This window comes from Erinaceus europaeus, chromosome 14, assembly GCF_950295315.1.
Source record: "Erinaceus europaeus chromosome 14, mEriEur2.1, whole genome shotgun sequence".
NCBI lineage: Eukaryota > Metazoa > Chordata > Mammalia > Eulipotyphla > Erinaceidae > Erinaceus > Erinaceus europaeus.
This window is the reverse complement of record NC_080175.1, coordinates 326,982-384,089: the sequence shown is the minus strand read 5'-3', so window position 1 is coordinate 384,089 and position 57,108 is coordinate 326,982. Positions and strand designations below refer to the sequence as shown.

The 57,108-nt window shown below is 66.8% G+C and overlaps 4 protein-coding genes across 8 annotated transcripts; 2 read left to right on the top strand and 2 right to left on the bottom strand.

Annotated features, from left to right (window-relative positions):
• Nucleotides 1-4,737: 4,737 nt before the first annotated feature.
• UTF1 (undifferentiated embryonic cell transcription factor 1) lies at nucleotides 4,738-6,374 on the top strand. The gene is made up of 2 exons (XM_060170945.1): nucleotides 4,738-5,263; nucleotides 5,981-6,374. Exons 1-2 carry the CDS (start codon nucleotides 4,747-4,749, stop codon nucleotides 6,346-6,348), a joined length of 885 nt encoding a protein of 294 aa, XP_060026928.1. The 5' UTR covers nucleotides 4,738-4,746; the 3' UTR covers nucleotides 6,349-6,374.
• A 17,326-nt stretch (nucleotides 6,375-23,700) lies between these two features.
• ADAM8 (ADAM metallopeptidase domain 8) lies at nucleotides 23,701-32,476 on the bottom strand. Of its 2 annotated transcripts, none has more exons than XM_060171035.1 (23): nucleotides 31,970-32,476; nucleotides 31,534-31,616; nucleotides 30,807-30,883; nucleotides 30,639-30,717; nucleotides 30,483-30,559; nucleotides 30,125-30,308; nucleotides 29,842-29,904; nucleotides 29,707-29,775; nucleotides 29,412-29,581; nucleotides 29,263-29,344; nucleotides 28,897-29,048; nucleotides 28,651-28,828; nucleotides 28,350-28,439; nucleotides 27,990-28,179; nucleotides 27,833-27,914; nucleotides 27,492-27,654; nucleotides 27,077-27,154; nucleotides 26,623-26,707; nucleotides 26,202-26,310; nucleotides 25,834-25,966; nucleotides 25,450-25,515; nucleotides 25,047-25,094; nucleotides 23,701-23,906 (listed from the first exon to the last, which is right to left on the bottom strand). In XM_060171035.1, the coding sequence occupies exons 1-23, from the start codon at nucleotides 32,013-32,015 to the stop codon at nucleotides 23,856-23,858; spliced, it is 2,355 nt and encodes a 784-aa protein (XP_060027018.1). In that variant the 5' UTR covers nucleotides 32,016-32,476; the 3' UTR covers nucleotides 23,701-23,855. The 2 variants fall into 2 exon arrangements, with proteins under 2 accessions (XP_060027018.1, XP_060027017.1); XM_060171034.1 differs by having other exon boundaries at nucleotides 25,047-25,097; nucleotides 31,970-32,475.
• Nucleotides 32,477-33,485: 1,009 nt separating this feature from the next.
• On the bottom strand, nucleotides 33,486-47,955 carry TUBGCP2 (tubulin gamma complex component 2). Of its 3 annotated transcripts, none has more exons than XM_060171033.1 (18): nucleotides 47,902-47,955; nucleotides 46,215-46,393; nucleotides 45,932-46,060; nucleotides 45,250-45,426; nucleotides 44,368-44,527; nucleotides 43,905-44,112; nucleotides 43,456-43,655; nucleotides 43,051-43,240; nucleotides 42,526-42,671; nucleotides 41,357-41,537; nucleotides 40,897-41,077; nucleotides 38,175-38,347; nucleotides 37,831-37,959; nucleotides 36,650-36,770; nucleotides 35,873-36,016; nucleotides 35,467-35,595; nucleotides 34,620-34,783; nucleotides 33,486-33,870 (listed from the first exon to the last, which is right to left on the bottom strand). In XM_060171033.1, exons 2-18 carry the CDS (start codon nucleotides 46,362-46,364, stop codon nucleotides 33,735-33,737), a joined length of 2,718 nt encoding a protein of 905 aa, XP_060027016.1. In that variant the 5' UTR covers nucleotides 46,365-46,393; nucleotides 47,902-47,955; the 3' UTR covers nucleotides 33,486-33,734. The 3 variants fall into 3 exon arrangements, with proteins under 3 accessions (XP_060027016.1, XP_007533760.1, XP_060027015.1); XM_007533698.3 differs by lacking the exon at nucleotides 47,902-47,955 and adding an exon at nucleotides 47,890-47,900 and having other exon boundaries at nucleotides 46,215-46,391; XM_060171032.1 differs by lacking the exon at nucleotides 47,902-47,955 and adding an exon at nucleotides 46,896-46,916 and having other exon boundaries at nucleotides 46,215-46,391.
• An 80-nt stretch (nucleotides 47,956-48,035) lies between these two features.
• On the top strand, nucleotides 48,036-52,269 carry ZNF511 (zinc finger protein 511). 2 transcript variants are annotated; one of them, XM_060171036.1, is made up of 6 exons: nucleotides 48,036-48,240; nucleotides 48,354-48,427; nucleotides 49,722-49,923; nucleotides 50,005-50,070; nucleotides 50,276-50,392; nucleotides 51,003-52,269. In XM_060171036.1, the coding sequence occupies exons 1-6, from the start codon at nucleotides 48,088-48,090 to the stop codon at nucleotides 51,048-51,050; spliced, it is 660 nt and encodes a 219-aa protein (XP_060027019.1). In that variant the 5' UTR covers nucleotides 48,036-48,087; the 3' UTR covers nucleotides 51,051-52,269. The 2 variants fall into 2 exon arrangements, with proteins under 2 accessions (XP_060027019.1, XP_007533757.1); XM_007533695.3 differs by having other exon boundaries at nucleotides 48,039-48,240; nucleotides 50,005-50,129.
• The last annotated feature ends 4,839 nt before the right edge of the window (nucleotides 52,270-57,108 follow it).

Below are 57,108 nucleotides of genomic sequence, written 5' to 3'. Positions count from 1 at the left end.
CCGTAGCCCCCGCCAGCCCTTGCCCCCCAGCACAGCGCCCAGGTCCATTCCCCGCCACGGGACCTGCCCTCCCCGCGTGCCAGCCTGGCTCTCCTGGGCTCCGGGGCCCTGCCGCCATCCCGCTGTCCGCTTGGGCGGGGGTCTCACTCGGGTACCTGCTGTGCATGCCCACCGTCTGGCAGCTCTAAATAAATCGCGTCCACCCAGCCGTCTCCCAAGGGCCTCAGAGCTGAGGGGGGGAGGGGGGTCGAGGGTCAGGGTGACAGAGCTGGCGGCCCGGAGGTCGTGGTCACTCTGGGGAAGGGCTCTGGTGTCCGGCTTCCGATGGACGATGGAGGGAGGGCTGGGAGGCCAGAGTTTGGGGAGTCTGAAGCTGGGGAGGGGTCTGTGAGATGGGCTGACGGAGAAGTCCATGGTGACACAGGGACCACGGTCAAGGAGGGAGGCCTGGGTCTGGCCACCTTTCAGCCCTAGCGGCCAGTCTCTCTTCCCTCGGGTGGGAGGGGCTCCTTCACGACGGGTGGACACCCCAGCTCTACCGAGGCCCCCATGCTGGCGAATGCAGGCCCAAGGCAGCCCAAGCAGAAGGGGTGATGGCCCCGGTCACCCAGTAAGGGGCACCTGGCACAGGGCGCCAGCAGGCCGCGCCGGAGACGGTGAGCGGCTCCCTAAGGGCAGCCGCCCCTCTCCCAGGGCGGGACCCCGAGGCCGCGCAGGATGAGGCCCCGAAGGAGGCTGAGGGCGGCCGCCGGAGCCGAGAGCCGGGGCGCGGGGGGAGCAGGGGTGCCGGGGGAGGGAGCTCACACGGGGCGAAGCGCAGGGGCGCGGGCACAGGAGGAGCGGGGCGTCCGGGGCGTGGAGGCGGCAGGGCCCAGCGCAACCCGGCCGGGCGGCTGGAGGCGGAGGCCGTCGGCGGGGAGGGGCAGGACGGGGCGGGGCAAGGCGGGGCAAGGAGGTGGGGAGGGGTGTCCGAGGGGAGGAGTGGAGCTTGGGGTCCGGAGCAGGGAGGGGTGGGGCTGGAGGGGTCCTCGTCGGGGAGGGGTGGAGCTCAGGGGGGGGGTCCTCGTCGGGGAGGGGCTGGGGTGATCCTCGTCGGGGAGGAGTGGGGCTGGGGTGGTCCTCGTCGGGGAGGGGTGGGGCTCGGGGGTCCTCGTCGGGCAGGGGTGGGGCTCGGGGGTCCTCGTCGGGGAGGGGTGGGGCTCGGGGCTCCTAGTCGGGCAGGGGTGGGGCTCGGGGGTCCTCGTCGGGGAGGGGTGGGGCTGGGGTGGTCCTCGTCGGGGAGGAGTGGCGCTCGGGGTCCTCGTCGGGGAGTGGTGGGGCTGGGGTCCTAGTCTGGGAGGGGAGGGGTGGGCCTCGGGGTCCTCGTCCGGCAGGGGTGGGGCTCGGGGGTCCTCGTCGGGGAGGGGTGGGGCTCGGGGATCCTCGTCGGGCAGGGGTGGGGCTCGGGGGTCCTCGTCGAGGAGTGGTGGGGCTGGGGTCCTAGTCTGGGAGGGGAGGGGTGGGGCTCGTGGTCCTCGTCGGGCAGGGGTGGGCCTCGGGGTCCTCGTCGGGGAGGGGTGGGGCTGGGGTGGTCCTCGTCGGGGAGGGGTGGGGCTGGGGTGGTCCTCGTCGGGGAGGGGTGGCGCTCGGGGTCCTCGTCGGGGAGTGGTGGGGCTGGGGTCCTAGTCTGGGAGGGGAGGGGTGGGGCTGGGGTGATCCTCGTCGGGGAGGGGTGGGGCTCGGGGTCCTCGTCGGGCAGGGGTGGGGCTCGGGGGTCCTCGTCGGGGAGGGGTGGGGTGGTCCTCGTCGGGGAGGGGTGGGGCTCGGGGGTCCTAGTCGGGCAGGGGTGGGGCTCGGGGGTCCTCGTCGGGGAGGGGTGGGGCTGGGGTGGTCCTCGTCGGGGAGGAGTGGCGCTCGGGGTCCTCGTCGGGGAGTGGTGGGGCTGGGGTCCTAGTCTGGGAGGGGAGGGGTGGGGCTCGGGGTCCTCGTCGGGGAGGGGTGGGGCTGGGGTCCTAGTCTGGGAGGGGAGGGGTGGGGCTTGGGGTCCTCAGCGGGGAGGGGTGGGCCTCGGGGTCCTAGTCCGGGAGGGGTGGGGCTCGGGGTCCTCGTCGGGCAGGGGTGGGGCTCGGGGGTCCTCGTCGGGGAGGGGTGGGGCTGGGGTCCTAGTCTGGGAGGGGAGGGGTGGGGCTTGGGGTCCTCGTCGGGCAGGGGTGGGGCTCGGGGTCCTCGTCGGGCAGGGGTGGGGCTGGGGTGGTCCTCGTCGGGGAGGGGTGGCGCTCGGGGTCCTCGTCGGGGAGTGGTGGGGCTGGGGTCCTAGTCTGGGAGGGGAGGGGTGGGGCTTGGGGTCCTCGGCGGGGAGGGGTGGGCCTCGGGGTCCTAGTCCGGGAGGGGTGGGGCTCGGGGTCCTCGTCGGGCAGGGGTGGGGCTGGGGTCCTAGTCTGGGACGGGAGGGGTGGGGCTCGGGGTCCTCGTCGGGCAGGGGTGGGGCTCGGGGGTCCTCGTCGGGGAGTGGTGGGGCTGGGGTCCTAGTCTGGGAGGGGAGGGGTGGGGCTTGGGGTCCTCGTCGGGCAGGGGTGGGGCTCGGGGGTCCTCGTCGGGGAGGGGTGGGGCTGGGGTCCTAGTCTGGGAGGGGAGGGGTGGGGCTTGGGGTCCTCGGCGGGGAGGGGTGGGCCTCGGGGTCCTAGTCCGGGAGGGGTGGGGCTCGGGGTCCTCGTCGGGCAGGGGTGGGGCTCGGGGGTCCTCGTCGGGGAGGGGTGGGGCTGGGGTCCTAGTCTGGGAGGGGAGGGGTGGGGCTTGGGGTCCTCGTCGGGCAGGGGTGGGGCTCGGGGTCCTCGTCGGGCAGGGGTGGGCCTCGGGGTCCTCGTCGGGGAGGGGTGGGGCTGGGGTGGTCCTCGTCGGGGAGGGGTGGCGCTCGGGGTCCTCGTCGGGGAGTGGTGGGGCTGGGGTCCTAGTCTGGGAGGGGAGGGGTGGGGCTCGGGGTCCTAGTCTGGGAGGGGAGGGGTGGGGCTTGGGGTCCTCGGCGGGGAGGGGTGGGCCTCGGGGTCCTAGTCCGGGAGGGGTGGGGCTCGGGGTCCTCGTCGGGCAGGGGTGGGGCTCGGGGGTCCTCGTCGGGGAGTGGTGGGGCTGGGGTCCTAGTCTGGGAGGGGCGGGGTGGGGCTCGGGGTCCTCGTCCGGCAGGGGTGGGGCTCGGGGGTCCTCGTCGGGGAGGGGTGGGGCTGGGGTGGTCCTCGTCGGGGAGGAGTGGCGCTCGGGGTCCTCGTCGGGGAGTGGTGGGGCTGGGGTCCTAGTCTGGGAGGGGAGGGGTGGGCCTCGGGGTCCTCGTCCGGCAGGGGTGGGGCTCGGGGATCCTCGTCGGGCAGGGGTGGGGCTCGGGGGTCCTTGTCGAGGAGTGGTGGGGCTGGGGTCCTAGTCTGGGAGGGGAGGGGTGGGGCTCGTGGTCCTCGTCGGGGAGGGGTGGCGCTCGGGGTCCTCGTCGGGGAGTGGTGGGGCTGGGGTCCTAGTCTGGGAGGGGAGGGGTGGGGCTTGGGGTCCTCGGCGGGGAGGGGTGGGCCTCGGGGTCCTAGTCCGGGAGGGGTGGGGCTCGGGGTCCTCGTCGGGCAGGGGTGGGGCTCGGGGGTCCTCGTCGGGGAGTGGTGGGGCTGGGGTCCTAGTCTGGGAGGGGAGGGGTGGGGCTTGGGGTCCTCGGCGGGGAGGGGTGGGCCTCGGGGTCCTAGTCCGGGAGGGGTGGGGCTCGGGGGTCCTCGTCGGGGAGGCGTGGGGCTGGGGTCCTAGTCTGGGACGGGAGGGGTGGGGCTCGGGGTCCTCGTCGGGCAGGGGTGGGGCTCGGGGGTCCTCGTCGGGGAGTGGTGGGGCTGGGGTCCTAGTCTGGGAGGGGAGGGGTGGGGCTTGGGGTCCTCGTCGGGCAGGGGTGGGGCTCGGGGGTCCTCGTCGGGGAGGGGTGGGGCTGGGGTCCTAGTCTGGGAGGGGAGGGGTGGGGCTTGGGGTCCTCGGCGGGGAGGGGTGGGCCTCGGGGTCCTAGTCCGGGAGGGGTGGGGCTCGGGGTCCTCGTCGGGCAGGGGTGGGGCTCGGGGGTCCTCGTCGGGGAGGGGTGGGGCTGGGGTCCTAGTCTGGGAGGGGAGGGGTGGGGCTTGGGGTCCTCGTCGGGCAGGGGTGGGGCTTGGGGTCCTCGTCGGGCAGTGGTGGGCCTCGGGGTCCTCGTCGGGGAGGGGTGGGGCTGGGGTCCTAGTCTGGGAGGGGAGGGGTGGGGCTCGGGGTCCTAGTCTGGGAGGGGAGGGGTGGGGCTTGGGGTCCTCGGCGGGGAGGGGTGGGCCTCGGGGTCCTAGTCCGGGAGGGGTGGGGCTCGGGGTCCTCGTCGGGCAGGGGTGGGGCTCGGGGGTCCTCGTCGGGGAGTGGTGGGGCTGGGGTCCTAGTCTGGGAGGGGCGGGGTGGGGCTCGGGGTCCTCGTCCGGCAGGGGTGGGGCTCGGGGGTCCTCGTCGGGGAGGGGTGGGGCTGGGGTGGTCCTCGTCGGGGAGGAGTGGCGCTCGGGGTCCTCGTCGGGGAGGGGTGGGGCTGGGGTCCTAGTCTGGGAGGGGAGGGGTGGGGCTTGGGGTCCTCGGCGGGGAGGGGTGGGGCTCGGGGTCCTAGTCTGGGAGGGGAGGGGTGGGGCTCGGGGTCCTCGTCGGGCAGGGGTGGGGCTGGGGTCCTCGGCGGGACGGGGCGGGGCCGGAGCCCGCAGACCCGTCGACAGCGCGGGGCCTCAGACCGCAGCTCGCCGCCCCCCGCCCGGCATGCTGCTCCGGCCGCGGCGACCGCTCCCGCCCGGCCCGCCGTCCCCCGCCAGCGCGGACCTCGAGGCGCCCGGCTCCCCGCCCGCCTCCCCCGCGGCGCTGGCGACCCCCGCAGCCCCCCCCGCGTCCCCGGCGCGGCCCGTGTCTCCCGGCTCCGCGCAGCGCGCGCCCTGGAGCGAGCGGGAGACGCGGCTGCTGCTGGCCGAGCTGCTGCAGCCCCCGGTGTGGCGCGCGCTGCTGCTGGACCGGCGCCGGGCGCTGCCCACCTACCGCCGCGTGTCGGCCGCGCTCGCCCGCCAGCAGGTGCGCCGCACCCCCGCGCAGTGCCGCCGCCGCTACAAGTTCCTCAAGGACAAGCTGCGCGACGCGCACGACCAGCCGCCCGGGCCCTTCGACGCGCAGATCCGCGAGCTCATGGCGCTGCTGGGCGACCAGGGGACCCCCCGCGCCCGCCGCCGCTCCCCGGGCCGCCCCCAGCGCGGCCGCCGCTCCGCCCCCGGCGCGCTGCCCGACTCGGGTAGGTGGGGGCTGGGCACCGACGGGAGTGCGGGGGCTGGGCACGGACGGGGAGTGCGGGGGCTGGGCACCGACGGGAAGGTGCAGGGGCTGGGCACCGACGGGAAGGTGCGGGGGGCTGGGCACCGACGGGGAGTGCGGGGACTGGGCACCGACGGGGAGTGCGGGGGCTGGGCACCGACGGGAAGGTGCGGGGGCTGGGCACCGACGGGGAGTGCGGGGACTGGGCACCGACGGGGAGTGCGGGGGCTGGGCACCGACGGGGAGTGCGGGGGCTGGGCACCGACGGGGAGTGCGGGGGCTGGGCACCGACGGGGAGTGCGGGGGCTGGGCACCGACGGGAAGGTGCGGGGGCTGGGCACCGACGGGGAGTGCGGGGACTGGGCACCGACGGGGAGTGCGGGGGCTGGGCACCGACGGGGAGTGCGGGGGCTGGGCACCGACGGGGAGTGCGGGGGCTGGGCACCGACGGGGAGTGCGGGGGCTGGGCACCGACGGGGAGTGCGGGGGCTGGGCACCGACGGAGGTGCGGGGGGCGGCTGGGCACCGACGGGGAGTGCGGGGGGCTGGGCACCGAGGGCGAGGTCCGGGGGACCCTGGGCGCAGCCGCTGGGGGTGGCAGAAAGGACGGAGCGCCGGGAGGGGGTCCTAGGCGGAGCTCCGGCCGGGGAGGGGAGAGAAGGCGCCCCGGCCCACCGCCACCCCTGCTCCGCCCCAGGCGCCTTCCTGCCGCCCGACGTGGACGTGGACGCGGACGCCGACGCCGACGCCTCCTGGACGCGGAGCTTCAGCCCGTCGCCCCCGCGCCTCGCCGCCCCGGCCCCCGGCTCGCCGCCGCCGCCCCCGCCCCGCTCGCCGCCCCCCGCGCCCCGGCCGCCGTCGCTGAGCGCCGCGCTGCTGCAGACGCTGAGCCACCTGGGCGACATCGTGGCGGTGCTCGGGCCGCTGCGCGACCAGCTGCAGGCGCTCAACCAGCACGTGGAGCAGCTGCGCGGCTCCTTCGACCAGACCGTGTCGCTGGCCGTGGGCTTCATCCTGGGCAGCGCGGCGGCCGAGCGCGGGGTGCTGGCCGAGCCCCGCCCCTGAGCCCACAATAAAGGCTTTGCACCCGACCCGACCCGACCGGCCGCAGCCGCCCTTGACCCGCCCCGGGTGCGCCGCCGAGACCCCCCCGCCCGGCAGAGGAAGTGGCCGGGCCGCCGGCATAACAAAGCCCCCGGCCCGCCCCTCCCCCAGGCCCGCCGGCCGGGCCGGCCTTGAACCCTGTCGTCTCCGGAGGGACGACCCCGTGGAGAGGTCTCCGCCCTCTGGCCCCTGCCGGCTGCCCCCTCTCGGTCCTCGGTCTGGGGGGTGGAAGGGGGCCGCCCGGAGGGTCTTCCCGCCTGCTGCGAGGGCCCCACTCTCCTCCCTGCGGGAGAGGTCGCCTCCGCCCGGGAATCTGCATGACACTGCGGCCGCTTCCGGCCCGCCCCGCCCTGGCCTTGGACACCTGGGACCTGGCGGCACCCCTGGGCCGACGCTGTGTCTGCGTGGCCCCGGGGGATGTGGGCGGGGGGCGCCCTGCTCCTCCAGCCTCACCTGCTGGGCTGTCGCGCTGTCCCCAGGCTCGGGGTGGCCTGCTGCCAGCCCGCTGCTGGCCGTCCTGGTGCCCCCTGGAAGCCTGTTGCGCTGTGTGTGATGGAAGGACGGGGCCTCGTGCTGGGGAGTCCTGCCCGCGGCGGCCCCTCCGGCCTTCGGGATCCTCTTGTCCTGCTCCCGTCCCCCTGCAGACTCGCCAGTGAGCTGGGGCTTCTCAGACCCTCCCGCCAGCCCAGCTGGTGCCCTGGCTATGCCTGAGCGGTGGGCACCCGTGAGGCGCCAGGTGGTTTTTCGTGAGTGGGGTGGGGGCGGATCTGAGCCCTCAGGTCGTCTAAACCTGTCAGGCTGGGGGTCACTGTGCCCTTCCCCGTGCCGTCGGGTGCAGCTTCCCTGGGGCTCCTGCCCACCTGCTGCCTCTCCCTAAGACCCACCTCCAGGCCCCAGCTAGCATTCCCCTCCTGCAGCCATCCGGCTCCATCCGGCCTGGACTGCAGGAACTGGCCCTGCCAGAGGACCCACTTGGGGCCACTTCACATCCCTGGCCACCATGGGGGGGGGGGGGCTGTCTGCCCAAGCATGGATTTTTATCCAGAGACCTAGACGGAAAGTAAGATTTAGAACATAACAGAAGGGGCCAGGCAGTGGCACATCAGGTTAAGTGTACATGGTGCCAGGCACAAGGATCCCAGTTCGAGCCCCAGCTCCCCACCTGCAGGGGGCTCACTTCAGAAGTGTTGAAGCAGGTCTGCAGGTATCTGTCTTCCCCTCCTGATTTCTCTCTGCCCTGTTCAACAACAGCAATGGCAACAATAACAAGAGCAACAAAGTGGTAAAAATGGCCTCCAGGAGCATTGGGTTTATTGTGCAGACACGGAGCCCCAGCAATAACCCTGGAAGCAAAAGTATATATATACATGACCTTTTAAAGACTTAACTAGAGCACTGCTCAGCTCTGGCTTATGGTGGTTTGGAGGTGGGCTGAGTCTGCATAACCATTATGCTACCTACCCCACCTGTTTTGTTCTTTATAACAACAGATCCAGTGGGTAGTCCTCTGGTTACCCTTTTAAAACTAGAATATGCAGGGGGCTAGGTGGTAGCACAGTGGGTTAAGCACACATGGTGCGAAGTACAGGGACCAGTGTAAGGACCCACCTGCAGGACGGTCCCTTCGCAGGCGGTGAAGCAGGTCTGTAGGTGTCTATCTTTCTCTTCCCCTCTCCATTTCTCTGTCCTATCCAGCAACGACAAGGGCAAAAAAAATGGCCTCCAGGAGCAGTGGACTCGTTAGTACAGAAACCAAGCCCCAATAGTTACCCTGAAGGCAAAAAAATAAAAACATAAGTCCATGGCCATAACACTGTTTCCAGCCTTGGCCGCCTCGTACCAGGTATTACGTCAGCAAAGCAACTGAGTATCAGGACTAAGCCACTGGTTCCAAGTATCTGCAGCGCAGGCCACTGCCGGCTGAGGCCCGGCCTCCAGAGCTTGGCCCTTCTTTGCAGCAAAGCCCACACAAGCGGCTCTGGCAGCTGGGCTCCCACACTCCAAGCCTAAGGCAGAACCAGGTCCTGGGAGGAAGTCTTGGTCCAACGTTGGGGGGGGGAGGGCAACAACGTGGCCAACTGCCAAGTAAGAGTACCTGCCTCTGCCCCTTGCTGTCCCACGCAGGCTGGGGAGCAAAGCTCCAGTGAGCTGCTGGCTCCTAGCAGCAGGGAAGGGCCACGGGGAAGGCAGGAAGCGTGACGCACTGGGCGAGGGTCTGGCAGATGGCTGAGTCCGGGGAGGGAGGGCAGGCTGGCCCGGGCGTCGGGAAGATGGGGGGTGTCGGTCCAGGGGCACTGCCCTGGGTGGAGGTCACGGCCGCGTGCTGTCCGTCTCCACCTGTAGCTTGAAGGAAGCCTCTGAGGCTGCTGCTCTGGGTTTGCCCTACAGTGACGCCCAGCCTGAACAACACGGCAGCCAGGACGTGGGCAGCGCTGCCACAGGGTCCCAACTCCCCATCTGCACCTGTTTCCAGAAGCCTCAGTTCAGGAACTGTCCAGGTTCGAAGCCCCTGCGGTCTCCTGGGGTCACACAGCAACTGCCCCTCACTATGAAAGCCGGCGGGGAGCAGAGGAGTCTGAGGAGGGCTGGCTGCCCCTCCCCCATAAAATCCTGGATCCAGGAGGGTAGCTCAGTCAGTGGAACAAGCACGGAACTGGGAAGTGTGAGGACAGGCTCATGCCCAGCCCCCACAGCACTGGAGGAAGCTCAGTGCAGTGGTCCCACCCTCTGTGTCTAAAAGATGATCAAACGTGGGGAGTCGGGCGGTAGCACAGCGGGTTAGGCACAGGGACCGGCGTGAGGGTCCCGGTTTGAGCCCCCGGCTCCCCACCTGCAGGGGAGTCGCTTCACAGGCGGTGAAGCAGGGCTGCAGGTGTCTGTCTTTCTCTCCTCCTCTCTGTCTTCCCCTCCTCTCTCCATTTCTCTCTGCCCTATCCAACAACAATAATAACTAAAATAACAAGGGCAACAAAAGAGAATAAAAAACAAAAAAATGACCAATCGTGAGTCTGGAGTTCAACCCTCTGACATCACATGTGCCAGAGTGACACCGGTTCTCATAAACCTGGTCCCAGAGCCACAGGAGGGAACCACGCCACTTGTGCCTGTCCCCCCAAGAGCCCCCGGAGGTCACCTGCCCCGTCCCCCTCCTGGGGTCCCACCAGCGGAGCCAGGCCCTGGGCTGCCCACAGAGGCCTGAGGGCGACCCTTGGGGCGTGGTGGCCACAGGCTCCCCACGTGCTGGCGGGCAGAGCAGGGAAGTCGTGGGCTTGCCGTCCATGGAGGCCTTGAACCCAAGGACCTCACAGTGCTGGCAAATCTGGGAGCGCTCGCCTGCCTTGTGCCGGGTGCCCACGCAGAGCTGCTCCAGGTGCTGCCGGACTGCTGCGGGCTGAGCTGGGCCTGGGAGGTTCGGTTCGTTTTTTGGCCAGAACATACTCAGCTACTTCCCAGAGGCCGCACAGGAGCAAGTGCTGCGTGCTGCGTGCTGCCTCCCCGCCTGAGCGCAGGACCCAGGTTCAGGCCCCCGTCACCACCCCGGGGCTGAGCAGGACTCTGAGGAGCCTCTTCCGGGCAAGCTGCACGCACGCGTTTGGGGAAGGAGCCCGCGGAAGGGCAGGCTTGGGGACAGAGGGTGCGGGCTTGGGGGTGCGCCCTGAGTTCTGGGGCAGGACGGCGTTTGCGTTTCTTACAGGTGAGCTTGGATTTCAGCCAGAGACCCAGAGCTGGAGCGCCAGGAATGGGGGGTCTTTCCTGCTGGACCCCGTTGCAACAAGCAGGGACAGCCAGGAGGTGCTGGGTGCAGACCCCGAGGGGCAGTGCCTGGGGGCACAGGCGGGATCCTGGGCTGGGTGCAGGCCGAGCCGGCAGGAGGACATGGGCAGGCCAGGGGCCGCCGGGCTCCCGGGACCCTTCCGTCCTCAGACCAGCAGTGGCCGCGGGGCTCGGGTCCCACGGGGGTCCCGGCCCTGGAGGGCGCGCACCCTCAAGGTAGAGGCTGGCCCATGGCCGGTGGAGCCCCAGGCCACCACGTGGAAGCACGTAGGGGTGGGGCGTCGGGCGAGCCCCGAGCCTGTCACAGCCCTGGTCGGAGGAAAGGTGCTGGGGAGCCCACGGGTCACAGCCCAGAGCCTCCGGGTGACACCGCACTGGCCACCACGCCCCAGCCCGCAAGTGCGGACCTCGGCCACGCCCACAGTCGACAGGCCCCGCCCCACTTTGGCCTGGCCCCGCCCCACCGGCCGCACGCCGGAGCCTCCAGTAGGGGGAGCCCGCGGGCCGCCCCAGCTGTCACCCTGGCCCTGTGCGCCCTCCCAGGCTCGGGGTCACCCTGGCCCTGTGCGCCCTCCCAGGCTCGGGGTCCCCCAGCTGTCACCCTGGCCCTGTGCGCCCTCCCAGGCTCGGGGTCCCCCAGCTGTCACCCTGGCCCTGTGCGCCCTCCCAGGCTCGGGTCCCCCAGCTGTCACCCTGGCCCTGTGTGCCCTCCCAGGTTCGGGGTCCCCCCAGCTGTCTTCCCGGCCCTCTGCCCCAAGCTCTAGGTCAAGGCCTGAAGTCTGTGAAGCCCATATTTCCACAGACAGGGCACCATGAGAGCCCAGACCCTCATGCCCGGGCCATGGCGACTTGAGGTACCCTGAGCCACCCTTGCCTGCAGCCTACCTGTCCCCAACAGGTCTCAGGACCCCACACCTACTCCCTAGTATCCCAGGAACCATCCCATAGGAGGTGGTCTAAGGAAGCCATCAGCTCCCCCGTCAACCATCCTCTGGCCAGGATGACAAGGGGCAGCCAGGACTGGGGTGCAGTTCCCTACACACTGTGCCCTGTGGCACCCACACATGTGGGTACAAGGCCAGAGTCCAGCCTGCAACACAGTTACCAGAGCAGCAGCTAATGAATGGAAGCAGAGGAGCCATAATCCCTCCTGCCTCCCCCAGCTCGCGAACTGTGAGCACTTGTCTACACTCCAGTCCTGGACCCCCCTCCAACCCTGAGCCCCTCACTCCAGTCCTGGGACACCCCCCCCACAACCCTGAGCCCCTCACTCCAGTCCTGGGTCCCCCTCCTCCAACCCTGAGCCCCTCACTCCAGTCCTGGGACACCCCCCACACACAACCCTGAGCCCCTCACTCCAGTCCTGGGACACCCCCCTCCAACCCTGAGCCCCTCACTCCAGTCCTGGGACACCCCCCTCCAACCCTGAGCCCCTTTCTCCAGTCCTGGGACACCCCCCCTCCAACCCTGAGCACCTCACTCCAGTCCTGGGACACCCCCCCTCCAACCCTGAGCCCATCACTCCAGTCCTGGGACACCCCCCTCCAACCCTGAGTCATTCACTCCAGTCCTGGGACACCCCCCCTCCAACCCTGAGCCCCTCACTCCAGTCCTGGGACACCCCTCCAACCCTGAGCCCCTCACTCCAGTCCTGGGACACCCCCCCCACAACCCTGAGCCCCTCACTCCAGTCTGGGTCCCCCTCCTCCAACCCTGAGCCCCTCATTCCATCCTGGGACACCCCCCCTCCAACCCTGAGCCCCTCACTCCAGTCCTGGGACACCCCCCTCCAACCCTGAGCCCCTCACTCCAGTCCTGGGACACCCCTCCAACCCTGAGCCCCTCACTCCAGTCCTGGGACAACCCCCCCTCCAACCCTGAGCCCCTTTCTCCAGTCCTGGGACACCCCCCCAACAACCCTGAGCCCCTCACTCCAGTCCTGGGTCCCCCTCCAACCCTGAGCCCCTCACTCCAGTCCTGGGTCCCCCTCCTCCAACCCTGAGCCCCTCACTCCAGTCCTGGGACACCCCCCCTCCAACCCTGAGCCCCTCACTCCAGTCCTGGGACACCCCCCCTCCAACCCTGAGCCCCTCACTCCAGTCCTGGGACACCCCCCCTCCAACCCTGAGCACCTCACTCCAGTCCTGGGACACCCCCCCTCCAACCCTGAGCCCCTCACTCCAGTCCTGGGACACCCCCCCTCCAACCTTGAGCCCCTCACTCTAGTCCTGGGACACCCCCCCACAACCCTGAGCCCCTCACTCCATCCTGGGACACCCCCCCACAACCCTGAGCCCCTCACTCCAGTCCTGGGACACCCCCCCTCCAACCCTGAGCCCCTCACTCCAGTCCTGGGACACCCCCCTCCAACCCTGAGCCCCTCACTCCAGTCCTGGGACACGCCCCCTCCAACCCTGAGCCCCTCACTCCAGTCCTGGGTCCCCCCCCTCCAACCCTGAGCCCCTCACTCCAGTCCTGGGACACCCCCCCTCCAACCCTGAGCCCCTCACTCCAGTCCTGGGACACCCCCCCAACAACCCTGAGCCCCTCACTCCAGTCCTGGGACACCCCCCCAACAACCCTGAGCCCCTCACTCCAGTCCTGGGACACCCCCCCTCCAACCCTGAGACCCTCACTCCAGTCCTGGGACACCCCCCCTCCAACCCTGAGCCCCTCACTCCAGTCCTGGGACACCCCCCCTCCAACCCTGAGACCCTCACTCTAGTCCTGGGACACCCCCTCCAACCCTGAGCCCCTCACTCCAGTCCTGGGACACCCCCCTCCAACCCTGAGCCCCTCACTCCAGTCTGGGTCCCCCTCCAACCCTGAGCCCCTCACTCCAGTCCTGGGTCCCCCTCCTCCAACCCTGAGCCCCTCACTCCAGTCCTGGGACACCCCTCCAACCCTGAGCACCTCACTCCAGTCCTGGGACAACCCTCCTGCTAGTCCCTCATGACCACCCCGTCTACCCACCAGTGTAACCCCTCTCCCAGGGCCAAGGACTACACGCTGGACTTCAGGGTCTGGCTTTATTACACAGCAAGAGGAGGGCAGTGGGGCCCATCAGAGGAGGGGTCTCTGCAGAACCCTCCACCACGGGCACATAGTCTGTGGAGCTGGCCCCCCCCCCCAGCCCAGACAGGGTCATCCTCCAGGATGGCTGTGCTGGGACCCCACCGCGCCCTGCTCCTATGCCCACACCTCTTCAGGTCGGACCCTCAAAGAAGTATATGCATAGGAAAAGGGAACGGTGGGCGGGCAGGCCTGCGTCTGGGGCTGGCGGGCAGCGGGCAGGCCGGCGTCTGGGGCTGGCGGGCAGAGCAGGGACCTGGAAAGAAAGCAGGGCAGGGGCCTTTACAGGTCTGGTGGGTGCTGCAGGTCCTGTGGGTCCGGGTCCGGGGCTTCCTGGGGGTCCTGAGGTCCAGGTCTAGGGCTTCCTGGGGGTCCTGCGGCCTGAGTCCGGGTCCGGGGCTTCCTGGGGGTCCTGCGGCCTGGGTCCGGGTCCGGGGCTTCCTGGGGGTCCTGCGGCCTGGGTCCGGGTCCGGGGCTTCCTGGGGGTCCTGCAGTCCGGGCCCCATGGACGCGAGCAGAGCAGCGTGAGCAGAGCTGGAGCCGCCTGCTGACTGGGCTCTGGCTGTGGCACCTTTTATGGGAGGCAGAGACCTTGGTGTGGACGGTCCCGTGGTCACAGCCTCACCAAGGCCCCCGCCCCGCCCCCGCTTCTGCAGATGGGCACAAAGAGCCGCTCAGAGCGGTGGCCTCGAGGGGCTCCCCCACCCCTTATCTCCTGTCTGCGTCAGAGCCTCTGGGGAGGGGGCCTTTCTGCCAGCACGGCCCCTGCGCCCCCACTGCCTGCTCCCAGGGCTGCCTGCGGCCACTCTGCTCCTGCCACCCCCGCTGCTGCCTCACAGCGTGCTGCCCCTGCCCCGTTACCCTACTGCCCTGCTGCCCCTGCCCCGTAACCCCACTGCCCTGCTGCCCCCTGCCCCGTTACCCCACTGCCCTGCTGCCCCCTGCCCCGTTACCCCACTGCCCTGCTGCCCCTCTGCCCCGTTACCCCACTGCCCTGCTGCCCCTCTGCCCCGTTACCCCACTGCCCTGCTGCCCCTGCTCCATTACCCCGCTGCCCTGCTGCCCCTGCCCCGTTACCCCACTGCCCTGCTGCCTCTCTGTGCCGTTACCCCACTGCCCTGCTGCCCCTCTGCCCCCCATAGCCCCCTGCCCCTGCTGCCCCTGCCCTGTTACCCCACTGCCCTGCTGCCCTCTGCCCCCCATACCCCCACTGCCCCTGCTGCCCCTGACCCGTTACCCCACTGCCCCTGCTGCCCTCTGCCCCGTTACCCCACTGCCCTGCTGCCCCTCTGCCCCGTTACCCCACTGCCCTGCTGCCCCTCTGCCCCCCATACCCCCACTGCCCTGCTGCCCCTCTGCCCTGTTACTCCACTGCCCTGCTGCCCCTCTGCCCCCCATATCCCCTGCCCCATTACCCCCACTGCCTTGTGCTCCCCCTACTACTCTCCACAGCCCCCTAGCGCCCCCCACTGGCCCCTAAGCCCCCTGGCCTCAAGGCTGCCCAGTCCAGAACTGGTGGCACGTCCCACCCTCCCACACCAAACTGCACCACCACCCAGTGCCCTCGGGCACCTGGGGGCCATCAGGCTCAGGAGGTGCCCCCACAGGTGCCCCGGGCTGAGGTCCTGGGTGAACATAGGAGCTGCACTGAATGGGGCCAGTCCCCTGCAGGGACTCCTGGGTGAGGGGACAGCAGGGGTGCCATCAGCTCGGTGCCAGCCTCACTGTCCCCACCTCAGGACTCCAGGGGACCCCACATCTCATGCTGAGGCTTTTGTCTGAGGGGTCATCTCGGTGTCTGCGGCCTGTCCGCTGGCAGGGACCTGGATGCTGCCCCGTCCGGGGGGAAAGGCCTAGTGGGGACACAGGCGCCCCTGGAGAGTCCACTGGGGGTACTGCCCAGTCACTGCAGGGGCTCGGAGCCCCATGGGGGCAGCAGTCAATGAGGCCTGTCAGGGTGACCCACCCCCCTCCATACCCTCACTCTCAATCCTGCACACACAGCAGCAGAAGGTGAGGGCGGCTCAGCGGTCAGGGCCTGACTCCCCCGGACTGGACACCCCTATGAGGTCCCTGGGTGAAAGGAGTCAGGCTGACTTGGGGCCCACAACACCCCCTGCCTCCCACAACCATCTCAGGGGCCCCCACTGTGGGTCTGCTGGAGGGAAAGAGAGAGGCAGAAAGGCAGAAGGACGTGGGCAGGCGGATAGAGCAGAGACCTGAGGAGAGAGACAGAGCGAGGCATGGCACAGCGGACAGAGAGACGGGGACGGAGATGGATGGAAGGAGAGACGGAGAGACAGAGAGACGGAGAGACAGAGAGATGGGGACAGAGAGATGGGGACAGAGAGATGGAGACAGATGGGGACAGAGAGATGGAGACAGAGAGATGGGGACAGAGAGATGGGGACAGAGAGATGGGGACAGAGAGGTGGGGACAGAGAGATGGGGACAGAGAGGTGGGGACAGAGAGATGGGGACAGAGAGATGGGGACAGTGAGATGGGGACAGAGATATGGGGACAGAGAGATAGAGAGACAGAGATGGAAGGAGAGATGGAGAGACAGAGAGCTGGGGACAGATAGGGACAGAGGTACAAAGGACAATTGCACAGGGGCCCTACTTTGCTTCTGGACTCTCCGGTCATGGCCCCAGGCCTGCTTGCTAGGTGCATGGAAGCTTCCGGAAAGGGACAGACAACTGAAGCAGGGAGTCCCTGTGGTGGGTCCCACTCAGACACAGCCTGGGACCCTCTGGAGCCGGGGGGTCAAGGGGTAGGAGCTGCAGAGTGGGGGCCAGACTGAGGGGCTGGGGCCCTGGACAGGCCGGTCCTCAGGGAATGGACCCCTCACACTTGCCTTGTGGTCTACATAAAGGAGCCGGCTTCTGGAGGTGGCCACTGGGCCCCAGCACAGGGGGTTGACAGCCTGCCGGCATGGCCGTGGGGCTCACAGGCCTTTCCTGAGGGGCATCTCCCAAGACGGGGGACCCCCAAGACTGAGCAGAGAGGGCAGGGCTCGACCATCGAGCGTCCGTGGGTGTCCCTCCAGGCAGCCCCTGGAAGCCTACTGCCCTTCTGGGGTCCTGGGACTGGTGACATCCTCCCCAGGCAGGCAGCCCCTTGCTGACAGGACACAAAGTATCTTCTGGCCAGGGACAAGCTGGCCCCGTGTCCATGATAAGGGTGACCTTCAGGGCTCTCCCTCCTCTCTCTCCCCAGCTCTGAGAGGCGCCGCCGTCTCTGCACCCCTGCAGGGCCAGCTCTGCAAGGCCTTGAGGCCTGGGCCTGAGTTCCCCAAAGTGGGGTAGAGACAGAGAGACAGAGACCATAAGACAGGTGGGTTGGAGGCAGAGACAGAGACGAGCAGAGACAGAGATGACGAGACAGAGACAGAGGAACAGACGGGGGAGTAGGACAGAGATAGGGAGACAGAGAAGGAGGCAGAGAGAATGGAACGGAGACAGAAACAGAGGACTAGGAGAGAGAGGCAGAGGGTGGATGGAGGCAGAGGGACAGAGACAGGGATGGAGAGGGAGGAATGGAAGACAGAGGCCAGAGGCCAGGCACTGATGAAGCAGGACAGAGGCAGTGGGTGTGGGTCTCTGCCCCGCACCCCCATTCCACCCTCACTCCCGGCTGTAGACCCCAGCTAGCAGATGCTGGATGTCTATAGCTATTCCTGGGACAACCACCAGGCTGTGTCCAGCAGGGTCCCTGGACAACTGGGACAAGGGTGTCCTACACTGGAGTCCCAGCAGCGCCCAGGTGGGCACAGGGGTACCAGGAGGTGTACTCAGAGCCTGGGGCCAGGAGGGAGAGGGGCTGCACCCTGGACACCCCCAGGCCCTCTGAGGTGAGACCAGGACACAAGACACGGGGCACAGGGCATGGGACACAGGGCACCAGGCATGGGCCTCAGGCCCCCTGCCAATGGACCGGGAGTTCGTATGAGGACCACGACTATGGGCTTGTCCTGTCAACAGCCCTGCGTGTCCCCACACAGGAGCTGACGCTGGATCCCCTCTGTCCTGGGCAGTCTGGGGACGTGGGAGGTTGGGCCATCCAAGCTGGGGGAGCCAGGGTTAAGCTCGGCCGAGTGTGTGTCAGCCCCTCAAGGCCACAGCAGATAAGGCCTGGCTCTCCTCCGTGTCAGGAGCTCCAGGACCTGGGAACCCAGCTGCCTCCAAGGACACCATATGCACGGCCCTGCCCAGCCCCCAGCCTGGGGCATCTCACTGCTCAGCGGGCAGCCCCAGTGCCTGTGGGGGCCACGACCTCATGCCCATGGGCCCACAGGCCTCCTGCCACTGGCCCAGCTGTCCTGGGACTCGGACCCCAGCTCTGCAGAGACCTGGTTTCTTTAGCGACACCCCCCCTACACCAGTCACCCCTCAGTGCCGCTCAGGCCACCTCGGTCCCCAGCCCAAGTCCCCAGGAGGAGGGACCCAGGGCCCACAAGGGGCCAGGACTTGAAAGGCAGCTCCACGGGCTGGGTGTGCACACATGGGGGAGGGCGGCTAGGACCACAGGGGACGGGTCCCTCAGGGCCCTAGGATGCCTCCAGGGCCCTGCAGGCTCAGCCCCAGGCCCACATCTGGGCCCCAGAAGCCACATGCTGGTGGGGCCCCCACCTCGGGGTGTCTGCACCCCTGGGCACTGCTGGCCCCTCATGCCTGGCCACCAGTGGGAGGGGCAGGCTGCCCCCATGCCTGCAGGCGCCCCCCCCCCCAGCCACAGACACTGGCCTGGAAGCAGGAGCCCCTAAGGCTGGAGAGGGGCCACTGACTCCCGCCTAGACCACCTGCCTGCCTGGTGCTGGCCGCCAAGGGGCGTCCCACAGGCCCCCACAGGTCAGCAGGCTCCGCTGGCCATCCTGAGGCTCACTCAGCCATCTGTGGGAGGGGGTGACCACAGCTGGGCCTCAGGGCAGGGGGTCAGGGCTCCCTGCAGCCCGGCCTCTGTGTGTGTGTGTGGGGGGGGGGGCTCTAAATAGCCAGATTTTCCCAGAGCCGGACCTCAGTGTGGAGGGTCTGCGGCTCCCTACAGCTGGGCCTCAGGGCAGGGGGGCCTCCCCACCATCCACTCAGGCCCAGGGCTCCTGCAGTGGGTGCTCCCCAAGGATCAGGAAGGCTGGCTGTCTGCACTGGCCACAGGGACAGCCTGGGTCAGGCCTGCAGGGCACTGGCACCGCCGCCCCCAACAAGGAAGGCCACCTCTCACCCACCTCTCACCCCACACGGGTTCTGACCGGGGGCTTTCTCTGGGGCGAGACTCCAGCCACACCCTAGATGGGTGCAGCAGGCCCACTCTCCTTAAGCCCTTATCACATTCCCTTCTGTTTTTGATAGAAGGTTGGAGTCCAGGGAAAGGGACAGAGACAGACAAGAGACCCCCGCAGCACGGCCCCCACCACTGAGCCGCCAGGCCTCATCACAGCTTTAGCGTGGACTGTGACCCTGCAGGTGGCAGTGGGCAGAAATCAGGACTGAGCGAGCGCTGGCACTAATGAGTCTCCAGGAGACGCCGCGAGAGGGGTGAAGCGCCTGGCTCCCAAGTCCGAACCCTCAGAACACGGCTCTCTGCTTCTTCCCCACCCTCTTTTTAAAATTTTTATTTACTACAAGACAGGGAAATTGAGAGGGAGAGACACACACACCAGCAGCCCTGCTCCAATACCTGTGAAGCTTCCCCCCTGCAGCTGGGGACCAGGGGCTCGAACCCAGGTCCTGATGCTCCGTAGTGTGTGTGCTTAACCAGGTGCACCACCACCTGGCCCTCCACCATTTCACATGAATAAAAATCAGTGATGTTTTACTTTGGAAATCTTTTAATATGACAGAGAGTAGAGAGCCCTGCTGAGCTCAGTAATGGTGATGCTGGGGACTGAACCCAGGACCTCAGAGCCTCAGGCGGGAGAGTCTGTTTGCAGAACCACAGTGCCGTCTCCCTGCCCAGGTCGCTCTGTAGAGTGCTTCTCGGGCCCAGAGAGAGCTCACCGAGGAGGGAGTCTGTGCCGCCCAGGATCCCCCGGCGCTGGGGAACCCGGTCTGTCTGACACCGGGCTGCGGCCGACACGTGTCCATAGTGAGGCTGCCAGGCCCCGTGTGGAGCAGTCCTCACACCTGAAGGCCCGGCCCAGCCTTCGGCCCAAGAGCAGGCGGCCGGCCGTGAGAGTTCACGGTGTGGCCTCAGCTTCTGGGGCCATGGTTCCTTGTGCACCGCTCTGCAGGAGCGCCTGGGGGCCATCGGGCAGAGGCTGCACCTGCTGGACCTGGGGGGCGTGGACAGAACTGGGTTCCATGGGGTCTGCTCCCGTGGGGGGGGGGGGCGACAGGACTCCTGTCTGTGGAGTGAGGCCGCCTCAAAGGGCTTCCTGGGCCTGTGGAGGCAGTGGCCTCGGTACTGGGGGAGCCGGGGAGCCCCGAGTGCCACCTACTGCACTGCTGGTCCGGGGACAGTCTGGGTGGGGAGAGTCGGAACAGGATGAACCACTGCGGGGGGCCCAGGGTGCTGTGCTGGCTCCAGGGGCCTGGGAGCTGCATGAGGCCTTGCCCACGGTGCCCCTCACCATCTCTGTGCTGGCCAGTGCCAGCCTGGCCGAGAGCTTGCCACAGACACCGGGGCCAGGCTGGGGCTGCCCTTGTGGGGACGGTGAGGCCTGCTTCCTGGCTGGGAGCAGAGAGGAGCAAGGACCCCATACGGGGGCCGGGGCTGAGTCAGCTCTGCCAATGGCCGCGTCCAGACAGGGGAGCTCTTCTCCCTCGGCCCCGGGGGCTGAGCCCCACAGCTGACAGGAGATGGGGTCTCGTCGGACCATGTCAGTGCTGGGTATGGCCACACCTCAGGCCGCAAGGCCCTGGCCTGGCTCCAGGTGGCAGCCCCCGAGTCCCTGCAGGACCAGGAAGAGGTACAGTGCTCCCAGCCTCACACCCTCGGCACCCCAGACACGCTTCACGGGGGGCCTGTGGCGTCTGGCCGGGCTGCTGAACTGTGGCGGCCACTTCCTCTCCCAGTCCCGTCTGGGGTGGCCGCGGTCCTCTCCGGAGCTCTGGGGCCACGTCCAGCTGACCTGGCAGACCAGCCGGTGTCCACACCTGCAGCCAGCCAGCTAAGCTCAGGACCTCCCAGGCCTGGTGCTCCTGTGGCCATGACTCGTCCTGGACTCAGGGGTCACTGAGCCCCCGCGCCGTCCCCAACTGACCCGATCCAGCAAGAGCCCGGTACACCCTGGCGACCCCCAGTCCTGACCTGCACTGTGGGGGTGGGGGCAGGAGCGGGAGGTCAGGGCTGGTCTGACTTGAGGCTGGGCTACTGTCCGGGGCTGTGGGCCTGCCCACTGGAAACCAGTCCTCTCAACTGGGGGCCCTGCCCAGGCCTCAGCGACCCCTCTGGACAGTGAGGTGACCAGTCCGCCTCAGAGGCCACGAGAAGCCTGGGACTCCTGCTCCTCACACAGTGGACTAAGCCTCCCAGGGAGCTTTGTGGTGGCCCAGGACAGAGCCCGCCAGGACGCCCATCATAGTGCCCGAGAACGCACACAGGCAGGACAGACTCGGGGCTCAGCCGGGCTGTGTCTTCACATCCCCAACAGGGCCCAGCCCCTGGCAAAGCGGCCGGCTGCCTGGCACATGTGTCTGCGAGGGGAGGGTTGCTGGCGGAGGCTCCTGTCAGATCTCAGGTGTCTGAGGTGGGGTGGGCCCGGCCCCCGGCCCTGGTGTCAGTGTTGGGTGGGTCTGGCCCTCGTGTCAGTGTTGGGGTGGGTCTGGTCCTCGTGTCAGTGTTGGGTGGGTCCGGCCCCTAGTGTCAGTGTTGGGGTGGGTCTGGTCCTCGTGTCAGTGTTGGGGTGGGTCTGGCCCTGGTGTCAGTGTTGGGGTGGGTCTGGCCCTGGTGTCAGTGTTGGGGTGGGTCTGGCCCTGGTGTCAGTGTTGGGTGGGTCCGGCCCCTAGTGTCAGTGTTGGGGTGGGTCTGGTCCTCGTGTCAGTGTTGGGTGGGTCCGGCCCCTAGTGTCAGTGTTGGGGTGGGTCTGGTCCTCGTGTCAGTGTTGGGGTGGGTCTGGCCCTGGTGTCAGTGTTGGGGTGGGTCTGGCCCTGGTGTCAGTGTTGGGGTGGGTCTGGCCCTGGTGTCAGTGTTGGGGTGGGTCTGGTCCTGGTGTCAGTGTTGAGGTGGGTCTGGCCCTGGTGTCAGTGTTGGGGTGGGTCTGGCCCTGGTGTCAGTGTTGGGGTGGGTCTGGTCCTGGTGTCTGTGTTGGGGTGGGTCTGGTCCTCGTGTCAGTGTTGGGGTGGGTCTGGTCCTGGTGTCAGTGTTGAGGTGGGTCTGGCCCTGGTGTCAGTGTTGGGGTGGGTCCGGCCCTGGTGTCAGTGTTGGGGTGGGTCCGGCCCTGGTGTCTGTGTTGGGGTGGGTCTGGTCCTGGTGTCAGTGTTGGGTGGGTCCGGCCCTGGTGTCTGTGTTGGGGTGGGTCTGGTCCTGGTGTCAGTGTTGGGTGGGTCCGGCCCTGGTGTCTGTGTTGGGGTGGACCCATCTCTGGTGTCTGAGGCAGGGTGGTGGGCCTGTGCCTGGTGTCTGTGTTGGTGTGGGCCCGGCCCGGCCCTGCACCTGGTGTCAGTGTTGGGGTAGGCCTGGCCCTTGTGTCTGTGTCGGGAGGGTGGGGCCCGGACCTAGTATCTGAGGTGGGGTGGGTCTGGCCCTGGTGTCAGTGTTGGGAGGGTGGGTCCGGCCCTGGTCCTCCAGCTCCACCAGGTTCCAGCCCAGCCACCTTCAGCTGCAGCACCTGCAGGAAGCTTTGGTCATCCGCTCAGCTGGCCGCATGTACCTCGCCACCTGGCCAAGGGCAGCCCCACCAGCAGCCTGGGACTTGATGGGGGCAGGGGCGTGTGGGCACAGAAGCTGCTGGGCAGGGGGCACCCCAGGCCGTGCCCCGGTGTCTGTGGGCCTGGCAGGGGTTGGCTCCTCCCCAGACCCTTGCTCTGGGGGTCACGCGGCCTTGATGGCGGGGTTCCCGCCCTGCCCCCGCCAGAGGCAGGTCTTGGGATCTGTCACTGTGGCTCAGAGCTTCAGGCAGTTTCACTTCCCCTGTCAGAACCCACTTCCTCTGCAGTGACACAACCAGCCACCCGGTGACGTCTCTTCCCACTTCCCCAGAAGTGACTCATCAGACTGGAGCCTCAGCACCTGTGACCTTGCCCCAAGGCCCTGCCTGCCCTGCCCCCACCCAGGGGAGCAGCACTTTCTGCCGTGGGGCAGGGGGTTCTCATGAGACAGCAAAGGGCAGGCTGCACCCAGCACCCAGCACGCACCCCAGGACCAGGCTGCACCCCAGCACCCGGCTGCACCCAGCACCCAGCACGCACCCAGCTGCACCCAGCACGCACCCCAGGACCAGGCTGCACCCCAGCACCCAGCCCACACCCAGCCCGCACCCAGCACACGGCTGCACCCAGCACGCGCCCAGCACCCAGCACGCACCCAGCACCCAGCACACGGCTGCACCCAGCACGCAGCCCAGCACCCAGCACCCGGCTGCACCCAGCACGCACCCAGCACGCACCCCAGGACCAGGCTGCACCCCAGCACCCAGCCTGCACCCAGCACCCGGCCTGCACCCAGCACCCAGCCTGCACCCAGCACCCAGCCTGCACCCAGCACACGGCTGCACCCAGCACGCACCCAGCACCCGGCTGCACCCAGCACGCACCCAGCTGCACCGGGACCTGGCAGTTCGGGGCAGCCCAGCTGACTCGGGCCGGGGTGGCAGTGTGCCCCGCTGGTCTGAGCACACACCGGTGGGCTCTGGCGCGGGCAGCCCCCTGACGACGAGCTTCACCCTCCAGGAGTCGCCGGGGCCCGGGGCCCTTCCCGGGTCGGTGGGCGCGGGGAGCGCGGGGGGGCCCGGGGCGTGAGCGTGCGCGTCGCCCCCCGGCCTCCGCGACCCCGTGCGGGACCCCGGTGCGGCGGGGCGGGTCCGGCAGACGGAGGCCGGGCGGCCGGTGGGTCCAGGCGGCGCGTCCTGCGCCTCTTCCCGCAGGCAGGAGACCCGGCGGCGCCGCTCGCGGAACCTGCAGCCCCGCGGGCGCCCCCGGCTTTGGGACGGACGGGACGGGGTCTCCCCGAAGCCCCGCGCTCACCCCGGGGCGCGCCCCGCCTCCGCCCGCCCTCCGGCGCGAGGGGCAGCGGGCCCGGGACGGCGGCCGGCACCCAGCACGGCGGCAACCCGCGTGGCGGCGCGCGTTTCCGGGAGCCGCGCCGGAGGGGCGGGGCGTTTCCGGGAGCCGCGCCGGAGGGGCGGGGCGTTGCCAGGTGCCGCGCCGGAGGGGCGGGGCGTTGCCAGGTGCCGCGCCGGAGGGGCGGGGCGTTTCCGGGAGCCGCGCCGGAAGGGCCTTGAGACCCGCCCCACCCCCTCCCCGCCGCCCGTGCTCGCGGCCTTTGCCTCCACCCCCCGCGTCGCCGCCACCAGCACCGTCACGCAGAACTCGGTGCATAATTTAATCGTGGAACACAAAGCGCCCGCCCTGGACGCCCCCCGGGGCCGGGGCCGGGGCCCTGCGGGCAGCGAGCAGCGAGCGCGGCGGCGGCCCCTGTGCAGCCGGGGCGTCGTGTCCGGCCGGGCGCACCCCGGGGTGGGGCCTCAGCGCCTGGGCGCCGGGGGCTTCGGGGCGGCCTTCAGGCCCGCGGCTCCCTGGAAGGACAGCACGGAGGCACGGCCATGCGGAGCCCGCGGGGGGACCGGCCGGCCCGGGGCAGCGGGGCCGAGTGCTCACCTGCGAGGCTCCGGGCGGGGGCGGGGGCGCGCACGCCGGCTTGCTGCCCCGCGGGGACGCGCGCAGCTGTCTGTCCCGCCCGCCCTCCCGCCCGCAGATGCCCGCCCGCCCGCCCATGCCCGCCCGCCCGCCCGCCCATGCCCGCCCGCCCGCAGATGCCCGCCCGCCCATGCCCGCCCGCCCGCAGATGCCCGCCCGCCCATGCCCGCAGATGCCCGCAGATGCCCGCAGATGCGCTGCGAGGGCCCCTGGGCCGGCCGCGGGTCATCGCGGAAGCCCAGCAGCGCGGTCTCCTGGCAGCCCGCCCTCCCCCTGCTCCCGGCGCTTCCTCAAAACATTTCCGCGGCATCCAGTTAGGCCGGGTCCCAGCAGGCAGCTTTCTCACAAAGCAAGAGGTGCGGGTGCAGCCCTGTAGGGCTCCGGAACTGCCCGCGGGAAGGAGGCACCCGACAGGCCAGACAGACAGACAGATACAGACACAGGCACAGACAGACAGATACAGACAGGCACAGACAGACAGACAGACAGATACAGACACAGACATACAGACAGGCACAGACAGACACAGGCACAGACAGACACAGGCACAGACAGACACAGACAGATAAAGACACAGACAGACACAGGCACAGACAGACAGACACAGGCACAGACAGACACAGACAGACACAGGCACAGACAGACACAGACACAGGCACAGACAGACACAGACAGATAAAGACACAGACAGACACAGGCACAGACAGACACAGACACAGGCACAGACAGATACAGACACAGGCACAGACAGACACGGGCCTTGCCGCAACCTATGGGGGCCGCTGCCACAGCGCTCAGCTCTGAGCTCTCCAGAGGGCACCTGGGCACACTCCCAGCTCGGGTGGGCATATGGGTGGGGAGCTGAGCTGAGACAAGGGAGCCAGTGAGATGCTGCTTGAACCCAGAGCCTACAGAGGAGAGCCCGGTTTCTCTGGGGCCAGGCTGAGGGGTGACCGGGCTGGTTCCAGCCCAGGAGGGGCCCTGTGGCCAGGGGGTCTCTGGAATGTGGTTCCTCTTACCTTCCTGGGCTTCAGCTGGGGGAAGGGCTTGCTGGGTGGCACAGGTGCCTGCTGGAGGGGGAGGGAGCAAGTCAGTTTGCAGGGGGGAGCTGGCCTCTGGCCTGGGGGAGCTGGCCTGTGGCCCACAGTGCCGTCCTGACCAATCAGCACTCCGGCCCAGGCCAGGGGACTTGCACACCCTGGACAGTCCAGCTAGGAGCCAGGAGAGTGCCAGCCTTGTGTTAAGGCTCTGGACCCGCCCCTGACGCCATACACCAGGTGGCCGCCCTTGGCCTCCCATGTCCCTCCTGGCCTCCCCTAGTCACCCTGGTCCCCCCAGCCCCCTCACCCCCACCTCCCCATGTCCCTCCTGGCCTCCCGTGTTGGGTCTGGCTCCTGGCACCCCAGCCTGAGCCTCACTCACCTGCTGTGGAGTCTGCGGGGTGTACACGGGGAGCGGGAAGGGTGGGCTGGACAGGGCGGCTGGAGGCTGCAGGAGCAGGGCCGTGAGCCTGCGGGGGCAGCTCCTCCAGGAAGCCCGGCTTCAGATCCCCTTCCCCACATGCACAGGGTGGGAGTGCTGTCACGTGTGTGGTGTCCACATGTCTGAGCGTGGACCCGCCTGTCCCAGCACCCACCATGGCCGGGATCTATAGTGTGGGGCCCCGTCCCTTCTCTCAGCTGCGGATGTGTCACCCGTGGGCGTCTGAGCCCACAGCCTGTAGTAGAGCCCCCACCCCAGCCCCCGCCAGGCCTCTGCTGCCTCCTGTAAGCGGGCGGTGGGAGGGAGCACACGGGTGAGGCTTACCACAGGGGGTGGCCGCTTGGGGGTGACTGCGGGCAGCGGGGGCCTGGACGGCGGCAGGGGCTGGGAGCCCAGGGTGGGCGCAGCAGGTGGGCTGTGTTGGTGGAACAGGGGGTTGGACAGCCCTAGCAGGCCCCTGGAGGAGTCAGAAGGTCAGCACATCTGGACTCCAGGGCCCATGGCCCCCGGGTCACCTCCTCCCAACATGCTGGCTGCTGCATCCCTCAGCCCCGGTGTCTGAGCCCTGAGAAGAGCGACTCAAGTGGGCGTGTGCCCGAGGCAGGGTGCAGAGCGAGCACTCGTGGCCTTGCATGAACTGAGCCCCCACCACCCACCCTGTGCTCACAGCAGGTTGTGCAAGCAGGCCTCACCTCTTCTGGCCGGGGCCTCGGGCCCTGCGGTAGAGGACCGCACCCACCGCCAGCAGCAGCAACAGCATGGCCGCCACCAGCAGGGCACCCACTAGGAAGCTCCTGGGTGCTGTGAGCACAGTGCTGGGTCAGGGCAGCTGTAGGCCTGGGCCTCGATGGAGGTGCGTTCAGAGGGGTTCCCCCACAGGCCGGGGCCCCCCAAGGACCCTCCCTCTGGGCCCGCGGGAAAGGTGGCCCCTGTGCCCCCCAGGTGAAGGTGCAGCTGAGGAATCGGATGCCAAGCGGTCCGGGAGGAACAGTTCCCTTCCCTGCCCCCAAAGGGGCCACCTGGGGCCATGGGCACAAGGGCATGGAGACCACAGTAACAGTGGCCTGGAGGTGGGGCCACAGGTCCAGGCTGCCCGGTGGGGTGGGGCCTTACCTGCATGTATGTGTGCCAGCCGCTGTGTGCAGTAGGGGGGCACCCACCCAGGCAGGCAGTGGCATTCCTGCTTGTGGTCACACACCTGGAGACTGGCAGGTGTCAGGCCCCCGCAGGGTTACCCATGACCCCCCACTCCCCAGGGTCACACGTCACCCCCGGCTCACATCCACTGTCTTGTCACATGGCACAGAAGCCACCGGCGCCCCCTCGGGCCCTGGACATGGTCGCTTTGACCACACCACAGGCTTCTCAGTCAGCGAGCACCCTGCTGGCCAGCTCCCTATCCGCAGCAGGCCTGCTCTGGTACCCACAGGGTGCAGGAGGTGCCCGCAGTCCTCCCTTTCCCTGCCCTCACAGCTGGCGCTGGAGTCTGAGTGGGGCACGGGCAGTGCCTGAGTCGTCCTGGGGGGCCTGGGTACTCTGCCAGCCCTCCCTGCCCTGGGTCACCTACCCCACGGCCGTTGCACTTGGCAGAACAGTTTCTTGACCTGTAGACGTGGAAGTCCTGGCACCGTCCTTTCCAGCAGACCTAGCAAGCAAGGCCCTCAGACCTCAGCCCCCACCCCTCCCCAACCTGCTCTGCCTCCAGCAGAGACCGGCTGAGCCTGAGGGCAGTCCTCAGGACAGGGTGGCCCACATGCAGGTGCCAGCACTGCCATCAGGGGAGATGTGGGGCCTGCCCCCAGGGGAGATGTGGGGCCTGCCGGCCCTACGGGGTTCCTCCACGCCCTCTGCTGAGACAGCTCAGCCCCCCATCCCTGTCATGGCCGAGGGGCAGCAGCTGGGTGAGGGGCAGCCCGCACAGGGCACATGTGGGCTCAAGTCACGGTTCAGGCTGGTCCAGCGCCCGCAGTGGCAGCACCCACCTGTTCGTGGCCACACTTGGTGCCCTCAGGCACCGGCTCAAATGCAGTCCCATCGTCGAGGCCGAGAGCCTGGCAGAGGCCCATGTGGATAGTGAGGGTGCAAGATGTGCGTTCCAGGGGCTTCTGGCCACCTTCACAGAACAGGACACCACACTTCTCAGCACTGTGGGTGGGGACAAGCCATGGGGCCAGCTTGGCCAAGTGTGCACCAGACCAGAGAAGCTGTGGACAGGCTGGGGGTCTGCTGACGGGGCCTTCCACCCAGCAGGCTCTGCCTGGGGTCCAGCAATGCAGACTAGGCTCCACTGTGCTGAAACCCTTGGAGAAGCCCGGACACGCACCGGCCTGGCCACTGGGGCAGCCCTCCTCTGCAGCTTGTTGAGAGGCTGTAAAGAAAGCACGCGTCCACGGCGACCCGAGCACCTGTGGGCAGAGCATCAGCTGCGCCTTGACCTGGACGGGGCCTGCCAGGGCCGCCCGAGGCTCCGCCCGTCTCACCTGGTCCCCACAGGTCCCGGCATCTCCCGGCCAGCGTGGGGCAGGTCCCGTCGTAGCAGTAACCTCCAGGGCAGGGGGTGCCGTTCTCCTGGAAGGTGTCCTCGGGGCAGCCGGGCTGCTGGCCGTCACAGTGCTCTTCTAGGTCACAGCCATCCCGCTGGGGGCGGCACACCTGACCAGCCGGCATCACCTAGCCACAGGAGCGAGGCTGAGGGCAACCACTACCACCCTCAAAACAGGCCTGCACCCAGTGCTGGGTGCTTCCTGCTAACTGGTCGCAGTAGGGGAGCAGCAGGGCCCAGGCATGGGGGAGGGGAGCAGGCCGGGGCGGATGCGGATGCCCCTGGAGGCCACCCTCACCTTGCAGTCCTTGCAGCAGCTGCCCTGTGCGCACTGGGCCCCCTCGGCCAGCTGGCAGGTGGTGGCGTTGCAGCAGTGGTTGCGGCAGTCCTGGGAGACAAGTCCTGCTGGGGTCTTCAAGCCAATGGGGCACTGGCTCCCTGCCCCCGCCCCAGACCTTCCCAGGAGGCATCAGGCTCCTCCGGACCAAGCCCAGGGCCGAGAAGAGAGGGGCCCCGGCGGGCGTGCGCTCTGGGCCCGGGGGGCAGGGGATCACCTCAACCTGAGGGCCAGGTGCCCGGCTGGTGGGCACTGGCTGTACCTGGGGATCCCCACAGTCACACTGCTCCCCGCGCTCCAGGAATCCGTTCCCGCACACGGGGCCGCCCACCAGCCGGTCGGGGTCCGGGGGGTTCTTCAGGCAGGCCGCTTGGGAGCCCTCCACGAAGGTCTCCAGGTCTACCCGACTGCAGTGGCTGAACACCCTGGGGAACTTGGAACTGGAGGGGCTGTGTGTCACAGGGGAGGGCAGGACAGCCACCCCGCTCGCCCCAGCCCTGGGCCACACCTGATTCTGGCAGTCATGATACAGCCGCCGCTGGCCCGCGGCACTGGGCAGTAGCAGCCCTGCACGTTCTCATCGTGGTTCAAGCCCAGGTTGTGGCCCATCTCATGGGCCATAGTGGATGCCACGCCTACAGGGTTTTGCCAGTCATGGTCCTGCAGGACAGGCCACACTGAGACATCTGCAGATGCCCTGAGCCCCTGCAGCCCTGAGCCCCTGAGCTCCTGGACAGCTCTGCGTCCCTGCAGCCCTGCGTCCCTGAGCCCCTGGATAGTCCTGAGCCCCCAAGCTCCTGGTCAGCCCTGAGCCCCCAAGCTCCTAGACAGTCCTGAGCCCCTTGTCAGCCCTGAGCCCCCAGCCCCTGGTCACCTGGTTCACAGCCCCAGAGCCTTGAGAGCACATGGAGGACACCCTGGCCAGCCCCACGGTGATTCCGATGAAGTCCACCGCGCTGCAAAGGAGAAGAGGTCTGAGCTGGGCTCCTCAGCAGCGCCCTCCCCAGGGTTTCCCCCACACACGTGATGAGCTGGGCGTTGTCGTGCGGGTGTCTGCTCGCCAGGTCCCGCGCCTGCCAGGCCAGGAAGGCATCCAGCGTTCTGTTAGCATACGGACTGATGTGGATCTTGTCCCCGCCGTTCCACATCTCCAGGCCCACCAGGGCCACGCGGAAGTTGAGGTCCTGATAGAGCTGGGAACACGGGACCTGCAGTCAGTCCACAGCCAGCCATGGCCTGAGGGGGTAGCCGTGGCCACCGCCCCATCCCACCCCTGGGTCCCAGCTAGGTGGGGTGTCGCAGGAGACGGGAAGCCCACCTTGTCCACGTGATTCACCACCTCCAGTACGTGCCTCCGCACAGCCTCTCGACTCCCCAGCAGCTGGAACTGAGGATGGGACTCCCTGAGTCTGGAGCCTAGGACGCCGCCCAGTACCCGGCCCCTGGCCCCTACCTCTCTGTAGTCGGTGACCACATACAGCTCCACAAAGCGGGTCTCTCGGTGTGGTGGCCAGTTCTGGGAGTGGTGACAGCAGCTCAGCGCCAGGCTGGCCCATGGCTTCAGCACATGGAGGCTGACTGGTGGCTCAGGGTCGGGCCACAGCCACCTGAGATGCCACCCACCCCCTACCCTGGGGATTGCGCAAATGCCCTCCAGCCTGCTGTGGGGACACGGCCCTCATGAACAGCTGAGGGGCCGCACGCGGGCACAGGAGGACCCTAGGACTTCTGCTCACCTTGGATCGGAAGGCAGCTGAAGTCCTGGGTCCCAGGATACTGGCCAGGCTGTTGTCACTCACCCCACAGGTGCCCGGCCCCTGGTACAGGTGCTCCACCTGGTACAGCTTGTGAGGCCCTGCCTCCCCCACTGCATTCAGGGGCTCGATCAGGTGCAAGGCAGGGCCTGCCTGGAAGAAGCCCCTGGGGGCCATGGGTGTGGGGTGAGCGTCTGCCGTTCTTCCTAGGGGGCCAGGTGGGGCTCCCAGACAGGGCCCCAGGGACCCAGCTCTCTGCTGAGTCGCTCCAGGTCCCGGCAGGCTGGGAGAACCTAGGGTGCCACACGGGTGCAGACAGGAGCTCATGGCCAGCACCTACCTGAGGCCGGTGCAAGTACTGAGGCTGGCAGCCGAGTGCTGGTGGCCCTGCACGTGCCCCTGGTAGAAGCAGTGATCCTGCGAGACGAGGGCATCAGGCTCTCTGACAGCTGGGCCCCTCCCTGCCCTTGCCCCTGCCCCCAAGAAGGACCCCTACCTGACTCTGCAGTGGCTCAGTCACCTGGGAGCCGTTGGCGGACGTGTAGGTCTCTCTGTAGCCCAAGCCCACCAGGTCCCTGGAGGAGAGCCAGCATGGCCCTGGGTCCATCCCCAATGCCCAGGACACACACCCGAGACGGGACGGGCACGGGGCAGAGTCGCTCACCTGTTCTTCCGCAGGTGCAGGGTGAAGTTGTGCCTTCCTGACCCCAGCACGTAGCTCACACTCTCCGGGTACCGTTCCTGCATGGGGAACGTGCCGAGTGAGGCCTTGTGCCAGGCTGCCTCAGCACTGGGGACCAGGCCAGCCAGGCCATCCTGCAGAGCAGGTGGGGGCCGACCAGAGCACTGGGCTCCTCAGACCTCAGTCTCTCTTCTGCCCCAGGGAGAAAGAGGAGACAAACCAAATGGCAGAGGATGAAGGGAAACTTCCAGGGCACGCCCCAGCCTTGCAGGTCCCGAGCTGGACGTGGACCCCAGCACAGAGGGGTGTCTTCTCGAGCCCTCCACAAGCCTGTCACGCCCAGGCACGCACTCTCCAGGCAGGCCCCACACCTGGGCAGTGTGTCCTCCCCCACCCAGAGGGCGCAGGTCCACGCATGTCCCAGGAGGGCCAGGAGGGCCAGGAGCACCCGCTCCTGCCCCGGGGAATCCCAAACAAACGGCCCAAAGGCCACAAGAAAGGTGTGTCCCCACAGAGGCTCCGGGAAGTGAGCGGGCGCTGAGCTGTCAAGACAGTCAGACAGGAATGTGCAGGCGGCCAGCTGGAGAGCCCCGCTCAGCCCCTCAGAGAGAGGCCAGGAGCCCCCCACCCCGTCAGCCCCTCAGGGAGAGGTCAGCCGGAGCCTCCCCTCCCCTGGCCAGTCTCTGGGCACAAGGGCTGCCCCACTCACCGTGTGGGGATGCAAGGCTCTGCGGGTGCGGGGTGCGGGCAGGCGCTGGGGCCACACCACCTGGAACTGCTCCCCAAGGGTCACTGTGGGGAGAGTGACCGGCACTCTGGTGCCCACCTCCTCCAGCACTGGGCAGGGAGCCCATCCCTCTCCACCTGGGGTGCTCCGAAGCCTCCCCAAGCCAGAGAGCCCTTCCCTGACCCCTAATCCATTGTCTACACCTCTGTGAGGGGGCTGGGCACTGGCCCTGCCTGTCTGCAAGTGACCCCTCATCACCTGGGTCCTGGGGCAGGGCCCCCCTCACCAGGGTCCTGTCCCTTCAGAGCCGCCCCTCCACTGCCTCCACCTCAGGAAACGCCCGAGTTTGCACTCGCCCTAGTTCCCCTCTGAAGGTTGAGGCTGGGCCACCCCACTCAACGGCCACCCTGGCCCCTACCTCGCAGCCACAGTGTGGCCAGCAGCCAGAGTCCCAAGCTGTGCATGGTGGGGGCCTGGGTCTTCAGGTCAGGGGTGCTGACCAGAGTCCCAGGGCTCAGGAGAGAGAACTGGAGGGCCAGCAGCTAAGGCAGGAGGTGGCTCCAGGGTTGAGACAGGAGTGTCCCTCCCCTCCCCTCCCCTCCCCTCCCTCAGGCAGCCCTGCCCCGCCTCCTCACAGGAGGGCGGCGCCTCGGCTGGTGGCTACTGGGGGGGGGACTGCTGAGGCCTGGGACGTGTGCACTGGCCAGCCCTTGGGGGAGCTTTTCCTATGGGCCAGGTCTGGGAGGGGGAGCCCACTGCACCTCACCCAATGGGCCTGTTGTGGTTCAGAAGGTGGGTGTGCCCTACTTCCTGGAGGGCTCAGGGCCCCAGCTTCCCCAAAGTGGGGTGGACTGGGGGAGGCGGGACGGTGGGCGCCCATGGAGCAGAGACTGGAACCCACACCGTGGGGTGGGGTGGACTGGGGAGGCGGGACGGTGGGTGCCCATGGAGCAGAGACTGCCCCCCACACTGTGGGGTGGGGTGGGGTGGACTGGGGGAGGCGGGACGGTGGGCGCCCATGGAGCAGAGACTGCCCCCCACACTGTGGGGTGGGGTGAACTGAGGCGATGGTGGGCGCCCATGGAGCAGAGACTGCCCCCCACACTGTGGGGTGGGGTGGGGTGGACTGGGGGAGGCGGGACGGTGGGCGCCCATGGAGCAGAGACTGCCCCCCAAACCATGGGGTGGGGTGGACTGGGGGAGGCGGGACGGTGGGCGCCCATGGAGCAGAGACTGCCCCCCAAACCATGGGGTGGGGTGGACTGGGGGAGGCGGGATGGTGGGCGCCCATGGAGCAGAGACTGCCCCCCACACTGTGGGGTGGGGTGGGGTGGACTGGGGGAGGCGGGACGGTGGGTGCCCATGGAGCAGAGACTGCCCCCCAAACCATGGGGTGGGGTGGGGTGGACTGGGGGAGGCGGGATGGTGGGCGCCCATGGAGCAGAGACTGCCCCCCCACACCGTGGGGTGGGGTGGACTGCCCTTTTCTTGCCCCTCCTCCAGGCAGGTCCACCCTGGGATCCAGGTGTGTTGCGGCCAGTCCCTCACCACCTTGGCCTGTGCTCTGGATAGAGCAGCTTGTCCACTGACCTAGGGTGGCCCTGGGGACAGCAGAGGAGCGCGAAGCGTGTAGGCTCAGCAATGGCAGCCCCCACCCCTCAGCTGCAAGGTGCTGCCCCCTGCTGTCCAGACCCAGGGCCACAGGAGGCCCTGCCCAGGCAGCTGTGGGCTCAGCAGAGCTTCCTGGCGGTGATTTCTGCCCTAGTGCTGCAGCCAGGGCCTCTCGCACATGCTTCTGCAAGTCTGTCCACTCAGGCAGGCGGCTCAGTGCTGGAGCTGCCCTGGGCCACAGCACCTCCCACAGGGCCCAGGACCTGACACCCACCCACCTGGAGAGCACCCTACAGCCCAGTCAGCCTACCGTTACTCAAAGGTGTTTTCACTCTGACTTTATTTGAAGGCAAACATACAGACAAGTGAGAGTGTGGTTTCTGAGACAGGCTCTGGGCTGGCAGGCAAGGGCACGGGAGGGGGGCAGCCCTATTGGCCCCTCCAAGCTCACCAAACAGCGTCAGGAGACGCCCCTGGAAGGAGCTTCGCCCGCAGAGCCCAGGTCACTCCTTCCTGCTGGCAGGTTCACAGCCCCTTGGGGCCCAGGCCAGGAAGCAGCCGGACCTGGGGGCTCACTGTGCAGTGACAGCCACCCTGGGGGTAGGTGCCGGAGGGCCCCGGGGACCGGGCACGTGGGGAGGCACGCTCTGGCTGCGCTCGGCAGACAGACGCTCCAGACGTTCCGTGTAGAAGCCGTTGAAGTCGAGCCTGGGGCGGCGGGGGGAGGAGGGAGGAGGCACAGGCTGCATCCAGACTGCAGGAGACATGCTTGCACACACAGACACAAGTGCACACGTCCAGGTACACACACGCACACACATACCAGGGCCCAAGTCCTCATGGTCCCAGTGACACTGAGCTCAGGACTGGAGGCAGAAGCGCCATCCCAACAGAGCTGTGTAGAGCGAGTCCCCCAGTGGGGCTCCATCAACCCAGGCTGCCTCAGAACCTGTGGACAGCTCTGTCTGCTAAGCCTGAGGCCACAGGCTCAAGCCTTCCCAGGTTGCCAAGGTCAGCCCCTCCTGCAAACCCCACTATGCCTGCCAGCTCGGGCAAGGGGGAGCTGCCAGGCCCAGAACCCTAACACAGTACTGCACTCTGCTCACTCACCACTAGAGCACCCCCATACCCTCACTCTGCACGCACACTCACACTCTCCCATTCTCTCTCTCCTGCGGACACACAGTGAGCACACACACTCCTGCGGACACACAGTGAGCACACACACTCCTGCGGACACACAGTGAGCACACACTCCTGTTGACACACAGTGAGCACACACATTCCTGCGGACACACAGAGTGAGCACACACACTCCTGCAGACACACAGTGAACACACACTCCTTTGGACACAGAGGAGTGAACAGGCACAAAGGCCCAGAGGAGAGCAGACGCCTTCACATCCACCCTCCTGGCCACGGCCTCACGCCCTTCTGCTTGCCTGTGGCTTGCCCACCTGGAGATGACGCTGGCCATGCCGTGCTCACAGTCGCTGGTGCTGTACACGCTCAGCCGAGTCAGGAGGTCCAGCAGGTGTGCAGAGAAGTTCTTGTCAAACCTGTTGATGGTGGCCTCGAAGCTGGAGGCCAGCTGGGGTGCGTCCACGTGCTCGGCCAGGTGCTAGAGGACGGGAGGGCTGAGCTGGTACGACTCCCGGCAGCATCCCCTCAGTGGCTGAGTGGATGTGCCCCTTGGGGATGTGTTCATGGCGCAGAGATCAGAGCCAGCGGAGCCCGAAGGCAGCGCAGCAGGCAGGGCACCTGGCTGTAAGCACAGGCTCCCGAGTTCAGTCCTCAGCGTCACATGAGCCAACGTGATGCTCTGGTCTTTCACCCTCTCTCCCCGAGCTCACTCTTGTGTTATAAAATTTCTTACGCAAACTTCCTTTTTAGCTTTAAAAGGAAAAAAAAAAAAAAAAAAAAAACTAAGAAGCTGGGACCCCTCCCAGCACCTCTGTAGGCCAAGGCCAGACCAGCCTGCCCCATGGACCCCTGGGCTCAGTGCCACCGCTCAGGCTTTCGAGAAGACACGTTTTCAGCAAGGACAGGGGACCACGGACCTCGGGCTGCAGAGTGCACACTGGGCGGTGCAGCGCTAAACCAGAGCAGACCCACAGGACCCACCCCACAGGACGCGCGCACTGCCACGCCCGCTGAGCACAGGCCATCGGTGCAGGGCAGCCTCCAACCACAGAGGTGGGAGCAGCAGCGCCCACCTCCAGCAGTCGGCTCCTCCACCCGCCCGCCCACCGCCGGGCCTGCCTAGAGCCGACTGGCAGCCTGCTTTCCCCAGAGGGCAGAGACCTTGCGGGCCAGCTCTTTCCGCGTGTGCTCCTCCACCCGCTCGGCCTCCGTGGGTGGCCCCAGCATGGTGCCGTGCTCCAGCGTCAGGCGGCCCAGCTCACTGTCCAACTTCACGCTCTCTGTGAACCGCTGGGGGCAGGGAGGCAGGCTGGACGGCGCTGCCACGCTAGGCCGTGCCCGTCAGCCCACACCTCCCCTCACGTAGCTCACAGGCTGGTCCCTCCCATCTCTCTGCACAGGCTTTCCTCTGCGGGGACCCCCAAGACCCCACACATCCGTCCCGCCCACTGGGTGGGGGGCCAGGCTCCAGCCACTCTGGCCTGTGCCCTGTTCCCCCCAAACCTGCTTTCTGTTCTTCGGTCCCCTGGGGTCAGGACAGTGAGGCGGCGGGCGGGGCGGCGGGCACCTGCATGCAGTTGGTGAACATGACGCACACGGACATGAGCTTGGAGAAGATCCTGAGCAGCGCCGGGTTGGTCAGCATGCAGTCTTTGAGGCAGGAGTCCAGGAAACCCGTGTGGTGGCCCAGCACGTCGTCAATGTTGCAGGCCTGTGGGGACACCTCAGAGCCGTGTCCCCGGATGCTGAGTGCGAGGCCTCCCCGCCCCAGCACTGAGCTTCTGAGGCAGAACCCCACATCACGCTCACAGAAACAGCAAGCCGCCCAGAGGTCTCGGTGGTCAGAGGGAAAGAAAGGAGCAGGCGCTGGCCCCATCGCTCCCTGCCGCTGCCATCAGCGGCGGGAGACTTCCGGCAGGCGGCCACCAGCCAGCTGACCACTCTGCCGGCGCCTGGCCCTGCACACACGGCCGGTCTGGGGGCCTGCCCTGCTCACGCACCACACACGCCCACCCTCCCTCACACGGCTCCCGTTCAGGCACACGCACCCACCACCAGGTCCAAGGGGTCCGCGCTCTCCTGAGAAGGTGGGGACGACACCCCCTCCCTCCAGCCTCCGCCGCCTCGAGGCGCACTGCACCGCGGCGGAAGGGCCCCGTGCGCCCCTCTCAATGCTCAGCAGGGACAGGGGAAGCACGGTTTCCGCAGGCCCCGCGAGCAGGCGCAAAGCACGCGGAACCCTGACTTGCAGACAGGGGGTCCCAAGGTGAACGGAGTGACGTCCTGGTCCCCCCTCCTCCCCTCAGTCGCGAGCAGACTCAACAGGCTGAGGCCCAGAACTCACACTCCTCAGGTTCTTCTCCAGGACGTGCCAGGTGGGCTCCATCACCTCAAACATCATGTAGCACTGGATGTTCTGCACAAAGTTGAGCATCCGCTGCCGCAGCGTGAAGGCCCCCGCAAACCTGAGGGGGGCGGCCATGACTCGGGCACGCGGGCAGGGCCGGACGTGCCCCTCGGGCACAGGCTCGGCACAGATCCCAGCGCTGCCCGGGTCGGGAAGCACGCACACAGGCGGGCAGGCCGGGCTACGGAGCAGGCTGAGGGATGGCGTCCGGGTCCCCTAAGGGCCTGCCACCGAGCCACCACCCTCCCCGAACCCCGTTTACGTGCCCGCCTGCCGCTGCTGCCCGACTGCCCGTTCAGACACAAACACAGAGGATGAGGGACAGGGCACTGCAGCGGGTGCGGGGTTCCACTCATCCTGCGGTAGGCTGAGTCAGCACGTTTCTCGTGTCAACGAAGGTTTACGTTTACAAAGCTTAAATGCCACCCCGCACCTTCAGAGCAGAAGGGCAGAGAGGAGACACACAAAGTGACACTCAGCTGTCCAGGCTGGGCTGCCTGTTTCCACCACCCCATGTGATGCCAGGGCTTGAGCCAGCGCTGCCCACCGGATCACCTAGATGGCCATAAAACCATTTTAAAGGGGAGTCGGGTGGTAGCGCAGCGGGTTAAGCGCACGTGGCACAAAGCGCAAGGAATGGCGGAAGGATCCGGGTTCGAGCCCCCGGTTCCCCACCTGCAGGGGAGTCGCTTCACAGGTGGTGAAGCAGGTCTGCAGGTGTCTGTCTTTCTCTCCCCCTCTCTGTCTTCCCCTCCTCTCTCCATTTCTCTCTGTCCTGTCCTACAACAATGACGTCAATAACAATGATGATAATAACCACAATAATGGTAAAACAACCAGAGTAACAACAAAAAAACAAAAAAAGGGGAAAAAAATGGCCTCCAGGAACAGTGGGTTCGTGGTGCAGGCATTGAGCCCCGGCAACAATCCTGGAGGCAAAAAAAAAAAAAAAGTTTTAAAGATGTGAGGGGCAACCACTCTGCTGGGTGGGGTGCGCACGCTGGTACAAACAAACCGGCACCACGTGGGTCCGAGACCCAGGAAAGGTCGCCCGCCGCGGGGTCACAGCACAGCACTGGGGACAGTGCGCCGCCACAGGCTGGAGGGTGAGGACGCACCACTTGGCGGAGTGCAGTGAGCACTGCTTGGCAGCCTTGTTGCTGATCCAGACGCTGCACAGCTGCCGCTCCACGTGCTTGCAGTAGAACATGTGTCGGAAGAGCATCTGGTAGCGGGTCAGAGCTTTCCTGCGGGGAGGACACACGGGCTGGGCAGGCGCCCGCGGGCTCTGCCGCCCTCCGGCTTCTAGGATGGCACGCACACTAGCGCGCACGCTCTGGTGGACAGGCGGTGGGAGAGGGGACGTGGGGACGTGTCCCCTGCACCACGAGGACACAGAGTGGGGACCGCGCCCTCCGGGCAACCCGAGGCTCCGAGCTGGAGCCCAGGGACAGACAGGCACCTGTTAATGATCAGGGACAGAGGCCACTTGACCACGTAGTCGAAAGAGAAGGCTTCCAGACCCGTGAGTGTGAGCTCGGTGGGGTCTGCGTGAACCACGGCCTTCTCCTGCTTGGTCTCAATGGCCAGGACGCGCAGGAGCTGCGTGATGAGGTCGTGAGGCATGAGGTCGATCTGGGGGGAGACAAAACACAGCTCCCAGCACTGTCTCCACCCCCCAAGCCAGGCAGGAGTGTCCCAGACTCAGGTCAAGTCGCTGACTCCAAATCCTGGAATGGGCCTTCAAAGCCACCCAGCTGAAAACCCAAATCCAGAGACTGAGCTCTTCCTACTCAACTGGAAGCGGCAGAGGACGCGCTTTAAGATCGCCCCCTGGTGGCCCACACGACAAGTGCAGGGTCCCAGGGGCCGGCCGGAGGAAGGCGGAGCCTGTGAGCAGGGGCGGCAGCAGGGACCCTCAGCCTCAGCCGCGGAGTCTGTCAGCAATCACAGGCGCACTAGCTGCTCGCTACCCGTGGACACTGCCCAGACCGGCGAGCCCACCCTGTAATGCCGCCGCACTGGCACCCGGCTGCAGCCACACTCCCACCTACAGACCCCGAGCTACAGGGAGCAAGGACGGGTAGGAGGTGGAAATGGGCAAGACGCCCAGCCCAGCTCCAGGAAGGGACACACACGGCAGGACGTTCCTCCTTCTCTCGGCCAGGCCCGGTCAGGCCGCAGACCACGTCCCAGTCAATGACACAAAACCGAACGGGACAGAACTAGCCATCAGTAGCTGGAAAGGCAGAAAAGGCACAAATGCCTCAAAAAAAACCCAAACACACACAAACAGCCGCAAGTCAGGGGAATGCCGGGAGGGGCAGAAACAGCTGGGGACACGAGGAAGTGAAGACGTGTCACGGAGACTCTGCAGCGCCAGGCTCTGCCCCCGGGTGCTGGGCTGAGTCTGGGCCGATGAGCGGGGAGGCCAGGCTCCGCAGAGAGCTCTCTCCAGCTCAGGACGCAGAGTGGAAGCTTACAGGCGCCCCCACACACAAACGGGCTGAAGGCACAAATATCTGGCTTCTAGGATGCAGAGAAAGCGCGGCTGCGAGTGACTAAAAAGACCACGACAAGGCGTCGGGCGGCGGCGCAGCGGGTTGAGCGCACGTGGCGCAAAGCGCAGGGACCGGCGTAAGGATCCCGGTTCGAGCCCCCGGCTCCCCACCTGCAGGGGAGTCGCTTCACAGGCGGTGAAGCAGGTCTGCAGGTGTCTGTCTTTCTCTCCCCCTCTCTGTCTTCCCCTCCTCTCTCCATTTCTCTCTGTCCTCTCCAACAACGTCAATAACAACAACAATAACTGCAACAGTAAAGCAACAAGGCCAACAAAAGGGAATAAATAAATTTATTTTTAAAAAAAGACCAGGTTAAAGCAGACACCAACCTTACAACTCAGAAACACACACACACGCACACACCCACACACACACACACACGCACACACTCACACACACACACTCACACCCACACACACTCACACACACCCACACACACACTCACACACACTCACACACACACACGCACACACTCACTCACACACACACACTCACACACACACACTCACACCCACACACACACTCACACACACTCACACACGCACACACTCACACCCACACACACACACTCACACACTCACACACACACACGCACACACTCACACACACACACTCACACCCACACACTCACACACTCACACACACACACGCACACACTCACACACACACACGCACACACACACTCACACCCACACACACTCACACACTCACACACACACGCACACACTCACACACACACTCACACCCACACACACACACTCACACACACTCACACACACACACGCACACACTCACACACACACACTCACACCCACACACACACACTCACACACACACACTCACACACACACACACACTCACACACACACATTCACACACTCACACACACACTCACTCACACACTCACACCCACACTCACACACACACACTCACACACACACACCCTGTGGGGGAAAGAAAAGCCTGAAAGAAGCAGCCCCACTCTAAACCAGGAGAAAGACCAGCCTCTCCAGACTCAAAGGAGGCCTCGAAACTTGACATGAGGCTCAACCTGACGCTGTCGACTGGCTACGGAAGAAGGGCCAACGCAGGAGAAGAGGAGGAAGTGCCTGCCCAGGGGATACAGAGTGGGGCTCTAAAGACCTCAAGCCCAAGCCCCGGCACTACATGTGCCAGCCCCGCGCAGCCCTCTCTCATCACAAAGAAGAACTCTCTAAAAAGCTCGAGTGGTGGGAGTCAGGCGGTAGCACAGCGGGTTAAGCGCAGGTGGTGCGAAGCGCAAGGATCCCGGTTCGAGCCCCCGGCTCCCCACCTGCAGGCGAGTCACTTCACAAGCGGTGAGGCAGGTCTGCAGGTGTCTGTCTCCCCCCCTTCCATTTTCTCTCTGTCCTATCCAACAACGATGGCATCAATAACAACAGTCATAACTACAACAATAAAACAAGGGCAACAAAAGAAAATAAACACAAACAGAAAACCACTGAGCAGCGGCAGCCTAAGAGGTGACCCAGGTTCAGTCCTCAGCTCCGCCACCAGCCAGAGCTCATGCCAGCGGCCGCAGCTGGACACGGCACACACACCAACACTGCAGCGCAGCGCAGTCCCGAGCCCGCCGCCGGCGCCCACCTTGAGGTCGTCCTTGAAGGGGTCGGTGTTGGCGGTGCTCATACGCAGCGCCAGCTCCAGCAGCGCCTCCAGCCGCGTGGGGGTGATATCAGCCACCGGCTTCTTGAGCTCCTCCTCTGTGAGGTCCATGAAGTGCACGAAGAAGTCCCCCTGGTCCATCAGGAAGTAGCGCTTGATGGACCTACACAGGGCCGGGCGGGGCGAGTGGACGTCAGCAAGACCTGGCCGTGCCGGCAGGGCCGAGGTTCTCTGCAGCTGCATGGGGAGGGCCGGGCAGGGCACGCAGCAAGACCTTGCCGGCCTCCCCCGGGCACCGTGTCCCTGCCAGGGCTGCGACGGGCTGGCAAGCGCACACGCCCGACCGTGGCCCCAGGACAGCCCCACGGGCCTGGCCGGCGGCAAGGACAGGTCGGGGTGACGGGCAGGGGAGCCTGGGGCTGCCGGGCGGCGGGGGCCGCACCTCAGGTGAGCCAGCAGCTCCTGCTCCTCCATCAGGAAGTCCAGCAGCACCTTGCTGGCGTAGTTGAAGGCCTTCTCGATCTGCTCCACGTACGCCCGCTCCTTCAGCGTGTAGATGACCTCTTTGGCCACCGGGCAGGTGACATCATGACCGCACTCTCTGACCACGTTCAAGTATTTCCCTCAAGAGATTGCAAGCTGTTACATACACAGTAACTCGGGCCTGAGCCACTCACCAACGCCCTGCACGCACGCCGGAGCACACGCAGGCCCGGCTCCCGAAGCTTCCTGGGCAGCCAGCTGGCCCCACGAAGGCCCTGCACGGCCCTGGAGCTGCCGCGGTCTCTGTTTAGAGCTGGCTGCTGCCCGTCAAGAGCAAGACGGAGCTTCTGGAGTCTTTAAGAAGCAGATTCTAACCTCCCTGCTCCCGCACCCCACCGGCGTTTCCAAGTCACACCCCCAAGCTACGGCCAACATCCCAGAGTGAGTGTGACATCATCTGATGTAGTAAGAAACGCTGCCGGGCCCTGAGCCCCTGACGCCCCGAAGTGTCACTCAAGCCGTGTGTCCCTTTCAACCAACCTGGATTTATGCTAATGGGGTGATGCTGGGGACCCGGAAACAGCTTCAGGACGGGGCTGGGGCCCAGGACCATGTGACGGTCCACCCAGCCCAGCCTCGAGGAGCAGGGCTGGAGGCTGCAGCCCCCAGAGTGCGGCGACAGAGAGCTCCCCTGGCACTAACAGAGGGGCTCCGACCCCACGGAGCAGAGGCTCCCGCTTAGACCTTCGCAGCAGTCGTCACAGGCAGCTTGTCTCGTCCTCTCTCACTAGCCTGAACTCGCAGTACGAGAGGACACCACCAAACCTGAGGAGGGGCACGGGGCCCCGACCCTGGGGGACCTGACACCTGTGAACAGCAGGCCTGCCCAGGATACGGGAGACGGGCCCACGTGAACTCCAGGAAGACAGCACCTCACTGGCCGTGTCTGAGACCCCAGCTGGAGTCAGAGAGCTAGCTGTAGGGTGCGAAACCTCACAAGCTCGCCGTCATTTTTCCTACAAGGGGTCCAAGTTCTAGAAGGCCAACGGCAACGAGCAACAGACGGCTGGTCCCAGACATGGGGGCGGGGGCACGCTGTGCAGGAGGCAGGGCCGGGTGGCTGCTCACCAGTGCTGAGGATCTTGCCGGCCATCTTCTGCAGGAAGGACGGAATCTGCCGCTGGACCACCGTGTACCTCTGGTCCCAGTACTTGTCGTTGTAGTCCTCCTGGATCTTCTCCTTCCGCAGCTCGTGCTCCTCCACCATGAACTCGCTGGGGGGAGCGGGGGGGAGCCGGGGTGCCCCGTGGGAGTGAGGAGACCGCCCACCCCGCTCTGGGGCTCAGAGTGAAGCCCCGTCTACTGAGCTGGGAAGGCTGCCCCCCCCCCCCCCCCACGGCGTGGCTAAAGCTGCACCGGGAGGAGCCTGTGGTGCGAGGCTGGCGTCTGGGTCCCCGGTGACGACACCCGATTTGGACGCCACACACTTCCCCAATGCTCTGATCAAACGCCTCAGCGGAAGGGTTCCCTGAGCCGGGGCACCAGCCTGGCAGTAAACACACTATGTGGACTGCAGGGAGAGCCCCTCAGCCCGCCCCATGGCAGGGTCCCGGCTCGGCACGACAGCAGCCGGGGGTCCTGCAGGCACCTCACCTGTACGGGTCGTTGATGATGCCTCTGTAGATCCACTTCTCCAGGATCTCAAAGTAGGGCGCGCTGGCGGCCTTGGTGAGGTAGAGGCACAGCTCCTGCGCCTGGCTGTCCCCCGTGTAGCTGAAGCTGCGGTCGTGCAGCAGGCTGAGTGTGGAGCCCCCCACACACTCACCTTTGTCCACAGACGTGGCTGCGAGGGGGGAGGGGTTCAGTGCCAAAGCCCCCCCCAACCCTCTTCCCAAGGGCCTCCACCCTGGCCCCCTCCTTCGCCACGAGAACAGGGCTCCTTCCTGAGGTGACACCCACACTGTGCACCTGCTGGAGACACGGCCCGAGCCCCAGACCCTGCTGTAGCACCTCCCACGGGGGCTCTGCCCTACTCTCGCCCGCAGGGGCAGGTGGTACCCAGGGAGGCCAGGATGTCCACGGTGCGCATGGCCGGCTGCACGTAGAACCAGAGTTTCTGCAGTGACAGGAGGCCCTGCCTCTGCAGCTGCTCCAGCTGCGTGACCAGGATCAGGTACTCCTTCACCAGCGTGCGCATGGCGGCGGCCAGGGCGTGGTTCACCTGCCCGTACTCGAAGGAGGCCTTCTCCTCAATGAACCTGTGTGCAGAGGCAGCTGTGCTCAGGCCCCCACTCGGTGAAGAAGCAGAGATGCCCGTGCTCGGGCTGTTCCTGAGGGGTCCGCGCAGGACTCGAGTCCCCGAGGATGCCCACCCCAGGAGGCAGGGGCCGAGAGCAGCCTTTCTGAGAGGAAGACGCAGACGCAGACGCCAGGGAGCCCCAGGCTCTGGTGCGGGCTCCCGCAGAGGGTGTTTCAAAGGGCCGGGCGGCAGGCCCTGGCTCACACACCTGGCCACGGTGGAGTAGCTGGCCGCCACGGGGAGGATCCGGCTCACCAACTCCCGGATGGACAAGTCCAGGTTGGGGTCCACGAGGAAGGTGCGGCCCTGCCTCCCGGTGAGCGGCTGGGCAGTGACGTACCTGCCGTCCACCCCCACCAACACGTACAGCAGGTCCTCCACCACGGCCGCTTCCTGCGCGGCCAAGGGCAGTGAGCCTGCGGACAGACGGCAGGGAATGCGCCCTGCTCCCATCCCAAGCAAGCCCACTCACCACAAGCCCACTCCCGCAGGCTCCTGCCCTGAGCAATTGAGGAAACGACAGTCGACTTGCCTCTGACCCACCGGGGCACCCGAGGCTGGGACAACGGGCCCACCAGGACAGCCATGACACCCCCACCCCCCCACCCCCCCGGGGCCTCAACCTCCCAGGCTCAGGCGCTCCACAAGCCCCCAGAGAAAAGCATACACACCTATTGGCACAGCCACATCGGTGCTTGGGCCCAAACCGGTCAGGAAGTCCCCGGCCAGTGTGGGCCTTTCGTACACCCACGCTGGGAAGGTGGGGAGATGCTGGCCCAGGTTCTTCTTGTACTGCTTTTCCCGAAGGACCTTTCTTGTAAGTTCCAAAGACTGACAGAGACAATACAAAAAACAAACAAAAACCACACTGCTTGTACAGATACCTCAGCCTTAGATGAGCTGGACACGCAGAAGACCACGCACGTGTGGAAGAGAGATCACGGTCTCCGTGCCGTCAGGCTGTGGTGAAGAGGCCGTGCACAGCCCACAGCAGGGTGGAGTGCCGGCCAGACTGTGCCTCACCAGACACCAGAAGAGGTCAGCTCCGGGGCATCCACATCCCACCGTCACCTTTTCCGGCAGCGATGCGTGCACACCTGACTTGCTGCGTAGGAGACGCGGACGGGTGTGTGCGTGTGTGCGTGTGCGTGTGTCAGTGCTGCAGGAGGACAGGCTGGCAGCACGTGCACTGGAGCTACTCTGGAGGTGAGCACAGCCGGGGCAGAGGCCTGAGGGCGAAGAGGCGCTGAACTGACAGCGGCCACAGGGACAGTGCACAGCTCAGTGTGCAGGGGAGCCTCTCCCACTCACACCACCAGGCCAGAGCTAGTCGGAGACAGAAATAACCAGCCCTGGGGCTCAAAAGACCCAGAGAGGGGACCTTTAAAGTACGTCCTTACAGCAGCAGTTAAGACGGGGGCTGGACATCTGGCCCCGGGCCGGAACCCTGATGACCTCGTGCAGACGCCGACCCGAGACCCAGGGTGGAGTCAGGTCCTGACCGGGACCCTGCCCCAGCCTCTCCAGACTCGGGCCTGTGTGGGAGCACGTACCTGCTGCAAGGTGGAACCCATGGCCACGCTGCCCAGCTGCTTCCTCAGCTCCTCCAGCTCCTGCATGGAGATCTTGGAGGACACGGTGGCAGCACCGAAGCTGGGGGCGCCGCCCGCTGCAGCCGACGCCGTGAGCTCAGCTCTCTCTTTCGCATTCTGCTGGAGGTACTGCAGGGTCTGTCGCACAGACGGCTGTTAGGCCACCACGTCTGGGCCCCCTGCCGGCACAGACCCCCTGCTTCCTCTGCTAAACCAACAGCCGCGGGCAGAGCCCTGGAGGTCCCGGGCAGCAGCCCACGTGCCGCCAGGCGCCACGCCCCTCAAACACGAGCTCGAGGAGAGCTACAGACACCGGCCCGAGAGGCACAGCTGGTCCCCGACGTAGGGGCGGTCTCCCTGCTCTCCTCGTGCCTCGAGTCAGGCGGGAGAGGAGGCGGGCCCTCGGGGACGGCTGCCGTGAAGGCCGGCTCCGAGCCTCCTGCTCTGCTGCACCCAGAGGGCCACTCCCGGCTTCCCGTCCTCCGAGGGCGGTGGGAGGCTCAGGGCGGCGGCAGGCCGAGCTAGAAAGGCCGTGCCCGTGAGAGCACATGGCCGTCGGCTCCCGCGGAAGCCCGTGAGGGGCACACAGCGCGCCGTCCTCCCGCCCCGAGAACAGCCTCTCTCCCAGCGCCAGCGCCAGCACCTCTTTGTCTTCCGTGAGCTTCGACAGCAGGTAGACCAGAGGGTCTAGGCTCCTGGTGTTTTTAGACCTCAGTTCATCGTATTTCTTTAGAAAGTCTTCTGGAGTGCGAGAGAATTCGGCGATTTTAACCTTGAAGCACAGACACGAGCAGCTCGGTGACGGTCACCCACGAAGTGCGCACAAGCCTCCCAGGCCCACGGGGCGCGAAGGTGGGCAGGCCGGGGGGCTGGCGCCCGCAGAGCCCCACAAGGAGAAGGCTGAGCGGAGGGGAGGCCGCGCCCACCTTGGCACCGTGTGCCGACACGGTGGTGGTGACGTAGGGGGTCCGGTTCCTCTGCAGCAGGTCCGTGTAGGCCTCAGCCCCGTCGCCGCCCTGCACACGCAGCAGGCCGAGCAGCTCGCTGACGTCGTGGTGGATGCGGAACTCGCTCATGGCCGCGGCCGAGAGCTCATCGCCGTCCTGAGGTGAGGGGACAGGGCTGGGAGACCACGTCTCTGGGAAGCCAAAGCCCCCCACGCCCCCCGAGGCTGTGACAGGCCTCTTCCCTACCAGGTGGTGCCGTGTGGAGGGTGGCTGTCCCCACGCCTCTGCCTCCAGGCCTCCCTGCCTCCCCTGGGAGCAGACACACACACACACACACGGGCCCGGACGTGTCCCCCGCCCAGGGTGCGTCTTTCCCCGGCATGTGCCCGGTGGCGGTGGCGCTGCTGGTCCTGCTCACCTGGGGGAGCCCCACAGCGCCGGAGCCCCCATGTGCTGCCTGGGCTCCGCATGCCCGCTGGTGCCCTCACAGGGAGCGCAGAGGCCCCGAGAAGGCGCCCAGACTACGCCACGCCGCCAGGGACACCTCCCCTCGGGGCTGCCACGCTCGGGCCCGTCACGGGGGACGCACGGGGTCGGCTGCGGACCCCAGGCAGAGGGCGCAGCAAGACCACGGCCCGGCTGACGGACACGGAGCCTCACCTTCAGGGGGCGGCCAGGGGACGGGTCACGGCGGGTCCAGGCCGGGCGTCAGTGCAGCGTCCGGGGCGCAGCGTCCGGCGCGCGCTGCGCGCGGCAGTTTTGGTTTCGCTACGGAGATGGGACTTTGTCTCTGCTCTGAGGTCTTGCTTATCTGCGACAGAGGGGGAGGGGAAGGGTGCGGGCAGCATCACTCTGGCACCCGACACGGGTGCCAGACGCGGGTTTCGGGCTTGTGAGGCCTGCACTCTGGTGGCCACTCAGAGCTCCGGTGCAGCTTCACTGTCTGGGGGCTGTCCAGTGTCGGGCGCGGTGAGCGGGGACGCGCGGTGTGCGGTGTGCGGGGCGCGGTGTGCGGGACGCGCGGTGTCGGGCGCCGTGTGCGGGGACGCGCGGTGAGCGGGACGCGCGGTGTCGGGGCGCGGTGTGCGGGGCGCGGTGTGCGGGGACGCGCGGTGTCGGGCGCGGTGTGCGGGACGCGCGGTGTCGGGCGCGGTGTGCGGGGACGCGCGGTGAGCGGGACGCGCGGTGTCGGGGCGCGGTGTGCGGGGCGCGGTGTGCGGGGACGCGCGGTGTCGGGCGCGGTGTGCGGGGACGCGCGGTGTGCGGGGCGCGGTGTGCGGGGACGCGCGGTGTCGGGCGCGGTGTGCGGGGACGCGCGGTGTCGGGCGCCGTGTGCGGGGACGCGCGGTGTCGGGCGCGGTGTCGGACGCGGTGTGCGGGGCGCGCGGTGTCGGGCGCGGTGTCGGGCGCGGTGTGCGGGGCGCGGTGAGCGGGACGCGCGGTGTCGGGCGCGGTGTGCAGAGACCGTGCGGTGTCGGGCGCGGTGTGCGGGGCGCGGTGAGCGGGACGCGCGGTGTCGGGCGCGGTGTGCGGGGACCGTCGGGTGTGCGGGGACCGTCCGGTGTCCGGTGTCGGCGCGGGGCCGCGGGCAGGGAGCCGTCCCTCAGAGCCCGCGAGATCCCGAGGCTGCTCCCGCCGCGCACCGTAACCTCACCTCCGCTCCGCTCCGCTCCGCTCCGGCCCGCGAGGCGCTCTCCTCAGCCGCCGCCAAATCCCGCCAGGGGCGGGTCGATGGCGGGAGCGGCTCGTCACTTCCGGCCCCGCTTTGGGACGGGGGCGCACAGACCGCGCGCGCGCGCTCACAGATCGTCACTTCCGGCTCCGGGACGGTGGCCGACAGGCTGCGGATACGATGCAGCTGCCGCCCGCGGTGCCGGCGCGGCTGGCTGGGGCCTCCGGGGCGGCCGAGCCTCTGGCCGTGGAGCGGGACCCCAGGGCCGGGTCGGCGCCCTTCCTCTTCGCGGCGCGCCGGCTGCACTTCCCGCGAGACCACGCCTTCTTCGAGGTGAGCGCGAGGCCGGCGGGGGCGGGGCCGCAGGCGCGTGGGCGTGGCCTCGCGGGCGGGGTCCTGCGGTGGGCGGGGTCGCCGCAGGCCCCGCCCACACGGTGTGCCCACAGGAAGGGGACGTGCAGCGCCACCTCTACCTCCAGGATGTGCTCGCGCAGGTGACTGAGTGTCCCGAGAGGCCCAGGTGAGCGTCCCCGCCCCGAGACCCTCCCCTCCCCTCCCCTGTCCACCTGACCTGGGTCCTTGCCCCCTTCCCTGCAGCCCTGTACCCTCTGCAGCCCTGTGCCCTCTGCAGTCCTCGCCTCCCATGCACCCTCTGCAGCCCTGTGCCCTCTGCAGTCCTCGCCTCCCATGCAGCCTCTGCAGCCCCTGCAGCCCTCGCCTCTCATGCACCCTCTGCAGCCCTGCAGTCCTCGCCTCTCGTGCACCCTCTGCAGCCCTGCAGCCCTCGCCTCTCATGCACCCTCTGCAGCCCTGCAGTCCTCGCCTCTCATGCACCCTCTGCAGCCCTGCAGTCCTCGCCTCTCGTGCACCCTCTGCAGCCCTGCAGCCCTCGCCTCTCATGCACCCTCTGCAGCCCTGCAGTCCTCGCCTCTCATGCACCCTCTGCAGCCCTGCAGCCCTCGCCTCTCATGCACCCTCTGCAGCCCTGCAGTCCTCGCCTCTCATGCACCCTCTGCAGCCCTGCAGCCCTCGCCTCTCATGCACCCTCTGCAGCCCTGCAGTCCTCGCCTCTCATGCACCCTCTGCAGCCCTGCAGCCCTGCAGCCCTCGCCTCCCATGCACCCTCTGCAGCCCCTGCAGCCCTCGCCTCCCGTGCACCCTCTGCAGCCCCTGCAGCCCTCGCCTCCCATGCACCCTCTGCAGCCCCTGCAGCCCTGCAGCCCTCGCCTCCCATGCACCCTCTGCAGCCCTGCAGTCCTCGCCTCTCATGCACCCTCTGCAGCCCTGCAGTCCTCGCCTCCCGTGCACCCTCTGCAGCCCCTGCACCCCTGCAGTCCTCGCCTCCCATGCACCCTCTGCAGCCCCTGCACCCCTGCAGTCCTCGCCTCCCATGCACCCTCTGCAGCCCCTGCACCCCTGCAGTCCTCGCCTCCCGTGCACCCTCTGCAGCCCCTGCACCCCTGCAGTCCACGCCCCGCGTGCACCCTCTGCAGCCCCTGCAGTCCTCGCCTCTCATGCACCCCCTGCAGTCCTCGCCTCCCATGCACCCTCTGCAGCCCCTGCAGCCCCCGCCTCCCCTGCATCCTCTGCAGCCCCCGCCTCCCCTGCATCCTCTGCAGCCCTCGCCTCCCCTGCACCCCTGCACCCCCTGCACTCCTGCCTCCCTCCCTGGGAGCCCGGGAAGACTCATTCTGACCAGGGTGGGTTTGGTGTTGAAGGTGGGCTCAGTGTATCCCCAGGGTGCCCGGGCTCACAAGCCAGGTGGCCGTCGGGGGTGTCCTGGTCGGGGCCCGTGCTCAGCGCCGTGCCCCCAGGGTGCCCGAGTTCGCGTGCCAGGTGGCCGGCTGCTGCCGGGTGTTCGACACCCTGGGAGACTACGAGCACCACTACCACGTGCTGCACGACAACGTCTGCTCCTTCTGCAAGCGCGCCTTCCCCTCGGGGCAGCTGCTGGACACCCACATCCTCGAGTGGCACGACGCACTCTTCCAGCTGCTGGCCCAGCGGCAGGACATGGTGGGCACCGGGAGGCACCGCCCGTGGCGCCGGGCAGGGGGCGCGTGGGGCCAGGTGGCGCGGTGACACCGTCCTCTCCAGTACCAGTGCCTGGTGGAAGGCTGCACAGAGAAGTTCAGGACCAGCGGGGACAGGAGGGAGCACCTGGTGAGGAGCCACCTGTACCCCCCCGACTTCCGATTCGACAGGCCCAGGAAAGGGAGAGGGTAGGTGCCGCCCCGAACCTACGAGCAGAGAGAGGACGGGAAAGCAGGGCGCCGAGGCTTGCTCTTTTATGCCGGGAGTCGGGCCCCAGCCTGGGCCTCGCCTAAGGTGAGTGGCCTCACAGCCTCCCGCCGTCTGTCCCCCGCAGCCCCGCCACCGCACTCCAGTCCGCAGAGGCCCCGGTGGAGGCCGGGGAGGAGGCAGAAGGGGACGCCATGGAGGTCTGCCCGGAGCCCTCGGCTTCACGGCGGACCCCGGGCCACAGGTGAGTCCCACCCGTGGGGGCGCGGCCCAGGAGACCTCCAGCGGGCGGCCGCTGCGTTGGGCTGTCAGGATCTTGGTTCTGAGAGGGACGGAAGTGGAGGGAGAGGCCGCGGCCCAAAGCTCCCCCAGTGTGGTGGGCGCCGGGCCCCAGCCTGGGTTTTGCCCCCAGCAAAGCAGGCGCCCGGATGAGCCGACGTGCCAGCCTCACTCTCTCGGGAGAAGGAGTCTGTCGTCTCTGGGGGCCGGAGCGTGGGGCAGAGTGGACCTTCCTGCCCCCGCTTAGGGACAGTGCGGGAGCTTCCTTCCAGGACCGGCCACTCCGGGGGGCGGTGGGGCAGCATCTAGGGAAAAGGGGCCGGGAGAAGCGGAGGTGCCTGCCAGCGTCCCGGGCGGGGGCTGGGCCCAGGTCCAGGGCACCCAGGGGCCAGCGGGTCTCCCTGCGGTGGGGCAGGAAGCGTCAGCCCGCAGCCAGGAGGGAGGGTGCCCGCAGGGAGGCGCTCGGCAGCCGGCTCTGGGGAGACCAGAGCCGCACTGGGAAGAGGAGCACGCCCACCTGTGGGGTCAGGCCTCGCCGGCGAGGGAGCAGCTCAGCGACTGCTTCTCCTTCTCAGGGTCCCTCCCGCCGTCTGCTTTGGCCAAGGCGCGTCACGAGGGTTTAAAAGCAGCAAGAGGACAGGCAAGCGACAGTGAGGGTGGCGCCGGCAGCCACACCCGCTAGACCGTGCCCGGCGGGCGAGGGGCCGTGGGCAGCTTGCTGTGTGTCTGTCCTCGCTTTGGGCGGACCTCAGTGGAGCCTGATGAGAGATTTCCTGGGAGGCCCCGCGTGGACCTTCTGGGGCCGGGGGGCGGCCCCCGGTCCTCTGCTCGCCGGCACCCTGCGCAGAGCGCTGGGAGAGAACTCCGGGCGGCTCAGTGGCGCCAGGCCTTTCACCGCCCGCCCGCCCGCCTCCATCTTCACCTGCCCTGCCCGGCAGCTCAGCTAAGCGCGGCTCCCACTCCGGGGGTGTCACCTCAAGCCGGGAGATGGGGTACTGGGTGACCACACGCCCCGACCCAGTGGTGTGTGGGGTGCACCAGGCAGACTGGAACCCCAGGCTCCAGGAGCTGCTAGGTGCTGCCCCAGAAGTGGGGCCCTGCGTGCGCCCCACCCTCAGGCCAGGGCTGGCTCGCGGAACCTCTCCCCACCCCAGGCTAGACTGGGTGAGAGGCAGCCGTCAGAACTCAGGAGCTGTCCAGAACTGAGTGTGGTAAAGAACAGCGGGCGCTTTGTTGTTTGAATGGCGCCCAGCGGGCACTCGGTGCTTGTCCGCTCAGCTTCTTGCACAGACCCACCCCCTGGGCTTGCAGGGACCAGTCAGGGCTGAGGTCCATGAGCCATGGCTGCTTGGGAGGGAGGGCATGCGACGGGCTCTGGCCTGCCCGCCTCCACCCCGGGAAGCTCACCGCCCCTGCAGCTGCCAAGGACGGCAGACAGCTAAGACTCTCCATGCTGGCTGCTCGGGGATGTCAGAGCCCTCGCTGGAGCCCTGCACTCGCACGCCCCCCACAGCCCTCGCCCAGTGTCGGACTCTGCCTCTGCCTCCCTCTCCTGGCCAGTGAGATGAACGCACCCTTAGCAGCCGGGGAGGTGGCACAAGCCCCAGATTTGACTTGAGGTGCCACGTGGGCCGGAAGGACCTTCTGCTTCTCTCATTAAGTAAATAAAGCTGAGGTGCAGTCAAGGTGCTAAAGAGACTCTCGTCCGGCCGAATCCCACTCCCATCTCACAGCTCTGCTTGGCCCAGCTCACCTGCTTGCTGGGTGACAGGTTGTATGTGGGAAATCTGAATGTTTTTGTTTTCAATCGATATGTAAACTTTTTTTTGTATTTATTCCCTCTTGTTGCCTTTGTTTTATTGTTGTGGTTGTTATTGATGTCGTTGTTGTTGGATAGGACAGAGAGAAATGGAGAGAGGAGGGGAAGACAGAGAGGGGAAGAGAAAGACAGACACCTGCAGACCTGCTTCACTGCCTGTGAAGCGACTCCCCTGCAGGTGGGGAGCCGGGGGCTCGAACCAGGATCCTTACGCTGGACCTGGTGCTTCGCGCCATCTGTGCTTAACCCACTGTGCTACCACCTGACTCCTTATTTTTTTAACCAGAGCACTGTTCAGCTCTGGCTCCGCATGTTTTTCATTTTTTAAGATTTTATTTATTGGGTGGGGGTAGGCGGCATTAGGGTTATGCAAAGAGACTCTAATTCCTGTAGTGAGGCTCCAAAGTCCTAGGTTCAATCCCCCACACTACCGTAAGCCAGAGCTGAGCTGTGCTCTGGTAAAAAAAATAAATAATAAAATTAATTCTCCCTTTAAATTTTTTAAAAAATTTATTCATGAGAAAGATAGGAAAACAGAAAGACCTCTGGTACATGTGCTGCTGGAGATTGAACTCAGGACCTCATGCTTGAGAGTCCAGTGCTTTATCCACTGCACCACCTCCCAGGCCACTTTTTTTTTTTTTCTATTGGATAGGAGAGATGTCCCATCCCGCGGGACCTTCAACGTGGGTTAACTTAGGAGAGGGAGTGAGGACAAGGGAGAGGGAATGGGGACAAGGAAAGAAGGACAAGACATGTGAGAGAAATGAGACAAGTCAAGATTCTGATCAAGTCTGTTTATTAGCACCAAAGGTGCTGTTTCTAAGGCTGGGCAAGGGGGGAGTTAGCAGCTGGGGGCTGTTGATTGACGTGGCATGTTGTCATGGTGATCAGCCGTTATCTGGAAGGTCCTGGGTGATTCATGGGGAGATGGAGTTGGGAGACAGGAACTCATCTTGGCTGTGAACAAAGACTCTGAGGTGTGAAGAAGCAGGAACTTTGCTTTTCAGCAAGGCGTCTGTGAACAGACTCTGCTCATGCCAGTAGCAGCCTGGAGGGCACATGTGGCTCCCCACAGAGAGAGAGAGACAGAGAGAGATTGTGAGGGGAGGGGAGAGAGACAGCTGCAGACCTGCTTCGCTGCTTGTCCCCTGGAGAAGGTGGGGGGCTGGGGAGGAGAGGGTCCCCTGGGGAAGGCGGGGCTGGGGAGTGCCTGGGAAGGTGGGGCCCTTTCTTGTTGGAAGCCACCTCGTGTCACCCTCAGCCCAGCCGGTACGAATTTCACCCATTGACGGAGTCTCTTTGAAAACTATCTTCACATCTCAGGTGAACACCTTGCTGGATGCCAACACAAAACACAAAGATAAACACCGGTCCTTGCTGGGCTTCCAGTTGACCCTGGAATGTGGAAATCACAAACTCACCGCCTTCCCTGCACGTGGGGAGCCGGGGCTTGAACTGGGATCCTTGCGCTTCACACACGGTGTGCTTAACGCGTGCACCACCACCATCACTGTCTCTCTATTGGAGATACTTGTGAAGATAAGGCATCTCTTCAGTTCTGGAGAGATGTGGGATGCTCTCCTCTGACGCTGCCCCTGCTCCCTGCTCCCTCTTTGGACCCCGGTCCAGGGCTGCTGCCCCGTAGGCCGTATGGGGGAGCCGCTGTGGACATGCTGGTACAGGGGGCCGGGGGCCACGCCAGGCTGCTGGGCGTGTGCGACTGTGGGGTGGCCAGGGGCCTTTTCCACGCACCGTCCCGGTCGGCACCCGGCTGCACACCCGTGGCCAGGCCACCTGGGACTGCACCAGCTGGGCCCCAGTCCAGGTCCCGGCTCTGCACTGGGTGGACCTCGGCAGCAGGAGCAGCAGGGTAGTTCAGGCCCGGAGGCAAGTCCAGCCTTGGGGGGTGTGTGAGGAGACCTGGGCAGTTGCAGCCCAAATCTGGACGCCAGGGGCTGCAGGACGTGAAGGAGACAGCAGGGTGGAGCCCAGAACCCAAAGGTTCCCTGCGCAGAGGGAGCTTACAGTGGGGACCTGATGGGGCAGGGTGCCCGGCACCCACACAGGTAGTGGGGGATGGTGGCCCAGAAGTGGACAGAGTCACAGGGTGCCCGTCACCCACACAGGTAGTGGGGGATGGTGGCCCAGAAGTGGACAGAGTCACAGGGTGCCCGTCAGCCACACAGGTGGGGGGGATGGTGGCACAGAAGTGGACAGAGTCACAGGGTGCCCGTCACCCACACAGGTAGTGGGGGATGGTGGCCCAGAAGTGGACAGAGTCACAGGGTGTCCGTCACCCACACAGGTGGGGGGGATGGTGCACAGAAGTGGACAGAGTCACAGGGTGCCCGTCACCCACACAGGTAGTGGGGGATGGTGCACAGAAGTGGACAGAGTCACAGGGTGCCCGTCAGCCACACAGGTAGTGGGGGATGGTGGCCCAGAAGTGGACAGAGTCACAGGGTGCCCGTCACCCACACAGGTAGTGGGGGATGGTGGCACAGAAGTGGACAGAGTCACAGGGTGCCCGGCACCCACACAGGTAGTGGGGGATGGTGCACAGAAGTGGACAGGGTCACAGGGTGCCCGTCAGCCACACAGGTGGGGGGGATGGTGCACAGAAGTGGACAGGGTCACAGGGTGCCCGTCACCCACACAGGTAGTGGGGGATGGTGGCCCAGAAGTGGACAGAGTCACAGGGTGCCCGTCACCCACACAGGTAGTGGGGGATGGTGGCCCAGAAGTGGACAGAGTCACAGGGTGCCCGTCAGCCACACAGGTGGGGGGGATGGTGGCACAGAAGTGGACAGAGTCACAGGGTGCCCGTCACCCACACAGGTGGGGGGGATGGTGGCCCAGAAGTGGACAGGGTCACAGGGTGCCCGTCACCCACACAGGTAGTGGGGGATGGTGGCACAGAAGTGGACAGGGTCACAGGGTGCCTGTCAGCCACACAGGTGGGGGGGATGGTGCACAGAAGTGGACAAGGTCACAGGGTGCCCGTCAGCCACACAGGTGGGGGAGATGGTGCACAGAAGTGGACAGAGTCACAGGGTGCCCGTCAGCCACACAGGTGGGGGGGATGGTGGCCCAGAAGTGGACAGAGTCACAGGGTGCCCGTCACCCACACAGGTAGTGGGGGATGGTGGCCCAGAAGTGGACAGAGTCACAGGGTGCCCGTCACCCACACAGGTAGTGGGGGATGGTGGCCCAGAAGTGGACAGAGTCACAGGGTGCCCGTCACCCACACAGGTAGTGGGGGATGGTGGCACAGAAGTGGACAGGGTCACAGGGTGCCCGTCACCCACACAGGTAGTGGGGGATGGTGCACAGAAGTGGACAGGGTCACAGGGTGCCCGTCAGCCACACAGGTGGGGGGGAGGGTGCACAGAAGTGGACAGAGTCACAGGGTGCCCGTCACCCACACAGGTAGTGGGGGATGGTGGCCCAGAAGTGGACAGAGTCACAGGGTGTCCGTCACCCACACAGGTAGTGGGGGATGGTGCACAGAAGTGGACAGAGTCACAGGGTGCCCGTCACCCACACAGGTAGTGGGGGATGGTGCACAGAAGTGGACAGAGTCACAGGGTGCCCGTCACCCACACAGGTAGTGGGGGATGGTGGCCCAGAAGTGGACAGAGTCACAGGGTGCCCGTCACCCACACAGGTAGTGGGGGATGGTGCACAGAAGTGGACAGAGTCACAGGGTGCCCGTCAGCCACACAGGTAGTGGGGGATGGTGGCACAGAAGTGGACAGAGTCACAGGGTGCCCGTCAGCCACACAGGTAGTGGGGGATGGTGGCCCAGAAGTGGACAGGGTCACAGGGTGCCCGTCACCCACACAGGTAGTGGGGGATGGTGGCCCAGAAGTGGACAGAGTCACAGGGTGCCCGTCACCCACACAGGTAGTCGGGGATGGTGGCCCAGAAGTGGACAGGGTCACAGGGTGCCCGTCACCCACACAGGTAGTGGGGGATGGTGGCCCAGAAGTGGACAGAGTCACAGGGTGCCCGTCAGCCACACAGGTAGTGGGGGATGGTGGCCCAGAAGTGGACAGAGTCACAGGGTGCCCGTCACCCACACAGGTAGTGGGGGATGGTGGCCCAGAAGTGGACAGGGTCACAGGGTGCCCGTCAGCCACACAGGTGGGGGGGATGGTGCACAGAAGTGGACAGAGTCACAGGGTGCCCGTCAGCCACACAGGTAGTGGGGGATGGTGGCCCAGAAGTGGACAGAGTCACAGGGTGCCCGTCAGCCACACAGGTAGTGGGGGATGGTGGCCCAGAAGTGGACAGAGTCACAGGGTGCCCGTCACCCACACAGGTAGTGGGGGATGGTGGCCCAGAAGTGGACAGAGTCACAGGGTGCCCGGCACCCACACAGGTAGTGGGGGATGGTGCACAGAAGTGGACAGGGTCACAGGGTGCCCGTCAGCCACACAGGTGGGGGGGATGGTGGCACAGAAGTGGACAGGGTCACAGGGTGCCCGTCACCCACACAGGTAGTGGGGGATGGTGGCCCAGAAGTGGACAGAGTCACAGGGTGTCCGTCACCCACACAGGTGGGGGGGATGGTGCACAGAAGTGGACAGAGTCACAGGGTGCCCGTCACCCACACAGGTAGTGGGGGATGGTGCACAGAAGTGGACAGAGTCACAGGGTGCCCGTCACCCACACAGGTAGTGGGGGATGGTGCACAGAAGTGGACAGAGTCACAGGGTGCCCGTCACCCACACAGGTAGTGGGGGATGGTGGCACAGAAGTGGACAGGGTCACAGGGTGCCCGTCAGCCACACAGGTGGGGGGGATGGTGCACAGAAGTGGACAGGGTCACAGGGTGCCCGTCAGCCACACAGGTG

Bases quoted from the DNA above. Each gene is read 5' to 3' on its own strand.
- UTF1 (XM_060170945.1), top strand. From the start codon at position 4,747: ATGCTGCTCCGGCCGCGGCGACCGCTCCCGCCCGGCCCGCCGTCCCCC. The intron at 5,264-5,980 runs GTAGGTGGGGGC...GCTCCGCCCCAG, and splicing joins CGGCGCGCTGCCCGACTCGG to GCGCCTTCCTGCCGCCCGAC.
- ADAM8 (XM_060171034.1), bottom strand. From the start codon at position 32,015: ATGCACAGCTTGGGACTCTGGCTGCTGGCCACACTGTGGCTGCGAG. The intron at 31,617-31,969 runs GTAGGGGCCAGG...CTCTCCCCACAG, and splicing joins GGCCACACTGTGGCTGCGAG to TGACCCTTGGGGAGCAGTTC. The intron at 29,345-29,411 runs GTGTGTGGGGGA...TCTCCTTTGCAG, and splicing joins GACAACGCCCAGCTCATCAC to CGCGGTGGACTTCATCGGAA.
- TUBGCP2 (XM_060171033.1), bottom strand. From the start codon at position 46,364: ATGAGCGAGTTCCGCATCCACCACGACGTCAGCGAGCTGCTCGGCCTG. The intron at 38,348-40,896 runs GTGGGCGCCGGC...GTCTCCCCCCAG, and splicing joins CCTTCAAGGACGACCTCAAG to ATCGACCTCATGCCTCACGA. The intron at 37,960-38,174 runs GTGCCTGTCTGT...TCCTCCCCGCAG, and splicing joins CTGTCCCTGATCATTAACAG to GAAAGCTCTGACCCGCTACC.
- ZNF511 (XM_007533695.3), top strand. From the start codon at position 48,088: ATGCAGCTGCCGCCCGCGGTGCCGGCGCGGCTGGCTGGGGCCTCCGGG. The intron at 48,428-49,721 runs GTGAGCGTCCCC...CCGTGCCCCCAG, and splicing joins GAGTGTCCCGAGAGGCCCAG to GGTGCCCGAGTTCGCGTGCC. The intron at 49,924-50,004 runs GTGGGCACCGGG...CGTCCTCTCCAG, and splicing joins TGGCCCAGCGGCAGGACATG to TACCAGTGCCTGGTGGAAGG.